The following is a 52,500-nucleotide window of genomic DNA, read 5'->3' as shown; positions in this document are numbered from 1 at the left end:
AGGTCACCCGAGGTCACCAAAGGTCAATGACCTGACCTGACCTTCAGGTGACCTTGACACCCACCCTAATGCATGGGAGCAACATCAAATCACATGTTTGAACGTTTGAAACCACGAAAAGCCTGCAAACGCGCGGCTAATGCGAGCCGACATACAGGGTGTCCCATAAGTTCGTTCTCACCTAAATTTTACGTTTTTAGGCTTTCTTGCTTAAAGGCACGCTGAAATTGGTTCGTAACTGAGCTTACATGGTTGCCATGGCTGGTAGAAATATGCTCCACAGTAGCTAATTTCTGTAGACAAAATAGTTTTTGCTAGAGAGCCCGCTTCCTACAGAGACGGCTAACGCCGCAACATAGAGGTCTCCGTTACGGGTACGTCTCAGTATTTAGTCAGCACGTGACCATTCACGACGATTGAGGGTGATTGAGGCCTACCAGTCTGTAGCCAATATCCATCGCTAACTGGACGCACAGTCAGCAAGTGACGCCGATGATTTGTTGGGAGTCAATCACTGCAAGTTTATCCTCTTTCTAGCCAGCCCTCAGGAATGAGCCAAGTGGCCAAAACTGTGTGGCGCCAAAGTGGCCATCAAAAAGGTCAAAGGGTTAGAAAGTTGGTAAACAGACTTTTCAGGATGGATTACCAGCTGTCTAAGAGTGTTCTTTCGGGGTACATAACTCAAGGTGACTTAAGCTTTGCTTACCGGAGGGCACAAAACAGTCAAAAACGTCTTAAAATGGCCAAACATGAGTTTCGTTATGCCTGAGGCTAAACAAAACTAGAGGGCTGATGACATCAACCAGGTCATCTGGACTAACTAGTCCACGTTCGAGATGAAACACCCGTCCAAACCCGAAAACAACCCCATAAGGGCGAAGGAGGAGGCCTTCATTTCGTCCCGTTATGTTCCTATGCAAAAGGCCAGGGTCACTGTGTTGTGGGGTTATAGGCGTTCTGGAGTTGATCAAGTTACAAGTGGCAACCCAGAAACAGTTTTGGGAAGCAGAATGCTTTTCCGAGAACATCTAGGAGGAATTTCAGCCCTCAAGCTGAACTCGAACCGCGAGTATGAACACATTTATAGAGGAGAAAATGGCACCCGGGAGGTCGTAGGCCCATCTTCAGGCAAGACAGTGCATCAGTGCACAGGTCAAGCAAAGCTTAAAAGCGGTGCAAGGAGACTGTGACAGGCGTTTGTGGCAAGATCACATGCCAGGCACCTCATTGGATCAAAATTTCATAAAAATTTGTTGGTTATGCTGAAGTTGAGGCTCGTTGAAGCGTAGCGCTGTTCCAGCCTCGAAGAGCTCACGGCGCATGTCAAGTCAGTCTGGGTTAACTTTAAGCCTGCTATGCAGCCAAACATGCCGGTTGGCATGCCGCAGCATGTATTCATGTGTTTGCCTATTAAATGGGGAGCACATTGAGGGGTCATAAATATACCAAAACGCAATGTACTCTGTTTCACATGCAAACATAATGTGAGAACGAACTTATGGGACACCCTGTATATGTACGCCGAATCGCGATTCCGGCCAAACATGGTCTCGGAAAAGAGATCACAGGTCAAAGGTCATTTGGGTCAGGGTCATGAAATTTTCAGGGTAGGTGTAAAATTGATCAACGCGAGGGTACTGAAAGTTTCGTCGCGTTCGGCCGCTTTTTACGCGAGTTATTCGCGAAAAACCTTAGGGGGGTTGCATCAACCCCCCCCCCTGTGCCGGCGAGGGTTAAAACTCGGGTCTTTGAGGGGGGCTATGGCCCTAAATGCCCCCTCCCCACCGCCTCCCCTGGATTCACCACTGAGTACAATTTACATATTTCTTATATTTTCTATAAATTCGTTTTAAAAAGGCATTGTTGCATGCTTGGTTAATCAGATTCAGAAGAATTTCAGGGCCGTCAGCGAGTGGATAATGGAGGACATATGGGCTGATTCGACCTTTCCGGCTGGTGTGACGCAGTGGTTGAACTTGTCCTGCTGGAACAACCGGGCCTCGATACTCGATCGCACCCAGTCCACCAAGTTATCATACCAGAGGGGCATATTCTCGATTGCCGAAGCCTTTTTAACCCGCGCCCTGCTGGGGGGGGGGGGTGTTTGAACACCCCCCTTGTGGTTTTTCGCGAATATCTCAAAAACGGCGGCGCGGAGCGCCGCCGTTTTTGGTACACCTTATCATACATCAATTCTACACATGTTGTGAAAATTTCAGACCAAGGTCATTCAAGGTCAGGTCACCAGGTCACTTGAAGTGACCTCACCTCATAAAAAGTTTCAATGTCTGTCATAGCTACACCGAGTGACCGATCGCTTTGAAACTTTCAGCGATTGCTAAGAGTAATAGCATGTAAAAGAATGTTTATCTCAGAATTTTGATATCGATGACCTAAGGTCAGGTCAATTTTGCGACCTCCCCATTATAAGTCAATGGGAGAAAACTGAAATGCGCCTCTTTTGGACGAAATACATTATAAACACTCCCAAACACTGAATTACAAGTGGATTAGACACTGAACATGAAAATGGTGTCCGTGACCCCTGTTTATGCCCTGAGGTCATCTTAGGTCACGAATGGTATCTAACAGTTTTTCGCAAATAACTTTTGATAGAGGCATGCTAGAGCGATGAAAACGCCTTAGATGTGTTCAGCTCGACGATACAGATCGACTGATATGCAACATGACCCTTTCTGGTCAGGTCATGACCTTGACCTGAGGTCAACTTTTCAAGTTGACCTTTCAAGGTCAAGTCATAGTTTATTCGATGCGTCTTGACGAGAGGAACACGATGCCGGTAAAAGTAAGCTCGTACAAGGCTTCAGAGGCGGATCCAGCTCAGAGGTTTGGGGGGGGGGGCAAACCATAAAAATTTATCGATTCTTTCCATGCATCGTCCATAGGCGTAATGTTAAAATCATGCCGTTTGGGGGGGGGGGGCAAATGCCCATTTTGCCCCCCCCCCCCCTGGATCCGCCACTGCAAGGCTTGGGTCAAAAGTTATTGCAGAAAACTGTTTCCGAAAAAATCGGCTATTTTTGCAGTTTTTGCCCCCTGCAGGCAAAACCGTTGACGTTAGGTCAAATCTGAGAAAATTACTCAGAAAGGGCGTTAATAGGGCTATCGAATGCGCTTTTCCGCGGCGCTGTAGCTCTATTGGTTCCCGAGTTATGCGTTGGCTTCTTGGAAATTGTCGACATTCGACCTGGAAATCGGCGAAATTTTGCCTTCAATGACCTCTGGTGACCTGACCTTTGACCTGACCAAAAAATTGACCGAAGTGATTTCTTCATTATTTTCGACGCTCTTTCGAACGCCACCTTCCGCGTATCGCTACGTGGCCCAGGAGCCGAGTTAGAAGGGGGGGGGTGTTCAAACACCCCCCCCCCAGCAGGGCGTGGAAATCCAGGACCCCCAGTCGGGCGCGGGAGTCTCACCACTCTCTAATTATGGATGGAGGTCTGTAGAAGGCGGCTTCTCTACATCAGCTTATGATAGGTACAATTATGAGCTATGACTTCACTTTGATAAATATCTGGAATGTTTTTTTACATAGACAAAAATCAGAACGATGTTTAAGTTAATAAAATGTTAATAAGCTTACACCAGAGCGTGGCAGTTTTATCTTGTTCGCACTTCCTCGCACTTGACGAGTTTAACTTTCGCACGGTGGCAGCATGAGCCCCGCGGCGGTGCCGACGCATCCCCGCGGTGACAGTATCATACATCATTGTTTGACGGCGCCGGCGACGGCCAAAAATCCGCGCCCGCCCGGCAGAACTCCATTAGGCCGGCGCGACGGCTCAGGCGCGCCGAGCCACTAATGCCGCCCGCGGCAATATCGCCTCACTGCGCCGCCGGCGCCCAAAGAGCGCGCTAAGCCGGCCACAAAGATAGGCGCAGATCCAGCTTACCTCGTCGCTCAATCATCGGCGTGTCGGTCGCGGAGTGACCGCAGGCGCCGCAGCCACGAGGAGCCGAGCGCACCCGCAGTCGCGTTGGACGCAGATGAACCGGCCAGAAATGTCACCCTAACGCGGCCAGTCAAAGCCGCCAAATACCGGGCTCAAAACGTGGAGGAATAACTGGCAAGGAATAACTTGTAGAGGAAGAGCTGGCTGAGGCAAGGCAGCACCAATGTCCGAAACCAGCTTCACACCTAGCCATAGCCCTTTCTGTTACATTCTGTACGTACATAAGTACAAGCGCTGAATGCTGATCTAAGCAAATCGACAATGGAGGCCCAAATTCGTGAAGTCGAAAAACGTTCCTACGGCAAATTAGTCACCGTATACATACAAATAATGTATAGTGGAACCTATCACAATGGAAAACATATTGTTTCGTTTTACCTTTTTGTTTGCAATAAGCATCACAACACAACTAATCGTTCTAAAAGTAATTGGGACATACATATGCGATGTAGTAGCGGCATAAAACGACCCGCCTAATCGCCGACAGTATGTCAAGCAGGATGAATCGGTCATAGTTCGGCCATCGGCAGTGTCGTTCCGATGTGAACCCCACCATTAGACAGTGCCCAAATGGTAGACTAATTGGCTGCGATGGCCCTCTATGTTATATCCCGCGATCGTTCCGTTTGATTCTGTTTACATAATGCTACAATAATGAGAGTAGAACGAATTACCAGGAGCCGATGAAGTTGTGACCTCGTGAGGATATTGGGCAAAAAGAAAGAAGCATTTGTTTGGCGTTGACTAAGAAACGCATCATTTTATATTTGATGCTTAGCTTTAACCGGACGCCCCTGAGCCGTCGCTGAAAAAGTTTGGCTGTGCTTAAAACTGAATGGTCCAATTTCGGCTACGTAGTTTTAACTTCGATCCCGATGTCTAGCCGTCAACTACGGGTCCAACTCCGATGTCGATTTATAGAAGTTTTAGGTCACCCTGCCATATGATTCATAAGTGATCTATGATATATGATTCAAGTGGCTAGCATGTGACATTGTCATGTCATTGTCATTTTCAAGGGGTGCCGACGCCGGTGCGTCGACGACGACATCTTCGATCTGCGCAAAGATTGGCTAGTTCGTGATAATTATTCTATCGCAATTTCAACAAAACATCAGGAAGAAAGCAAACAGTAATGCCTTTTGAATGCTAAATCCATGCGCAAATTAAATCACCTCACATTAGAGATACGGACACTATCTATGACCAGTCTACACAATAACACAGGCAGCATGAGGCATGAAGATGCATGTGACTGAGATAAATACTGCTGCTCAGTGATGTATACAGGCAACAAGTGAGCAATGCGCATCTCGACTTCAAATGAACGCTACGTGGTGGGTACGATAACTGCGAGGGTCATCTTGCCTTCTGCAGGGGATGCACGCGAGAAAGTATACAAAGCCAACTATATGTCGCATGATCATGCACAGTTTATAAGTTGCTTCTTCCGCTGGTTTTTGAAGCCGGATATAAAGCTATGGAACGCCTTGCACTTGCATTGTAAAATGTAAGATATGAAGCTCGGCAAGCACACGAATGTATGAGTCTAAGCATATGGATATTGTTTTGTATTTAATGTGACATGAGAGATGCGAGTGGTGCGATGTGATGGTGTGATAACGCCGAGTGCTTAGGTGTGATAGTTCACGATGTAGAGAGGGCCACTAGATGCTGAGTGACACAGGCGCACGCCGGTATCAGTTGACACACACGGCACATTGCGTGTGCCACGCCGCAGTACTCCTATATCCACCAGCACCGACCCATTCGCCACATCAGGAACTGAAAGGCGCCGGCCCGGCCTGCGATGATGCATTTGCGGCGCGGCGGCGGCTATTATGACGACGTCCGGTGCTGCCTTTGTGTGGCCACAATGCGTACCTGGCGCGCGCTACCGCCGCCGCGCTGGTGGTGCCGGTGGTGCCACTGGTGCCGGTGGTGCCGGGGTGGTGCCACCGCTCCACAGCTCGCACCTACACGACACAGCATGGCCGGATGTGCCGTCATTGCTAGGCAGGGAAGCTCCGAGGGGCGTCATCCGGCGTCATCCGGCGTCATCCGGCGGTGGCGTCTGTTGTCGCAGCTTCGACTGACGACTTCCTTTCCTCAGGTGTTTCTGCCCCGTGACAGAGGGACGCAAAGTGCCACGGCTGGATAAAAGGCGAGAGAGAACACGTGGAAACGGCAATGAGCTAGCCTAACGAAGTGGTGAAGAGACAGATAGGACAGGATCAGAGGAAACGTTTTAGATAAATACTGTTTGATGAGTTATTAAAACAATGGAAGCTATATCGTGAAACACATGAGCGAAAAAGATAAGAGGAAGGATAGTGGCGAGAGAGAGAGAGAGAGAGAGAGAGAGAGAGAGAGAGAGAGAGAGAGAGAGAGAGAGAGAGAGAGAGAGGAGAGAGAAAGGAGCAGGGAAAAAGAGGAGTGCGAGATCGCAAGGGCCAAGACGGCATAGGATGGACGGCGGATAGAGCAAATGTGGGTGGAGGCAGAGCGAGAGCGAGGAGCTCCGAAAGAGCGCCAGTGAGGGCAGAGACCTACCGGACGAAGACAGGGCTCTCCCGGCCGGCCGGCCGCGGAGCGCAGTGCCACTCGAGCCGTGCCTTTGTCAGGCGTCGGAGCGCCGGCCGGCCGGCACCTGTGTTTGTCCACAAACATAATGGCGTCGGAGCGCCGAGTCACGGCCCTGGAGCGGCCGGCGACGCCGCGCGGCGTGACAACGCTGAATTGGCGCCGGGCAGAGTCCGGACTCGGCGTCCGGGGTGGACTCAGCAGCGGCGGGAGTAGTCCGGGACTCAGCAGCGACCGGCATAGCGCTGGATGTGTGTTTGTGTGGGGTTCGGTCTCCCCTGGACTCCACATTCAGTAACAACTCAACCCAACAAAAGACCCGAGCTAGTTGGAGCCTGGAGGACACAGACACGGAGCTTCTTCGGTTCATCGTCACATTTGGCACGGATCGAAATAACCAACTGCTCAGTCAATATTGCTGGAACAGCGAGTAGCCGAACATTATTATAGATTCATACGCTCCATCACACTTCTACAAGGACGCCATTTAATTGCGTCCCAGAAAAGCTATTTCTGGCACCTAAAAGCTGATTCGCCCCAAAATTGGTCCTCAGCACCTATTTGGTGGATACCAGCACCAATCATGGAAAATGACCTTAATTAGCTGTTTCTGGCACCTATTCATCGGTACGCCTTACTCTTTTTTCTGAATCTGGCACCTAAATGCTGAGCGTAGCACCAATCTAGCAGAAAAATGAACTACTGGCTGGTAGAATCATGTTGTTCTGGTATAATGACCCCTGGAGTCTAGCCTAAAGGTTGCCAGTGCAGCTACACTCTAAGACAGCCCCGTAGTGATCTCAGCATTGTATATGACGTTTAAGTAAGCAAATAATATTGATAAAATTGATTTGTTTGAAAAAAACAATGTCATTTAAATATTTTAAATTATTTATTTGTAATGCTTAAAGGGAAACATTTTTGTGAGTAATTGTCTCGATTTTGACCATTAAAACGGGTATTGTATTCTTTGACGTCATCAAATAGCTCCAAAAAAGAAATGTAATGTGTTCATTCCGTTCAAGGCCGCTGAAGAAACGCGGGATCTTGCGTGGGACATTGTCCGTTGTTTGACGCGCAGAGTTGTGCCGTTGTTGTGCCTTTTTCATCCGTTCCTTACTTATGTGTGCATGAAGCTTTGATTTTGTTTTTGGTTATTGTGTGGCCGGTCAGTCAAACGCCCCTGTAGAAACCGGATGCTGCGTTTGATCGAGATGGAGTCAGACGATGATTGCAGAAAGCTAATAATATTGAAAAGAGGGCCGGTTGCGTGGCATGTCTGTTCAGAGTTGACATTTTGCTTTACTCCAGTTTATGACCTGAGAGCCTGGCTGGAAGTGACGGATCCAAACTTTTCACGTTAAAATGGCTGAGGGTGCAATAATCTCTACATAGCGGGCTGGTATAGGAGCGTCTTGCTATGCTGCACCATAGCTGACTAGTGATTCTCTTTTGGCTAGAAATGGCATTAATCATTATCTCCACTGGCGAAAATGGCACTTGACATCACCGAATGCAACGTTCATGTTTGTTAGGATACATAAAATCAGGAAGATTACGCGAATTAGGTAGGCAAACGTGGAATAAAATAGGTGCTGGATGTTTTGGTTTTGGTGCTGAATCAGCAAACAGCAAATACGGAGTTCAACTAGACGATCTGGCAACTTTAGGCTGTATGGAAGCAATTAGGTGCCAGATTCAGATATTAGGGTCGAATAAGCATTTTGGGGCTGATCAGCAATTAGGTGCCAGAAACAGCTTTTTAGGGACCAGAAACAAATATTCCCCCTTCTACAATACATGGTTGGTAAATACTGTGACTGAAGTACACTATATAAATATACAGCCTTCTGCTGCATGCGCAGTCTTTCAGGCTTCTTCGTGCATGAATACGGACATAATTTCGGTCGTGTATACGTAGTACACACTGTAAGCCGTGCATACTAACAGTAAATATAAGTGGCACAGCCCGTGATGCTTGTCAGACTTTAAAACAAAAGTGAGCTGTGTTTCGGTGATAAGCAGAGTAACAATGACCTCAGTGGATAGAACAGACGGCTACAAACTTCGGTCTGCCGTAGAGTGATGCAGCACAACGGTAGTTAGTAACATGACTCTATTTTTCCTGAGGAAAAATAGCCGCACATGCTCAGAAGCACACAAGTGTTTGGTCAAGGGGCTCTATTTCATCCACTTCAAGCATCCCTGCTAGAAGGCGAGCACAGCATCATCCTAAGCGCATGTTTACTAAAAGTAAATAATGTTCTTTCATTCTTGAAGTACCAACATGTTCCGAGAAGCGCAGAATCGAAGCATGGCGTTCAGTTTTTTTTTTCACTAAAACTCCCCCACTTGTTGCTATTTTTTTTATCTCATCACTCTTCCACTTCTCCACAGTCCGCTGTCACTGAGCGGTGACACAGCGCCTCTTAATCGGCCCGCTCTTCATCTCTCTCCCTCCTCCCCTCTTCTCTCCTCTCCACTCCTCTCCACTCCTCCAGAGAACGACGCTAAAGCGGCTCGAATTAGCGACCGGGCGCGCTGTGGAGACGCTCGGCAGCAGACCTCAGGCGACGTTCAACACCCGCTCCCGCGCAGCCTTTGGAAACGGCCGCCATTATGATAATATCCTTGCCGCACATTATCCCAATGAGCTCGTTATTCGGCGCGTGTTTCGCCGATGGGCCGCGGTTGGCCGATGATGGCACGACGCACGACGTCGTCGCAGACAACGACAGGCGGCGTGTCCTCAGCGCTGACGTGAGGCCCTCTGAGGACGTCGCAGATGGAGCTCGGTTGGAAGACTACGTGGGTGAAGAATGACTCGGGAAATCGTGTGATGAAGATGAGAGACAGTAGTTGCTGATGAAGCTTGACAAGAGTGTTTGAAGGCAGGAAGATGAAGAATTACGGAGAATGACAAGTGAAACTTGAAAGGCAAATATTACCTTATCTACATAATAGACGAAACATTACGAAACCCCTACTCCAACCAATATACCCCTCGAATTTGCTTGCAACTTGCCTTTACTGTCCACATTTCTTCTAGCGAGTCGCAAATATGGTACGTGAAGGACGCGCTAAGAACACGGTACCGTGGCACCTTTGAACTTCCGCCTCCGCCTCCGCCTTCGCCTCCGCCTCCGCCTTCGCCTCCGCCTCCGCCTTCGCCTCCGCCTCCGCCTGTGCCCCGCCTCCGCCTGCGCCACCTCCGTCGGCCGTTGGGGGCGTCTCAGCGGGTCAGCAGGTGCGGCGACATGCCGGTAGCCCCTCCCGCGGCGCGGCACCAATCGGGCCTTTGTCGGCCGGCTGATTGCGGCCGATTCATCAGCGTTCGACGCCACGGTTCGTCACGCTGCCGCCGCTCCACGCCGGCATGCGTGCCGGTAAACAGACCCGGCCCCCAGACGGTTAGCGAGGTGCGGAGGCGGGGTGCGTGACCAGAGTGTGACACGTAGGCGCGGGATGCGCCGCACAGACGGACTCAAGTAAAACGATTTTTGGATATATTTATGTTGAACTAAGGATGATGCCATTAATTTGCATCTGATGGTGAGTGGCTAGGACAGACCAACCGTTGTGTTTAGCACGGTCTGAGGGACATCTAGGCTGTAGGTACAAGTCAGGTGATAAGATGACCAAAAGTAGTCACAAATAGACAGTCGGTCAGAATGTACGAGTATACCAATCAATTTGCTGCACTTGGTGAGAAGTGCACTGGGTTTGGAGTTTGGACGATAGCAAAACTTGTTGATGGCGCTCATATACAGTTCTCCCTAACTCCAATAGACGACGGGTCCTGGATCAGAGATAACAAAGGTTGGGATGTGCTAAATGTGCATACTGCATTCACTTCAACTCGTTGGTTCTGAAACCTTTGGGACAGTTCGACGATTTTGTTCAAAGTAAACGAACGACACTCAATTATTTTTGCCTGATATTTCCCTTTCATTGTACTTTGCCTTTTGTCATAGAACTTCCCTTAATTTGCCTTTTTGGCAGGAATGCTTTCTGCCCACACACCTGTCCGCTATGTTCGCACACACCCACACCTTTTCCCACAGCCGCCCATGGGAGCACCACCCCGGAGCCCATACAGACGCCCGCTGCTTTCCCCACAGATAATTACGCTGTTGTCACCTGGAACAATGGCGCACCAGCGACAACAATGGCGCACGCCGGCACTTGTCTCCGGCCGCGTGTTTGCGGCGGAACTGTCTCACCGCACCTGGCACAGCTGATGGCGCTGATGGCGACTCGCGTCATCAGCTCCCTTCTGACGTCACAAGGGGTAATAACTGCTAACGCGGCCGTCGGTAACACGTGAACGAACAACCACTGGTGACTGGGGAGACCACCAACAGCATGTCGCAGGAAAGGTCGGAGAGACTTTCTTCCCGTTCTGCCGAGGCGTCGCACTCCCGCTGTTATTCGCCGCTGGCATATATAACGTCACATCCGGTGACCAGACGCCCGAGTGACGCAGCATAACGCACAGCTGTGCCCTCGGCTCGGTGTCGGTCGTGTCAGCAAGGTGTCACGGACGCTGAGACATGCCGACAGAACGACTGGCGCAGTATACTGTATCAGGACTATTGCTATTGATGGGGCTGCCAAGGCTGCTTCTGCTGTAGGGCTAGCCACGTCAGGGGTTGCTGCTGTTGCTGAGGCTGCTGGAAGAGCTAACGTCGCTGCCTGTAGCGGTGAACAAGGTTGAGGCAGTCTATCTGGAACTCATGCCAGGAGTCCTCCGGGATGCCCTGCATGTGCCCTTCCAGCAGGCATGCAAAATCGTGGACGATCCTCTGATGGCCGCTGAACGAATGGTTTGCCTCCAAAGAATCCGCTTTGAAAAGGATCTGAAACGAAAACGTTGGGGCAATTTAGTACAACATTTTAATGGCAATCCCTGATCGCCTAGTGTAGATGAGACGCCCGTTCACTGATCCGTGGCATAGAGACCCCGGGATTGGGAGCTGCAAGCTGCCCTGCTTATATAGCAAACCAGTTGGCATTTGGCGGTGACGGGTCACACTAAGGGTCCACATTAGGGGCCCCAGGGAGACCGTGTCGCCGTGGATTTGCGACACGATAAGCTTTCGATCTAAAACCATACCAATGAACCAGTTGCGGACGATGTGGTTGGGTAGAGGTCTCGGGTGCAGTACAACAAGCTATCGTTAGGGGGCATCCGGGCTTACAGTCACCCATATAACCATTCCCACAAAAGTTATTAAGACTGCACATTGCTCATGTCACTTAAAGATAATTGAATTACACTACATGCCACACAATTTTGTAGATACTGGGATTCTCACCTGCTTCACTGCACCACTAAGGCCGCTCTGAGTCACGGCAGTGTCGGTGACTGTGGTGTCTGTCTCTTTTGTTGGTGCCATTGAACACTCCACTTTGACCTCGTTATTCCCAGATGGTTGACTCTGGGAAGCCGTGCCCATCACTTCATCGTCGTCATTGTGGCTAATCGTCACTGCAGCTGAGTTGGGGACAGCGAACTGCTCACTGGCGACTGTCTCCCCCCGGACGATGTGTTGTGTCAGGAAACTCCAGGTCTCCATGATCTGGTCGTCACGGGCACTCCTCTGTGACTGGCCAACACCACTCTTCTTCTCCCTCTTCATAATCCTCCCTACCCTGGTCCTCATGTTCTCGTAGTGCTTCTTGCATTGCGGACCAGTGGCAGGAGGCTCCAGTTGCTCTCCGACTCGGTCCCATAGGCTATTCTTGACCACCACGTTGAGCCAATCCTTTTGCTTCTTATCATACAGCTGGGGATTCTCTTTCACAAGCTCGGCCAGCCTCAACTCAGTCACTTCTGTCCATCGATATGCAGGGACTTCTTTCTTGGACACCCTGGCTCGCTTCTTCCGCTGCATGGTAGCCTCGTCCTCACTCGATGCGGGTGACTGGAGGGATTGATCTTTAGCAGGCTTTGCATCTGGCCTTTCGGCTTCTGGCCTCCCCTGCGTTGCTCTTCCTCGTGGTCGTTTTGTTGTAGGCATGTTGTCGCTTCGCTGGCGATCTGCGAAATGGCATGCAGTGTCCAAGAAGACGACGCACTGACACAAGCGCCACAGCCAGGCGGTAGTTGTGAACTGCTCGCGAATTCGTCGTGAACTGTTCGTGCCATGGGCAAGCCATTCGTTGAGTGCGGAAGCTAGTCGTGATCTTTTCGAGCTGCGTGAAGCACAAGCAGCTGCGTCAGTGGGAGGCACAGCCACGTTGCGACGCCCACCAATGCGTAAACATTTCGTGAACTACTCGTGAGCTCGAAGTGAGGTGCTCGTGACTTGTTCGTGGCAGTTCGTGACAGTCGTGGCATGGCGTGCATTGTCACGCACTGGCACGCATCATCCTGCTGCGACGCGATGAGTTGACGACGACCTCACGAATACTTGGTTCACGACTCGGTTCCGAGCTTTTAGTTTTGTCGTGGACAAAACCTTGAAAATTTCAAACCTAATATCACGCACTCACGGCGAAATTATGCATAAGGGGCCCTGACACTTGCACGATTTTGTGGCACGCATTGGCACGAATCGAATCGTGCCCGTGCGCATACTAGTCGCAAACTGACGTGAAGTGTGCGTTAGCTCGTCGTGACTTCGTGCCATGTCGGGGCAAAAACTTTGAAATGTTCAAAGTTTTGGTCACGACAAAATATCGCGACCGGATCGTGAACTATGCGCAAACTGTTCGTGAACTCGTCGTGAACTCGTCGGGACGGTGCGCGAAGTGCGTAAACTATGCGCAAACTATGCGAAAAGTATTCGTGAACTCGTCGTACCAGCCCGTGCCAATGTGTGGATCTCGGCTTGCTTCGCAGCGCGAAATTTGGGATTGTTTGGTGTTTTTCCCTAGTCGATTGGACGCCTAGATGGGAAGTTATGACGGAAAATGTATTTAACGGGTCATTTCAGATCAAAGAGGTCAAGCTAGGTCACACGGGCTCAGGTTAGGTCACAGAGGTCAAATTAGGTCACACGGTATCAGGTTAGGTCACAGAGGTCACCATGAGGTCACGATAGGTCACGCCAGGTCACAGAGGTCAGCCAAGGTCACGATAGGTCAGTCCAGGTCAAACTGGTCACATAAGGTACGTTCAGGACATTTGTGTCACTGGAGGTCACGATTGGTCTTGCCAGGACACGGAGCTTACATTGGTGAATGGGAGGTCCCATTTTTATATGGCATGCCCAAGTCGGCACAAATTGCGCAAACTTGTCGTGCCAATGCGTGAAGTGCGTAAACTATGCGCAAACTATGCGGAAAGTATGCGTGAACTCATCGTACCAGTCCGTGTCAATATGGACACTGATGGCACGCATTCGTGAATTATTCGTGAAATCGTCGTGAACTGGTCGTGCACTAGTCGTGAACAGTGCGGGAGCCATCCCAGTTCGTGCACGAAAATGGCACGGCTTGCCACGACAAAATCGTGACCAAAAGTCGTGCAAGTGTCAGGGCACCTATAGTTCACGTCAATTTACTAGTTTCCGCACCGGCACGACTCAAGTCGTGCCAGTGCTTGCCACAGAACCATGCAAGTGTCAGCCTGGCTTTACCAGGGTCTCTCGCTAGTATTGCGTCTTGCCACATAGGCCACGTTTTTCATCCCATGCCCACGTCTAGCGTCTGTACCGTGTCGTGCGTTCCGTGTACCACGTGTCACGTATCCCGTGTGCCAGTAGGGGGGTAGGGCACAGTATGCTGATGGCAGCGACCGCGTCATGTCGACGCTCTCGTTTCGTGCCGACCCACACTCAGGTGGCTGTCGCACCGGCAAAACGCTCACTGCCTCCGGGCACGACCGTGTTTTGTGCGCTAACGGCGTCGTTTGCGTGAAATTCGCAGCATGATAGTATGTGCGTGACGCGTCCCGTTACGCGCCAGAAACAGAAATGATTTGCAGAAATGGAACGGTGTGTGTGTGTGTGCAATGTGCATGCCGCACTAGGTTAGACCCTTCGGTAACGTTTAAACAGACCGTTGCAGTAAGTAATGCATCCCGTTTCACATTAGTTCCGTCTAATAGCAGTATTATTACAGCATAACAGCATAGAACACAATCGCGGTAAATTGGAATGCAAATAAAATGTCTAAAATGGGGTACTTAGCCCGCTAAATGTTAGCATTGGTAAAACGCATAATTTCACGGCATCAGCAGTTAATTCTGAGAGGCTCCGAACCAGAAAAGCTTGTGTAGCAGATTGATTGCTTATGAAGAGATGGTATGCATTACAAGTAATTAGCCTGCGCTTTGAACAACACGCAGCATACACTTTTTTTGTATGTATGTCTTGGCATGCATCTTTTCCGCAGGTTTTATGAATTTAGCACCACGTTATACGATTGAAAGCTCGATCATCACATGATGCTATAGGAAGTAGTATAAAAGCCGATGCTAGGGTACGTGCTAGCGGTAATAAGGCATTGAGATTTGTTTCAATGTTTCCGCATTGATCTGAATGTAATTTAGGTATAATTACTCCAACAAGGGTGGACTGGAGCAGGATATCGCTTCTATAAGTCGCATTAAAAGAAAAGGAAACAGCTTGCGTACCCAAGAACAAATTTGTTGTGAGCAGCACAGTAGTGCATTAACAGGCAGCATCCAAGGCGCTTTTTTAATTGAAGAAACCGTTCGTTCGGGGTTTTTCCCGTGGTAGCCAAAACCACTTATGTAAATTCACTAATGCATGCAAATATTTCCTATATTGCCTGTGCAGGAGCAGCTCAGTAGGTATTTCGCTCCGTCGCATTCACTCTTTTGTGGAGACGAGGGATAACCGACCGGTATAGGTGCCAGGTGGCCATTGGGTATGTGACCGGTCAACGACTGTCTATCTGTGCATGGCCGGTGGTAGCACCAGCCATAGTCATTTTTAATTTTTCTTGTTCTTATTCAACGCACTTTCTTTACTGAGCGGACGGACAATGCTTATCAATCGCTGTAGATCTTTCTATACCCACACAGAAGTTTGTGCATCGTTGATTGCACGAAAGTTTTAGCTAGGTTGAGTACGGAAGGAAGGTACCGAATATACCTATACCTAAAAGATTATACATTACAGAATAATAGCCATTAGCCCCAATGAATGTCGAGGCTTTCTCTAATAGGTAGGTATCCATGTCTAGCTTGTAATACGACGTGTAGGAATCCGGCAATGCGCGTGTCGTTAATTTCCTCTACTTACTTATCTGACTTTGAGCGAGGAACACATCATTTGACGGTGAATACACGTCTCGAGTCTCTCAGGATGACAATAGCGCACCTCAACACAAAACGGAAACGCTTCGGTCGTGGTCGAGGCGGCCATTTTGTTTGGGCTACGTCAAAAGCGTCGTCGCTATCGCCACTGGATCTAGGAGCGGCGGCACGCTCAATACGAGGCGGTGGGCGCTAATAGTTGTCGCGCGCGGCTCACGGCGCCGCGCTGTCGAGGTGACCTTTGTGACCCGCTGGCCGTGGAGAGCGCCGCCCAAGATGGCCGCCGCCGGCCGCGGCTCCGCTGCGACGCAGGGCGAGCAGTCGACGGAATCCATCACGGCGCTCGCTCCATTAGGGCACGCTTTTTGCCGGCAGATCGGCATTGCAGGATAATTTTTCATCGCCCCGGATTGAATTCAAAGTAAAACAAGATAAATTGTCCCGGCGGCGTGGTTAAAATTCACTTATCTGTGCTGGGGATTGTAGAAATTCATCTTTGGCCTGAATGCGGCGCGGGCGGCGGGCCTGATTAATTGCCGCGGGCCCCGCGGGATGATTGTCGAGACGGGCAGCGGCGCGGCGAGCTGCCGACGGCGCGCTGTACCGCCCTATCGCACATCCATCGTGCAGGCCCGGCCGAGAAACGGCGCCCGATGGATCGCCGATTGTTCGAGAGGCCGCCGTGCGCCCCACAGAGATCGGCGGCGAGGCGGAGCGGGGCAAATCCCGGCTCAGAGGATGTGGTCGAGGCTCCGGACAGTGGATATTGGTTAGAATGCGGCTGATGAAAAGAAAATACTGAGTGGTTTTGTGATGAAAACACTTAGAATGGACAAATAAATGTGTACATGGCAAACGGTGAAACGAAAATAATAGTCCACCGCTGTTCCGCTACCAGTTATCACACATGTATAAAAGTAAAACTATCAGCAACACTTCAGTGAATGCTGAAACTTTTAAATAAACTAAATGGAACAGGAAAAGACAACTGTTTTGCCAGCACTTCAGCAACATTCATCATCACGTCAAATATGAAGCGACAGCCTCGCTGTTATTAGAAACAATATTGACAATGGAGTTACTGCTCAATCGAGTTATATGCCACCAACTCGGTAATAAAGACAACAGCGACTGTTGATACTGCTTTGACAGTGTTTGCACTGCTGAATAGCTGTGCCAACAGGGAAGAACCGAGACAGACTATCCGAGAAAAGCTCTCGGGATACATTGACTCTTCGGATCTGCTCCTCTCTCTAGCCATGAGCCTTAGAAGCAGCAATTGGCTCTCGTCCCACTGTGAGTGCCGGAGAGACCCGGGTCGGGAGTGCTGGGTCAGGACTCGGGAGTGCCGGGTCGGGACTGCCGGGGGGCTCTCCGGCTGGTCTCTCCGCCTGTCAGTAGCGGCGAGCCGTCACGTCCCATGGTGAGGGCCTCTCCGGGGCGGCCAGTCACGCCCGGCACCGAGCACGCTCACCCGCTGCTCATCGAGGCCTCATCAGCCGCCGTGAAAGGCGCCACTGGCCCCACTGGCCGCACCGCATTCAGACCAGCCGAAATGGAGAGGACCCGCACAATGGCCGCCGCTGAGTTGCAGTAAAGTGTGATAGCCGGCAATCAAAGACGAATGCAAGGCTCGACGCGGATCTCAAAGGCGCGTCCCGGGAGAAGTTTGCATGTTTTCGGTCTAATGGCGGCCTGTCAGACTTTTGGGGACGAATTCGCCGTTACATGACATTGCTTCTGTGTGAAATATGCCCCCTAAATCTGGCCATACGCGGGGATAAAGCACAGCCAGCTCTGAAATCCCCGTCACACATAAAACGCCTCGCCGGCATTCCGTAACTATGGCAACCGATCATAACGTCCTCTTATTTGCAATTTTCTCCAATTTCCATTGAATATAACAAGATTCGGGGCGGCTGGAGATAAGGGGATGTGCCTGTGGCGCTCATCATGGGGAGCTTATCACCAGGGCTGACGCCACCTCCCCCATCCCAACCCGATCCACCACCACCAGCACCACCGCCATAGCACCTCAATCGTCAAATAGTCGCCGCGGCAGTTGCAACAAAACGATAGTTGCAGGTTAAGTTTCAAAAGTAGGCACCAGTTTAGAAACTTATAACGAGTTTTAAATAAAACATCAACGTTAATCAGTAAAAAGCTTTGACTGCTTTGGCAGCTTTGCATCACATCATTCCTTTAGATGCCTATATGATTTCCTGGTAATGGCAGTTTTAGAGCAGTCTTCTGTTTTAGTTAAAGAGGCCCTGGGACTGCATGTTTTTCTTGCGTTACTCCTTCATAACTATGGCCATTACATCGCTCGGTTGGCAAAGCACAAAATCATATATGGTTGATATCATATAATTAGATAGGATACCTAACGAACGGCCTGCAAAACATCTCTAATCGAAAACTGAATGGGAAACTACCTATCATCAAGCAAGCCTGGATCGCGCTATTCCCTTATCCTGCACGAGCTTTCCGTTCGCGGCGCGGCAGAGCACACAGAACCCATGATGGCAGAATCACTCACAGCGAGATGCACCTTCCTTACCGCATTATTTCTACTCGTAAAGGGGAGCGGACCATCTGTCATCAGCACTCCCTGCCAGAGTCGCCCTGAGCCGTCCGTGTCATAATGAATGGAAGAACATGTCGGAAGACGACGAGTGCGTCCATCACAGCCCACTTCTTCAGACGGCGAGCTCGGGTATCATACGGGTAACGAGGGACTGGTGGCCAGATGCCACAGACCACCCGCGGATTCCCATGGAGTCGGACCCAGGTGTGACGTATGTTGTGAGTTGTGACGTTAAATACTGAAGTTTTGTAGGTACTCAATTCTGGATGCATAGGAGGTAGGACCTCAAATTTTACGATTACTTTAACCCGGCCGGGCCCGGGGGGTAATCCCAACCATCGCAGCCCGGGGGGGGGGGGGCGTTTTTCGCCCCCCCCCCCTGTCTAACTCCGTAAATAAGGGAGCTACGGAAACAAAAGCGATACCAAACGAAAGGTCCTTACGAGACGATTCTAATGCACCTAAAATTTTTTACCTCAGGTCAATTTTCAAGGTCAGAGGTCAAGGTCAAAGGCCAAAACCGGCACATGTGTAGTGATCTTAAAGTAAGCCTTCTAGAGGACGGCAGGCTGCATCAAACCGGCAAAATTGGGCGTCAAACGAAAGAAGAGAATCTGGGGATTCTGAAAATGTGCTCCAAATCAAAGGTCAAGGTCAAGGTGACGCTCAAAATTGACCTCAAACTTGGCACTTTTTCGCACATCTTGCGTGCTAACTTCCAAGATGTTTTGAAATGTTTTGAGGCTTATCAGTTCCCTATATGTGGTTCATCTTACGATACAAGGCTGCTCAAAGGTCAAGGTCACAGAAGAGTATCCCTGCTAGAGGCTATTTCACTGATTCAAGCTAGTAATAATAAATAAGACAATTTTGCCATCCGGAAGCTCTAAATGAAGGCTTAGAGGAAAATAGATGCCAGATTCGTGATCAGCGGGTACAAATCCATCATAACCGACCTTTCATGTGTCAAGGTCAACCAGAGGTCATTCGAGGTCACATGAGGTCAACATGAAACTTGACCTTTTCCGAACAAAATATATATCATTCGACGCGGCTTGACAAGGCGAATGCGATGGTACCACTGCCGTAGCTCTAGGACCATTTTTGTCGAAGTTATTTACAAAAAACTAAAACCACATTTCGGGGTCGTTGACCTGACCTCTGACCTCAGGTCACCACAACTATTTTTCTATTTTTCTCTAGGTCAAACGCTACACAGCCGTGCTCGTAATTTGTCTTTATCTCTAAAACTCTATTTTTAGCAGCTATTTGAAGTTTGCGTCTGTGACGCCGATTTTTGCCGTTTAGGGGTCTAGAAAAATGGACCTTGTGACGTCATGAAGGGGGCTAGGTCCCAATTTTTTACTTCAGAAGATGTCAAATTGATGGGAGAAAAGGTACTGAAAGTTTCGCCTTCCTATCCCTAAGCGTTCGGGAGTTATCGCAAATATTCGCCAGGGGGGGCGAAAAACGCCCCCCCCCCCGGGCCCGCGAGGGTTAATACTACTTTCATCTGGTCTTGTTTTGTTTGTTTACATGTTTTTGATTATTAGCAGCTTGAAATATGAATCAAGGTTGTAAGAACATACCTACTTTCGATTAATCTAAGCGTACCGATATAAAAACTACTTCAGCATTAGCTAGCCGCATCAGTTCCTTCATTTCAAACAAACAACACCTGTGATATTGTGTGTTTCGTGCTCCGTGCCGTGCCAGCAAGTGACACGTCACGCCTTTATTGGCCCACACGTTGATATCGATACAAAAGGCGACTAACAACATATCGATATAAGCGAATCACAACATATCGATATAGGCGACTCAACATATCGATACATCTCCCCCCAAAGAAAAGCAAAACGGTACAACAGACTACGACCTACTCGTACAGGGGATCACGAACGCGACCCGTACAGCCGGCCGCTGCGGGTCCTGCTCGGACTCGCCGCTGCGGAAGGACAGGGCTCCGGCGTCTGACCCGGCGGAGAGATAGCCGGCCGCGGCATCGAGACAGTCGGGCTCGGCCGCACTGAAACACCAACAGGCACGCCCGGCGACGGCCGCACAGATTCCGGCACGCCCGGCGACGGCCGCACCGACAAGGGCACCGGGAGGTCCGACGAGCCCGTGGGAGGCTCGATCCCCGGTGACAGGCGCAGGGCGCCTCGATTGCGCCTCACTGTATGACGATTGTTATCTACCACATAACTTCGTCGCCCGATCCGCTCACGCACTGTCACTCGCTCGCTCCAGTCCGGGTCGATCCTTGTTCGCACCCGCACTACATCCCCAGGCCGCAACGGCGGCAAGTCGCGAGCTCCGTGATGCTTGTTGAAGCTCCTTCGTTGAAGCTCCTTCCTCTCACCATCTCTCCTCCTCGCGGCGTCGAGTGTAGAGTCCTGACACTCGACGACCCGCGGACGCGGAAGCCGAGTCTGGATCTCGCGTCCAAAGAGCAGACGAGCAGGCGACTGGCCTGTCGCCTCCACCGGCGTAGCGCGGTAGTTGAGCAGCGCCAGATGCGGGTCCCGCTGGCGGAGGAGCCACTTAGCCGTCCTTACGGCGCGCTCAGCGGCGCCGTTCGAAGACGGCGTGTGAGGGTCGGTTATCCGATGCCGGAAACCGTACTCGGTGGACAGGTTCTGGAACACATGTGACGTGAACTGAGTTCCACCATCGGATGTTACCATGTCGGGGATTCCATGGCGGGCGAATAGCGTTTTGAGTCGTTCTACTACCGCCGAACTCGTGAGACGGGGAAGGCGTTGAATCTCAAGGTATCTGCTGAGCACATCCACTGTAATCAGGTAATCGTGACCGTTGTGATGACAGATGTCACAGGCAATGTGACTCCACACAGACACTGGGACGGGAGTCGGTATGAGTGTCTCACGATGCTGTTGTGGACTGTTTATCTGACAAAACTGACACTGGCTGACATGTCTCTTCAGATCCTCAGAGATCCCGGGCCACCAGACTGATTGGTCAGCTCGTTGTCGGCATTTGGATAGACCAAAGTGGCCATCATTGTGCAGCTTATTCAAAATCTCTGACCTGATACTCGAAGGGATGACGAGACGGTTGCGGTACAGGAGCAGAGGGCCTGACGGCAGGTGCACCACACTCAGGTCATGCCGGACGCTGAAGTAGTCCTGCAGGGCCCTCGGACCCTCCATCCAGCCATGAAGAGTCTGCTGGGTGACACGACAGATGTCATCATCCCTCTCCTGCAGCACCCGAATCTCCTCCAGGCGGTGATCACTCACGGGCAGGCTGCCGATCACGCCGGACACGTAATCGCTGACGTCATTCTGCAAGACAGTGGCGAGATTGTCGGTCTCTTTGCAGGGATGCCGGGATAGGTAATCTGGTACAACATGCTGCTTTCCAGGCACATAGGTGGCGACTGGATTGTACCTTGTCAAACGCATCAAAAGTCTCTGGCATCGAACAGGTGTGTCGACTAGGCTCTTTGAGTTGATCAACGGAATCAACGGTTTATGATCTAACTCAAGTCGAAACTGTGGTAGACCAGACAGTAGCATGTGCATTTGTTCACATGTCCAGACAGCAGCCAATAACTCTTTTTCAATTTGAGCATATCGTTGCTCGCATGGGGTCAGCGTTCTGCTACAAAACGCAACGGGTCTCAGCTGGGAGTCGGGTTGTCGCTGCAACACACAGCCACCGATGCCATAGCTGCTCGCATCAGCACTCACAATGGTCTCTCTGGTTGGGTCATAGAAAGCTAACACAGGAGCACCAGTTAGCATCTGCTTTACTTCGTCAAGAGCCTTTTGCTGAACATGGGACCACACCCAGGCTACATCCTTTTTCAACAAGTCGTTTAGAGGTTTCAGCTTGCTTTGAATCTGGGGCACAAACTTACCCAGATAGTTGACGGTTCCAAGTAGGCTCCTCAGTTCCTGCTCGTTCTGTGGCGCCTGCAGTTCCCTCACTGCTGCGAGCTTGGCAGGATCCGGTTCCACTCCTCTGCTGCTGATCTTCTGGCCCAAGAAGATGATGCTGTCCTTCTTGAACTCGCACTTCGCTTTGTTCAGCTTCAGCCCGGATGACTCGATCCGCTGGAGAACTGCCTGCAGACGCTCGTCGTGCGTCACACTGTCACCGTACACAACAATGTCATCCATGTATATCAGTACACCATCGAGACCAGCCAGCATTTCCTGCATCTTTTTCTGAAAACATTCAGGCGCCAGGTTTATCCCCATTGGAAGCCGCTGGAATGCCTTCCTGCCAAATGGGGTGAGGAAAGTGGTCAGTAGCTGTGACTCCCTGTCCAGTGGGAGCTGGTAGAACCCCGAGCTGGCATCCAGCTTGCTGTAGATGCTCGAACCTGCAAGTTCAGCTGTCAATTGTTCCACAGTGGGGATAGGGTGGATCTCTCTCTTCACACACTTGTTCAGGTTCTTGTAATCGACCGTGATGCGGACTGAACCACCACCCTTGGGAACGGGCACCATTGGTGCACACCAGTCAGTGGGTTCTGAGACTGACCTGATGATTCCAGCATCTTCCATTCTCTCCAGTTCCTGTTTCACCGACTTCAGCAGTGGGAATGGCACATTACGAGCAGTATGCACAGCAGAGGGTACGGCATCATCAACAAGCCTGATTTTGATTGGTGATGTGTTCATCAAACCAGTTGGACCAAACACATTCTGAGACAGTCTCACCTCTCCAGTGAATTCAATCACTCCGAGCCTCTCTCCAGTGGAGCGTGACAACAGATTCTGAGAAGTGTCCAGAACATAGAAATGTTCATTCTCAAGGCTCACCTGCTTGTACTTGATGGTTGCACTGAATACTCCCAGGACATCAAGGGCACCACCAACACTGGTCAGCTGTCTTGAGGTGGGCAGCAGGTCTGGCTTCTGCACCATCTGCTCATACTGCTGGAGAGACATGATGTTAACATCTGCACCAGAGTCCACTTTGAAACTGACTTGGCTTTGACCAACCTCAACAGAAACTGTCCAGTCCTTGCTCTTGTGCCCTTCAACCACCCCAAGGAAATAACCTTCCTCCTGATCCTCATCATGTTCAGTATCTGGGGCACATTGGACACTCTGAACTCTATGGCTTGAACCCGAGCAAACATTTGCAAAGTGGTCCCTGCCACCACACTTGAAACAGGTTTTCCCCAGGGCTGGACATTGCTGCGGACTGGTATGCCTCCTCCTTCCACAATACCTGCATGTTGTGGAGAGTAGTGATCCTCTGCCGGCTCGTCCACGACCTGATCTTGGTCTGGACGAGGCTGGATCTGGCTGGCTCTGGCTTCGTCCAACAGCTGGTCCAGGCTGGCTTGGGCGTCTCGCTTGATGTGGTGCTGGCTTGTATCTCGCTCTGCTTTCAATCCTGTTCACATTGTCTGTGGTACTCGGGTCATGGACGAGTTCATGATTACGAAGCATCTGCACCACAACTTCAAGGGTCACATCTGAATCCAGAGCTCGTAACTGAATCTGCTTGGACATATTTTTATCTTTCATTCCTGCTATCAGACGGTCTCTGATCCTTTCATTTTTGTCAGCAAACTGGCAGTATTCGGCAAGGCAATGCACTGCTCTAATGTAGCTTTCGTTCGACTCGGAAGCGCCTTGTGTTCTAATCTCAAAAGCATGCCTCTCAGCAATCACATTCCTCTTTGGGGTAAAGTACCCATCAAAACAGCGCACAGCGGCTTCAAAATTGTTGTGAGGGAAAGCTGCTATGCTCAGAATAATATGTTCAGCCTCTGGCCCCATTGCATAAACAAGTGCACTGACCTGGGTTTCCTCCTCATCGAGATTTAGCTTTGACGCCTGGCGATATCGTCTGAAGCGGTCGCGCCACAGAGGCCAATGCTCTGGTGAAGTAAAATCAAACTGTTCTGGTGGGGTAAATCCAGACATCACTGCTTGATGTTGTCTTGCTTCTTCTCGCTTTCTTACACTTCTTCAAGTTGCTTTTAACCCACCAAAAATAGAAATCAAAACCGCAAGTTCACCACAGGCTGCGCCATGTTTCGTGCTCCGTGCCGTGCCAGCAAGTGACACGTCACGCCTTTATTGGCCCACACGTTGATATCGATACAAAAGGCGACTAACAACATATCGATATAAGCGAATCACAACATATCGATATAGGCGACTCAACATATCGATACATTGTGCGTTGAATCCGAACGACGATATAAAAAAGTCATTTCTGCAGCATAATTGGCTATCTTTTAATTTCGTTTGGGACCAAATCGTGCTCTACGCACGCCAATTTAATTTTGGTCCCTGAAACGTCATAGGTTAACCAGTTTCCGGCTTCACTTTTACGACATTGCCAGACCATCTCTCACGCAACAAAATGACACAACAGAGTTTTGTGAATCCCTGGTGAGCCATCACTAGGATCCCATCATAAAATTACTCCAAAACAGGTCAACAAAAAGCGCCATCAACAAATGGCATCTACGAACATATATGACAAAACGACATCATTTACTTGACAGTATGAAATATAGCAAACTACACGGGATGATCCATTTCAGCGCGGGTTTTGGGCGCGGCCCATCTGTCAGCGCCCAGACATGTGCCATTGTGCGGCGGTGCCGGCGCACCTGGGGCCAACGCGGCGCGGCGCGGTCGTCTCATTTGGCGACTGTCGGTGTGAGCGATCCGCGCTGTCTCGGCAGCGCGGCGCGATCGAGCCGCGGCGCGGCGTTTAATCGGCCTCTGTCATCAATCCGAGTGCCGGCCGGCCTGCACCACACCTGGGACCGCACTTATGCATTTTTACCGAGCGCTTTATGAGGCGCCGGGTGATGGAAACGGATCAGCGCCGCCACTGTGGCAGGGAAGAGACGAGAATGAACCGGCAGGATGGGCGCAGAGGTAGTTCAGGGATGGAGCGGGACGGCGGAGTGGGAGGAAGGGATGGAAGGGTTCTGGGACGAGGGGAAGGGACAGGGTGGCAAGGAGACGGCTGCCGGGTCAAATTGCAAAGAGTGGAGGAAAGGCAAAGGTAAGAATAGAAGAAGGTGGCAGGGATAAAGCATGGGAGGAGTTGGAGGGATTAGGAGAATGATGGATTTCTAACTTTAGAGGCATAGAAAATGCTTACGATGACATTGCCTAAAAATTGAGTCATGTTCTGTGATTTCTGCTGATAATTTTGGTTACCTACAGAGCGATGAGCAAGCGGTATCCTGCCGGCATCTGTACCCTTACGGGCTTTATAGGTCCTTAAAACAGATAAATGACGCCAATGCTGTGGACTGCTCCCCATAGTTTGTCTCCTTCAGACGGCTGGTGACGTTTGCTCCCTGAAAGTTATCTGTAGTAGTATGCAGCTGCAGCTCCCATACTGATAAAGAAGGTCCGTTTTTATGCCTGCACTTCATTGCTGACTGCAGCAGTACCCTGCTGGCAGATGCAGTCCCCTGCTGACAGTCGCTGTTCCCAGTCCCCTTCCGGCAGTCGCTGTCCCCTTCTGGTAGTCACTATCCCCTGCTGTCGTTACTGTCTCCCATAGGCGGCGGAACGGGGAGGGCACCGGGGCCGGGCACCGTGCCCCCCTTTGATTTTGACATTTTTACATTAGCCCTATGGGCGTTGCATGGAAAGAATGGGACCAAAAGTCGGCAGTGCCCCCCTTAATTGAAGGTGTTCCGCCGCCATTGCTGTCTCCTACAGTCAGTCGCTGTCCCTGTGGACAGTGCTGTCCCTGTTGACAGCCATTGCCGACAGTCAATGTCCCCTGTTCTCAGTTGCTGTCCCCTTCTTTCAGTCGCTGTGCCCACTGCCTCCCGCTGATGCCCCTGGCGCCCGTACAAGATGGATCGGCCCAGCCACTGGAGATGTTTATTCTGCAGACATGAGGAGACGGTTAAAAATGGCGCTGCCGGCGTCGACTGGCCGTCAGCCGTCCGTTTGGGCTGCGACTGATGAGGAACGGCGCCTGTTTGCAGAGGCCGTCCAGCGACAAAGGCCCGAGTAGGCCTATATGGCGACTGTCGCCGCGGCCGTCAGCGCGCCTTCTTTATGGGGTTGTTAATGATGCGGCGACCCTTTTCAGGCGGCTCCAGCGTCAATCAGCCGCCATGGTAAGATGAATTTAGGCCCATAAAGAGTAATAATTAATGTCGTGAGTAATGTGTCAATGGTAATCGTGCATAAAATAAAATTGGCTGTCACGAAAAGGGTAAAACCGTCGTCCGGGGTAGGCTAGAGAGGACATTGGGTTATCATAGTGAGACCATAATGGGGCGTTCCAACTGCTCTGCTGTTCCGCTCAAATCGACAGTCACGGCCACTAATAGGCAGATACGGTGCAATTCAAAATGTAATAGCAGGGGTGATTGTCGTTCGTTTTATCTCACTGCAGTGCCGCGGACACTCAATAAACGAAGGCAATAATGAAATAATAATATTGAATCAATGAGTCGTCGAAACGAATATTAGAGTCCTCATACGCGAAACGTCATTGGAGGCTAATGCCGAACGAAATGTCTATGAAAAGTCAACTGAACCACCGAACACAACACCTTGAGGAATCCTACCAAACAATGGACTCACTAAAAAACACACATTATTAAATTTGCAAATTTGAACCACGATCAACTTCTTATACGGGGGTAACCATGACAAACTACTCTATCAAACAAACTACTAATCGATCATGATCTAATACAGAAATTTATTTACATCTCAGTGCCTTCATGTCAGTCTATGTACTTGTTTGAGAGACCACATTAACGGTCCAATTCACTGCAAACAAGTCGGCGGGTATAGTTGGTCCGGCTGTTCCGCGAACTTACCGCCCGCGCCATGTTTGTCTACCAAAAACACCGTCTGAGGTGGCCAAACAGACGCAGACGCTGCAAACACGACCATTGAGTGACCCATTCAGGTGCAGCGGGTCACGCCTGGCCAGCCGGGCCGACCATAGGTAGCTTCGGCTTGTATGCAAAGCCGAGTCGATAATCGTACCACAAAAGAGTGGCGTGTTGTCAGAGGTCGTCATGGCAACGACCAATGGCCGCCGTCGGAGGTGGTGCCCAAATTTACGGCCTAGCCTGGGGCCATTATGACCCCGGCTATAATTGATGAAATACTTTCTGTGCCCATTGTGCGGTGGCAGGGCTTTGAATGCGGCCCGCAGCGACCGGCCCGGCACTGCAATCAATGGGACGTCACTGGACAGGTCCGGCGGCGGGCTCGCAACGGACACGGAACGGAAGGGATAAGGAGGACGACACGGAACGGACAAGGACACGGAAGGGATAGGGATCAGACGATACGGAACGGACACGGAACGGAAGGGAAGGGATAGATATCGAACGACACAGAACAGACGCGTGAAACGGAACGGATAAGGAGGATGACGCGGAACGAGTATATAATGATAAAATAATGGTGTGGAGGATATATGTTGAACGCGGCATGGAGATTGGTTATGCAGCTCATTGCTCAAAAATAGCGGGCGGACACGGGAAGAATACAGAACGAAAAAAGGGAACGTGGAAACTAAAGGGAGGCAAATATTGCACGTCGATGAACGAAGGTGTAATGGACAGGAACTTAGAATTAGAAAATAGAATCCCTGTCTTGCGGCCTAACAGGGGAATAACGTGAATGAAATACAAAGCATAGGGATTCTTAAGCTAGCACTACGGTTTCAACCATGTGCAGAATGTAGGTAAGTACTAAGAACCTCTTATTGTGACAATGTTTAGCAAGACTCTCTTGCCGTCTCCACATCATTCATCAGCGCCAGAATCACTCTTCATCAATACTCGTACCATTGTCTGAGTCCCGCAATACGGACCCGGGGTCTGTTCCCCACCTAATCTGACTACTGTCATACGCAGGAGGCGCCGCGGTGAGCCATAGGTAGAGGGTACGTACGGGTGTACGGTCCGTCCGTCTCCCGTATGACGGCCGATCCGTCACCGGGCATAATGGGCCACCTCATCGGCACATGGCCGGCGAGATGGAAGGAGACGACGGCAAGAATCGACTGAGAATCACGGTGGCAGACGAGACGGCAGCAGACGGGACAGAAGTAAACGGAAGGAATAGATGGACGGGAAAACAGACGGGGCAGCGATACGAAGAGTAGCGTGGCAAAGTGGTCATGGGCGGTTGTGGAACAGTTCGGTGCAGACGAAAACTAAGAGTATGACATATTTGGGTGGTAATTACCACTTTACCAATATCCATACCTTTTGCCGACCCATACATAACACGTCCTTGTGCATATTTAGACGGTCTCACCTAAAAAAAAAAAACGAGTCAATAATTTAATATGCCAACAGAAAGTCGCCTCCAACTACATCAACGGCCAACAGTGATGCCTTTGACTACCATGTCTGGTTTTTGCATCGTGGGTGGTAGGTACCTATTTCAAAATAAGTCTATTAACTAACAGACAAATTCAGGTACCTTGGTACGTCAGAGCAGAAATATTAGAACAGAAAGTCGTAGACCGACTGCACGTAACATAAATTATTGCCCCTTTCAATTATACATGAAAAGAGCAATTGTAGGGCTAAACGCGCTGTCCAGCTGCGAAATGCGTTCCTCAATAGCAGGTATTACAGCGATTATTGTACACCGTGCAACTACATTGCTATGCTACGGTTTTGAGCTAGGCAAAGGTCAACTGAAAGGTCACATAAAAGGTCACCTAACACGACATGATCAGATAAATAACGTTTCAGTTAATTTTGAATGTCAGGATATCATTATCTGGACCGTTAAATTATCAGTGCGCGAAAGTGAGACCTTTTGTGCCCACGTCATTTTTTTAAGAGCAATCCAATCATAAAAAAAATCGCTAACACACCTAACCACCGGGAAGGCTTATTTTATGCTTACAAGCGCGCTATTTTAATCGATTGAAGAAACGGAATTTCCCTGTTGCCCACTCAGGGAATCATCACTTAGAGAAACGGCTCCTAATTTTATTTATTACTCAACAAACGACCACCTCCCGGCAGAGCCAGGTCAGAGATTATCGAGCTAATCTGCTTAAATGCCTAATCTCGCATAGACACTGACGGTATGGGTGGATTAACAGGGAACCGGTCTGCCGGGGCGCGTGCCATAAATCTTCAGCCACTACCGTGCGCGGAGCTGCAGCGGCGCGGCGCGGTCCCCTGTCGGCGCCGACGCGGACAAAGGACGCGTCGCGAGCGACGAACGTCGACAAGGCCGCGCGCAAAAACTGTGAGAAATGGACCGCCGGCGGCCATTCGCCGACTGGTGGCGTTTTTCGACGGCCGCTCCAAATGGGCATCGAACGTCGCCGCGGCAGGATCGCGGCGATTTCCGGCGCAGTCTGCTCGCCGCGAGACGGCGCCGCTTACACTGAGGTGACGTCACCGGCAAAAAGTGGCTAATGGCGGTCCGGTTAAATGACCGGAACTGCGGCTCTAATGTCTCAGGCGCTGCTCATTTGTGGAATGGCGCCACGCCGCGGCATGAAATGACGCTGTATCAGCGGCGAGGGGACAAACGGGAAGGGATATCAGCGTAGGATGGGGAGGCCGGAAGCAACATCAGTAGCGATAGGGGGACAGAACATCGGTGGGAGCAGGAAGAACATAAAACATCAGATGTGGTAGAAAAGTGACTGGCGACATCCGTAACTGAGGGTGTGATAAAATAAAATTAGTGTGGGACAGCGGAACAGTCGCCTGGCTGCCCTTCCTTTTCCCTACGAGATTTACATAAAACTGTCTCCAAAACAGTCGTCTGTGGCCTGTGTATAATTCGAGGTCCAGCACCTGCTTCCTATCAACTGCTGAGCTCAGAACAGGCCGATCGGCACGTCACCGTCAGAAGCAGCATCGTTCACCCAGCCTCTCAGGGCCGCCTCGGAGCCCGCCAAGCCGCGCCGGTCGGCCGTCCGTGCCTCCGCGGGTAGCCGCAGGGCAGGGCGTTCACACGGGCGGCGTCAGAGCCAGCGTCCGCGTCGCTGCGTGAGCTGAAGAAGTGCACGTCATCCTGCGTGAGCCAGCCGGCCGGCGAGGAGTGCAAGTCAGCGGTGCTGACGCCGAGCTGAGCGCGGCCACTTGTGCCGCCGCCGCGCCGGCCCGGAGCAGGCAGGCTTCCTGGTGGGCGCAGCGAGGAATACCGAAGCAGGAGGTGGCTGGCGTGGAAGGAAAAGTCCGGCGGGCGCAGACCCACTTCTGAGCTCTGCAGCTTCACCGCCGCTTTAGACGGTGTTTGATGTCCATTTAGTCCGTATGATAGAGGCATGCAAGATGCTGCACAACTACTCGTATAATCAAGGAATAGCGATGCATCTCCAATACAACGAAGGACTACCGAGGATCCGGCAACCAATGTGTAGGTGTTCGTTTTTGACATATCGTAACAAAGTTTCGCGAAAGACAAAGCCTCCATTTGTCTCAAGTTTCGATTTAAAATTCAGTTATTGCAAAGTTAGACAGCAAATCGTGAAGCAACGAGGCATTTCAGATCGAGATACAAAAGCTGCCAAACTTACATGGGAACAGAAGACGCAACATAAATCGGTGCTCGAGGGTTTGAAGTTACATCGCAGCTTTGCTGAGTGCAAAGAGTTTATTACTTTTTAACGATTATTCCAGACTTGCTTGGTAGTTCCACTATGATCACAATTTAATCTAAGCAATAATTCAATTAAGCTCATTTCCGGTCATATTCGTCGCATGATCATTTCTCATCGCAGGTATAGCAGTGTGACATGTCCTGTTAATTGTCCGTGGTACATTCCCCCTTCGCACGAGCGTCCACGATGGCCCGGCCGCACCCCACTCGATGGGAGTTTTTGGCGGCCCTTTGAGCGCCCTTTTCACAGAGCTAATGGATGTGCACTGTGCCAGAACGGGCCACGCAAAGTTCGGCACTGGAAATTACGTCCCATTATGTAACGCGTTACGTTAATGGTGATATACTGGGACAGTGACGGCATCGTGTCGGCTGTCGGCCCGATCCAATGAGAACAAACGGCCGGACACAGCAGCGATGGGACAGTCGGACCCCACTTGATAACAACTTCCCCTGGACTCAGTGTCAGCGTCGGACCTCGATTGATAACAACTTCCCCCTGACTCAGTGATGTGCAGCCCCGGTCCCCGGTTAAATCGGTTAAATGTACGACCGATGGTCGCAGAAAGATGGCCGAACTGTCACGAAAGAAATTATAACGGTTTCACTTTCAAGTTAGGCATCAGATGTCCAACAAGCACTATATCTTCATATCTACCAAAGGAAAGAAAGGTATCAAATCTTCAAATGTTAGGTATATCATGCACAGTTTCAGGGTTGACAAGATGAGCGTTTGCTACTTCTGTAAAAAAAAAAAGATCACACAGTACTTTCATGAATGCTTTGATGACGAACAATGCACTGATCTTCGGGCTATGTGAAACCTTTGTGCTTAGACAGTTTGACAAGTTTGTCACGTTCGGCTATAATCAAAGTCCTATATACCTAGGGCCCCTAGGGCTATAATAACCGACTAACCGTTTGATTTTGGGGTGTGCGTTTACTGTGCACTTATTCGAACAAAATAGCTTGTCAACATGTGAGCGTAGTTAAGCGTTGATCGCAGACTGGCTCGGGCTGAATGAGATTGACGCGGAGCTATACCACGACTCGGAACTATACCTACCGTCTAAATTTGGACCGCGGAGCATCCGGTACGTCCTAAAATGACGAAAGGCATATCTACTTCCTCCGCCGTGGCTGAAGCCGTCACGATCCGACAGGCCACCCGGTGATAGGTATATACCTTCCCCATGGAATCCAAACAGAGCATCGAACTCAATGTCATTTTTGTCGCGGATGTGAGATCCATTGGACAGCCGCGTGCAGAACCTCAGAACTACCCTATGGTCCATTCCTCTTGCACTTGATACAAGAATGGGACAAAGCGCTTTCTAGCGACATCTGTACAAGAGACCACCTAGGACCACCTAGTAGGCCTGCTGCATAGATGTCGCTACATCCCAAGCACAGCGTCCGAAAGCGACGAATGCGACCAATGATACCTAATGTCCGGCTTCAATTGCCGAAAGCAGCTGAAAGAGACAGCCAGTATGAAATGGGGCTAAAAGAAAAAGGGTGCGAATCGCCAGTACCGGGCAACGATATTGAGCGGCGAGGAAGGATTGCATTTGCACACGCATGCGAAGTGAAGCCAGGAATTAGGTACTCACCTCAGGCGGCTCTATCAGCTATCCTCCGCCAGACGGGCTACCGTCGTCCGTCGCCGTCCGCAGGCCAAACAGATCGTACCAATCGAAAACAAAAAATCACGCAGCTATCCACACTGGCACTGAACCACTATCGAGACAACACAGCATGCTTCGCAGCCCACGTGCCAACACGCAGCTGACCATCAACAACTGAAGCAGAAGCGATGGCAGCGACACCTATGTATAAAAAGTTTCCTGCTCCTCTGTCCGATGCTATGATCTCATTTTGCATCTCAGAGGAGTGCGATATAGAAATATCCCTGCACTGTAGACCCAATGGCAAATAAACCTCAACTAGAAAGATAAGTCCAAGGCTATCCGTTTGTCCGTCCGTCCCTTCGTGAATCGTCCGTCAGTCTGTTCGTCTGTCCGTTCCTTCGTGAATCGTCCGTCTGTCTGCTCGTCTGTCCGTCCATCTGTGCATTAATCGGTCACTGGTCAGTGGTCAGTCTGGCAATTTGACTGTTCTTCTCACGTCTGTACCCGTCAATATGCACAACCGTCTGTTTCAAGTTTCCACCAACCAATGGCTGCCTGTCTCGTGCCCGTTTGTCCATCCGTCCGACGTCCGTTATATGTTCGTCTGTCCGTCTTTCCGTCTGTCTTCCTATGTCCGTTTTTCCGTATGTGTCTGTCTGTCCCAGCTGTCCATCTACATGCGTCTGTGTCCGCCTGTCCGTGACCCGTCTGTGTCCGTTTGCCTGTGTCCGTCTGTCCGTGACCCGTCTGTGTCCGTTTGCCTGTGTCCGCCTGTCCGTGACCCGTCTGTGTCCGTTTGCCTGTGTCCGCCTGTCCGTGACCCGTCTGTGTCCGTTTGCCTGTGTCCGTCTGTCCGTGACCCGTCTGTGTCCGTTTGCCTGTGTCCGTCTGTCCGTGACCCGTCTGTGTCCGTTTATTCGTCAGTCCGTCCGTCTGTCCGTCTGTCCATCTGTCCATCTGCCCTTCTGCCTGTCCGTTTTTCCGTCATAGCGTAATGCGTACCAAGTTACGTTTTATGACTTCTCTATTCCTTAATTAAATCAAAAGTTTTGGTTTAAAATTTGCGTTGAACTACCTGCTAGAGTCATGATAAATTGCTAGCTTTTTAGGCCATCGTATTCACCTGAGGTAAGTGAATTCATGTCATGAATTATAAAGTGAATTCATGTCATGAACTATAAAGTGACATTCATGTCAATTGTCACGAAAACGTCATTTTCTCGAGAAAACGTCGAGAAAACGTCATGTTCTGGTATTGATTATTTGTCATGTCACTGCTCCTTGTAATTCATCCATGGTCGGCATGTCACTTCATCTTTACCAAATTTGGATGCTCACTGCGACTCATGAGGCGCTCACCACATTTCGGTCATTGCTGACTGACGCCGGTCATCGGGCACTTCTAAACAGCTACGTGACTACGTCACTTATCGTTGATTAATATTTTTTACACCGATGCAGCTAGTCACTGGTGATGATGATAGGTGATCATAGGCTCATAGCTAGGTATTGATCACTGTTCACTGGTCAATGGCCATTGATAAATAGATTGATGAATGATGATCATTCATTTCGCGCTTTTACGAAGACACTTGATCTAATTGTTTCCGATTACCAGTCACAAATCATGGATATTTATTTATTCATTTGTTGCAAGCAACATTGTATGCACTGGTTATTGAGCAATGGTATGTTTGATCATTGTTTATCAACCGCTTATCACTGGAAACGAGTCACTTGCCACCACTCAACCACCGTTCACTTGGTATTGGTCACTATAGTCACTCGTCATAGCTCATTGGCCATTCATCACTGGTCACCGATCAATAACCACATCAATGATCAAACTTTGATCCCCGAGCATGAGACACGACCACTGCACTACCATGTCACTGCCTCGGTCCGTCTTTTACTTCATTATCCCCGTCCATTGCAACCTGTAGCAGGCAGCTGATTAGTCTTCTCTTTTATGTAAACATCCGCACTAGTCTATTTTCTACTTCTTTTTCCAACCTCCACTTGTGCTTCCCGTTCCCGTGCCGACGACGTCGCTGCCGTCACCGTCACCGGCAGAACGATCCTCAACCCCATCCAGATGGTTCCCCCAGGCACGAACGGAGCCACCAGCGGCTCCCGCTCTTCTTCAGACACACGGTCACCGTAATCGCTATAATCTGAGTACGGAGCGTACTCGGGATACGGGCCGTAAGTTGGATAAGATCCGTACTCGGGATATGAACCGTACTCGGGATACGAACCGTACTCGGGATATTGGCCGTAAGACGGGTATGAACCGTAATCTGGGTACGTTGGATCGGCGGCTTGCGCTGAGGCCCCAGTGCTCGCCTGGCTCGGTTCCTTATGAAGGACATTTTCCGTACTGATAACCTGCTCGGAGGCAGCCGAAGCCTGGTCTGCAGGACAGCGGTAGCACTTGTTTCCCTGGTCGGGGTAGACTCCGATGAAGCTCAGGCCGTGACTTGCGGAGGCAGCCGATGCCAGATCCGGGTACTCCGGATACTCTGGATACCGTGGATACTGCGGGTACCGCTGGTACTGAGGGTACTCCGGGTACTCTGGGTAGTCTGGGTACTTCCAGAGGTCAGCGAGGTCAGACTTGAGTACCGTGCTGACCTGCAGCAGCCGATAAATGCCGCTGGTAAACGTTTCCATCGCTGACGACCTGAGAAGAGACGACATGATGCCTGAGTTTATGAATGCATTATGGGGCAGCGAACAAAGTGAAACACGACATACAAAAATTACTGCTACACACTTTTATAAGATACTGCTTTCTTGAAAATGGCGTATATGGCCTAAGCCGCCTAAGTAACGAAAAGTGTTACAAGTGAAACTGACATCCTCGATTAGCCCGTTATAACTCACGTCCATTTAAATCAAGAACGGTTTGAAAGCAAAGAGCGTGAAAGCAGATGATGACTCGGCACAACTTGCCGCAAATGGACATGACTCAGCACGTTCTGGCGGTGCTCTATATACTAGCTAGAGAAAGTATAACTATAAGTATAACTATAAAGTATAACTAGTCTGACAGAGTCGGACAATGGAGAGTACCCGATACAGTCTGACAATCAGGAAAATGACCTCGGCCATGGAAATGCTGATGTCCATCAGAGACATTAAATAAATTAATTGAGATTTAAAGTTATTACCTACCTACTGTCTTGAAATTTCTAAGAAGGAAACACTTGTCAGGCACTCAGGAGTGCAGTGCCGTCACTCAGGCACTCAGTGCAGTCACTCAGGGATCTGCAGTGCTGAATGCCAATGCCTGCATTGAGCTGGTAACCCTTCTCAACCTCAGTGCACTGTGCAGTCACACGAGCCGCCGAGGTCCTGACCCCGGGTGTGCCGAGGTTTTGAATCTGACCCCGGTGTGTCGGGGTCGTGACCCCGGAAGCTGACCGTTGGCAACGTTACCAGTGTTCTGCTTTCATCGGTCAGTATGCCGTCCACAGTCTGTCCTAGATCGCCCCGGGCCACCGCAGGATGCTGATGACGTCACAGAGCCTGTGAGGCGTGTAACGGGCCTGGGAGGACGAGGCACCGCCGTGGGATCGCTCACGGTAGGACAGATGGAATCCGGGTAGAGGACATGGAGCGTTTAGAGGTCAGCGGGACGCAACTGAACCGTGACCATCTGACCCGTGGGCTGTTAGTATCAGGGCTTTGGAAGCCATGGTGCAGAGCTCGCAGAGGGCCGATCGCTCGAGATAGCTCGGCTTGGACAATCTATCGAGTTTACTGCAATGAGGACAAGAAGTCATCAATGATAAAGCGAGAATAAAAGCTGCAAATACTTTTTCGAAAATGACCGTCATGCCCGAAGAGTGCACGACTCATTCTTACCAGAGGTTCATCAGAGGGCTGCCAGTCTCCTCTCTCCCGCTCCTCATCTGCTCGATCGTCTTGTATTCGCCGTAGTGGAATTTGGCCGACGCCCGAGGCAGCAGTGCCGCCGCGCCCACCACACACAGCACGAGACGAGCGACCTTCATTCCTGCCGTCTCATCTCATCGTGACCTCATCTCTGGAGACAGTCACTAGGCGTTCAGACGCCTCCAAACGCGCCCGTGTCACGCGCTCAGACACTTCCTGTTTGTCACTGACGGTGTTCCGGCTTCACTCACGAGTGATCTTGGAATATTGATATACTTGTAGGCTCTTTCACCAGTCAGTCAACCCATGTCTTGCTTTGATTTCTCTCACCGTTGTCACTTATTCACTTGTATGTTCCGATTGATACCAGGTAAAAGCATCACTTAATTCACTCTGATTACTTCACTTCTTCATGCTTTCTCCGTCTCGGCACTGTACCGTCTAACTTCACCAACCTATACACAGAGCACTACTTCCTGTCTTCGTTTACCACTAGCAGGGATTTTCGGAGGACACTCGGCACCTGCCTCCGCTCGCTGGAGGCCCGTCCTCCGTCCGCTCACCCTGTCCGCTGGAGGCCCGTCCTCTGCTAACTGCGGCCGGCCGGCGCGGCGCGGCGCGGCGGGCCGACCATATGGGACTCGTAACTGGGTTACCGCTCTCCAGCACCGCTAGCATGCAGCAAAACCACCGCCGGTTCACACAGACCGCCTGGCGGTTACCGCCGTGTGCAGATTAACTACTCGGCGGCCGGCGCTGCGGGCCCACAGCCGCGAGACTGAGTGGCTCCGAGGCCGGCTCAGAGACAGCGAGTCTGATTAACGGAGATGGGCATACCGCATACCGGAGTCTCACTTCACACGCAACTCATGCATGCTTGCCATTTTTCTGGGTGTTGAAAGTCATGCTGCTTTCCCGTTGTTCAGCTGAAAATACATTTTGCAAAGGACAACAGAAATGTCGCAAAAAGGCCAAAAGTGATAACGGTCTTATAGCTCACATGCTTAAAATACTTCCCATATATATTGTCATTTCGGCAAATTGACATTTCGGCAAAGTTACATTTCGACTAATTGATATTTCGACTTATCGACATTTCGGCAAATCGCATTTCGGCAAATTTACATTTCGGCTACTAAGCATTTCGGCAAATTGGCATTTCGGCAAAAAGGCATACCGACAAATGGCATTTCGACTTTAAGCATTTCAACTTTTTGACACATCGGCAAAAAGCACACCGGCAAAATGACATTCGGCGAAATGCACTCGGCAAAATGACGTTCGGCAAATCGCCTCTCGGCAATGTGTCCGGACACCGAGCACTGCATAAAAATAAACTAATATATCATCGCTCTCTCCAGTACCGCTTGTGTAAACACTAAACCCTCGATAGAAGAATAAGGTCAAAAATTAAATTTCATCTTATGAAATGTGCCTGCCATTAGGTAAGGGAAGGTTTGTTGTCAATAGCTAAATCACTATTAGTAGGAATTGTGTTTTTTTTTCTATTGAAAAACAAATCTGAGTTCCCTGACAATTTGGCAAAAGCATAAGATCGGGTTATGGCGAGCATTAGAACGAAGATAGCTATGAACGAAACGTTTCTGTGCTATTTCTAGTTAGGCATAACGAGCGTGCTCTTACGGTTTTAATTCCATTTTTAAAATGGCAAAAGCTGTTTTGTTACACTCGCTAATGATATTGATGAGTCATCAGTCGGTCAAGAAATACATGTTAAAGCAATTGATAAAAAAACAATAAACTACGTAGAGCTCCGTGAATAACGCTAGTCCGCTGGATTGAAGCTGGCCGCACGCACTACATACAGTCGTCATCACCGACTAAGCTGTTGTCACTTTTGGCTAGTTTGGCTGTCGGCATGACTAATTATATACCGCAGAAGCCACCAGGCTGACACACCAGGACCCGGGTCAGTCATGGTATTTCAGCAGTGGGCGGTCGGCAGCTCGGAGTGACGTCTAAACTGCAGCTCAGCTCAGACCACAGGCCACCACTGCCGGATGGCTGACCGCCGCATTTGGGGCCGTTTCCTGTGATCCACACGGCGGCCGTCTGTCTGTTGTGGCTCCATAGAGGCCCCTGACCTCTGCACGGGTGCCGCTGCACCACGCTCGACCGGCGGTGCCTCTGAAGATGTCTAAGGCCTGCACGCGCATGTGTCACCATAAACTCCGAATGCTGACGTCTGAACTGTCCTTCGCCCCATCGGACGCGACACGCGAGCGTCGTTCAGGCCCGTACGTCGTCTAGGCAGGGTGGATGTGTCATCGTTTTATGTGTTGTGGATTCGGTGTGTATGGAACCGGACAGATATTGTTTTATGTGCGCTTATCAGCACTGACACATCGCCCTCCGGACGTCTGCCTGAAAACGGCGTCAGAGCCGCCACTGTGTCAAGGATGCGGGATGATAGACAGGGACTAACGGGAAATGACTCAAATCTCAATACAAGACTTTCGTATTTCTGTGTCTCAAGTCCGGTTTGAAATAAAATGTGCGAGCGACATCCAGTTAGAACGATCATATTCGTGCATTGAATCCCAAGTTTTCGTAATGTGTGATACGGTTTGGCAAAACAGCCGACGTTTTGTCGACCAGCAAGGCGTTGTCTTCTAAACGTTATATCAGTGATAAATCGAAATAGAAGCTGAATGTTGAAGCATAATAACGATTCCCGATTTAACTGTTAGATCAATTTTAATTGATTTTATGACATTCTTATTGAATAAAACATACATAACTAAGTTGAGTAGGAATAGACAAATATATATATATTGAGACGGGTTACACAGCACATTGGGTGGACGCGTTTCGTCTAAATGACTTTTTCGACACCCTTTTTCGATGGATCCGATGGTGGTATTCATCTTATAGTACATTTTAGTGGTAAGAAAAACTCACTTGCATGAATCCCCAATCCCCTTATATCATGCTCGTATTAACCCTCGCATGTGTAGGGGGGGGGGTCGGATGGACCCCCCCCCCATGGTTTTTCGCGAATAACTCGCGTAAAAAGCGGCCGATCGCGACGAAACTTTCAGTACCCTCACATTGATCAATTTCACACCTACCCTGAAAATTTCATGACCCTGGCCCAAATGACCTTTGACCTGTGACCTCTTTTCCGAGACCATGTTTGGCCGGAATCGCGATTCTGCGTATGTCGGCTCGCATTAGCCGCGCGTTTGCAAGCTTTTCGTGGTTTCAAACGTTCAAACATGTGATTTGATGTTGCTTCCATGCATTAGGGTGGGTGTCAAGGTCACCTGAAGGTCAGGTCAGGTCATTGACCTTTGGTGACCTCGGGTGACCTCGGTTCACTTTTTCGAGCTGTACATGTTTCTAGGCTAGTTTTTGGAGCTGAATTCGAATTTAGCAACCATTTGAACATTTACGAAGTAGTTTTGGTGCCTTCGTAACATGTTACGAAGCTGTCAGAGGCGGTTGACACGTACTACGAATACCCGTCAAGACGCCTACTGGTTGACCTGACCTGACCTGACCTGACCTGGTCTAAATGCTTAAAAACATCATCTGTGATCAAAACTAACACAATATTCGTGATCAGCACCCCGAAAAACCCCTTAGCAGCCACACTTTACGACTTTCTAACAGGTCCCGATTTTCCCGACTTTGGGTCATTGACCTGACCTGGAAGGTCAACCAATGACCTAGGACCTTAAAATTGGGTATCATCGGCTTCCTCTCGTCACGGGCAACACGCTCCTTTTTTCCGCGAAGCTCTAGCTCGATCAGGGGCCAAACGGCAAGGGGGGGTCCAACCGACCCCCCCCCCCCCCCTACACATTAGAAGCTGGCAAACGCCGCACACATGCGAGGGTTAAGTTAGTTCGATAAATGGGCAAGAATTGCTTTAAAGTTTTGGAAAATACATGAAAGGCCGATGATTGAAAATCGAGCATGTATTTTTTATCTCATTTGGCAAAATGTTGATAGCGTAATGTCGTTTACGGTAGTTTGTACGTTTATTTTTGTGCTTTCATTTCGCAAATTAAACTACATGACACCTCAACATCTAAAATAAGAAAGAATGATAATAACAACAATAAGCTGATTCATTCATTTTTAGAGTAAACTTCAATCGATTCCCAAAGGGTTCCCAAAATCTGGTGTGTCTGCCGTGCGCCATCTCTGAACTAAAGCTTGGCCCGCCGAAAAATATGGGGACGTTCGCCCCACTCCCCCTCCCCCCCGCACCAGTTTAACCGCTTACCACTTCGTCACTTGACGGCATTGGCCTGAGCTGGCCTGAGCTTAGCTGAGGCGAGCACTCCTGTCACGCTAACCGTAGTCGCCACCATCTCCTGGCCTTAGCTATATTTTCAAAGGCTTCTTTATATTGCTTACTTCTGAAGGAGCGCTCACCGTCTCTACAATGGCACAAAACGTCCCTGTTTAGAGAGGTAGATATGCACTAGGTACTAGGTACTAGGCAGCCCTGCCGCCCTAGGATACTCATAAGTGTTTAGGTAAGAGTGCCACGTAGGTGGAGCTTTTAAATGCCCTAAGCATAAAACAACGTTTACCTATTCGTTCGGGCGAATGAAACGTCTAAAAACTAAAAAGGCTTTTAGTTTTAATCTTTGGTATTTTGGTATTTGGTATTGACCAATACCTATACATACGCTGCAACGTTTATAGCCTTAATTTTATCACCGATGAATCACAAATGATATCTATGAAACTACGAGCAGATGTAGGTATCTCAATTTGTAATCATCACTACGTCTGAGCAAAACGGTGTGACGCACACGCGTTTCTCATTCCTCGATTTTGTGTGTATGAGTGTGTGGCGTTCCAGTCAGACTTGCGGTTTGTTGTGGGCGGAAGAAAGGCGGCCTCGGGGTTTATCTTCCCGGCCGAGCGCTGGATGGGACAGATCGCAGTGAACTCTGGAAGAGCACGGACAGGACCGGTCCTGAGTATTGTGTCAGCGCAATCATCTCAGAGAGCCGAGAGGTCCTGCTTGTGCGAGCGAAACTGTTCCTTTGCTAGCAACGCGTCAAATATCCAGTCAAGCAGACTTCATCGTCCATCTAGTTACAATACCGTGCTGACTGCTGATAAATCCTAACGCAAACTAAACGAACCAGACAGAAGAGCATTTCAGTGTCATTGAAGAACTCGGCGTTCCTTCTGCTTCATCTGCCACATCACCATGTTCATGTCAACCGGCTCAATCTTCTACCGTACTCTGGATGAGCTGCCCACGCTACCAGACGCAGAAAACGGTACTCTCAACAAACCGGCCCCCTCCGATGGCAAAAACAATCCAGGCTGCCACGAAGACGGGCCAGATCGAGGTAAGAAATGCGTCAAGGCAGACGAACTGAAGGCCAGAGAGGCCTGCTCGGTTCACTCCGGAGGCCGGGCTTCCAGGTGGCGCCTTCCAGCCCGCTACCGAGTCATGCTGCTCCTCGTCTGGGGCTTCGCCGTCCAAATGGCCCTGAGAGTCGTCCTCAACGTGACCATCATCGCCATGGAGACGCCGGCCGAGCTGACGCCGTCGAACATCTCTGGGGCACTTCGAGTGCCTCTCATTACAACCACCGTCATCCGTCCTGCTCTGCCCTGGGAGGCGGTGCTGCCGCTCAGTGTGGACGCGAGGTGGACGGAGATGACTTCCAACGCCGCGGACTCTCCCTTCAGTGCTAAGCTGCTGGTGAACACAGAGGAGTCTGAGGAGGTGCTGGTGTCGACGGAGACGAATCAGACGGTCGGCACCGGAGGAAGTCTGCAGCTGGATAGTCTCAGTCGCGGCCTGGTTCTCTCCTCCTTCTACTGGGGCTACATGGTGTCTCAGGTGCCCGGTGGTCGCCTGGCCGACCGGTTCGGCGCCCGGCGTGTGTTGGCTGTCTCTCTGGGCATCACCAGCCTGCTGGCACTGCTGCTGCCGGTGGCCGCTCAGGCCGGCGCTACTGGGGTCATCGCGGTACGGCTGCTGCAGGGACTGGCCACGGGCCCGGTGCTGCCGAGTCTGTTCCCGCTGCTGGCGCGCTGGCTGCCGGCCGACGAGCGGCAGACGGCGTGCGCGCTCATCACGGCTGCCCAGCTGCTGGCCGTGGCCGCCATCAGCCCGGCGGCTGCCTCACTCAGCGTGGCGCTCGGCTGGCAGAGCGTGTTCTACGTCACCGGCGGCATCGGCATGCTGTGGCTGCTCGTCTGGTGGCTCTGCATGTACGACTCGCCGGCAGAACACCCGGCAGCGTGTGAGTGCGAGCTGCGGAGGATCGGAGTGTCGGCCTCGCTGCCGGCCTCCTCCGCCACGCCGCCGTACTGCGCTATCCTCTGCTCGGCACCAGTCTGGGCCATCGTCATCTGTGAGGCGGCCAACATGTGGGGCCAGCAGCTGCTGGTGACGCTGGTGCCTCTCTACCTGAAGGACGCAGTCGGTCTGGACCTGCACACTAGTGGAATTCTCAGCGGTGTACCGCACATCGGACGCGCACTGCTCGGTCTCCTGCTGGGGCTGAACGGCGACCTGGCGCTGCGCCGCGGCTGGCTGAAGCCACTGGCGCTTCGTCGACTGGCCACGGTAGCCAGCTGCGGAGGCGTCAGCGTCTGTCTGCTCTCCCTGCCGCTGGTCGCCCACCTGCCGCCCGCGGTGACGGCGGCGCTCTTCTGCCTGGCCGGTCTGGCCACGGCCTTTACGACCGTCGGACACCCGCTCAGCACCATCGACGTGTCTCCGACATTCTGCGGCACCGTGTTTGGGCTGGCCAACACGGCTGGCGGCGCTGCCTCGCTGCTCAGCCCGCTGGCGGCCGGCGCTATCCTGGATGGCTCCACGGGCGCCGAGTCGCTGGCTGGCTGGCGAATCGTCTTCTGGCTCGCTGCCGCAGTGTTTATCCTTGGAATGGTCGCCTTCCTCATCATGGCCTCGGGTGACCGGCAGCCATGGGATGCCGAAGCCGACAGCTCGCAGGAGAAACAGCCGATCGTCGAGACGGCCACCGTAGACGGGGTCGAGAAGGTGGCCGAGAAATGTTAATAGGGTCCACAAAACGAAAATAATGAACATCGCAGAACGACACTTGCGCTATGTCGCATGTGTTCGAAGACAAATACCTGCTACCTACTAATGCGTTATGCCTATCATGATCGTGGTCCATGACCGTAGCTCGATGAATGAATCGCATGTGTACGTACAAATGTCTGGTTAGAACTTCACTTGCTTTCGATCGACAATCCTTTATGATTATATCTGACCCAAATTGGCATATTTTCTATGATGTGAAATGTAATATACCTAATAAAATAAAATAGGTATTCTTGTCACTCTCCTTTGGAACACTATTTACTTACCTTTCATAGACCTTTTTTAAATTACTGACGGCATTTTATAAGATGAGCGTCAGAAAGACAGCATTTGCGTCATATTTGTAATTTAATAATTATTTCAGCCGTGTGGCGAAATCGGCGAAATCTGTGGCGATTGGCGAAATCACTTTCAAGCAAGGGGGCGCACGTGGTTAATTTGTTTTAGGAAGGAGGGCGTTGATATTAAGTTGTTTTCGGCGGTTGCACTTTTGACATATAAACGTCAAGTTCAGTGTATTTTATCAAAACACACAACAGTAAGTATCGCGATTTTCCCTCTCACCTCACTGCCGACGCTTCCGGCAAATCGCGACCCACGTGCAGCGGTTCTCGCAGCCTTTATTCGTAATGAATATCATACAGTGTTAAATTCATTATTTTCATTTATCAGAAATGATAAGAGGCATGCGAATCAACTGGTCGTCTCCTACCAAATGATTTAACCATTTACATCATCAACAATGAAAATTTGATGCCACTACCTTGCGGTTCCGTTGTCGCCATCCCCAGCCTAAATGTCTTCAAAGCCGGGATAGAGAAGTTTCAGTGCAAGCCGCAATAGGCCAATTACAGCTGAATTATTGCATGAATAAATTTAATTCATTTACGGTCTGAGAGGCCGAAGGCCTTATTTAATGACAATGAGGCTCTGATTCTTTTCACTCATTTTTTTTTTTTGCAGCAAAAGCTGCACCTAAAGCATGTACACACACAGTGCACTCTGGTCGGCAGTGGTTGAGGCTGCACCATATGCACACCACTGAACCCATCACCATCCTCTAGAAAAGTTGATGCAACAGATGAGTGCATGCGTCCAACTTTGCTCAAAAAGTTCATCTTCATAGCCCGTACTGTTCCTGAGCAACAGTCTGTTTTTGTCTTTCCTAATGTTTACCCCGTGGTGCACATGAGCACACGCCAAGGGTGCACCCCCAGCCGCATCATGCTCAAAATTTAAGACGAGCTATGTTGTCACCGACATGACCCACACACCCTGACAATTTCACCTCCACAGGTCAACTGACATCGCCACAGTAAGCATTACGAAAGTGTCAAGACGCAAACGGTGTAGGCAGGGAACTTTTTGTTATTTCTATTTACTGATCTGCCTAGGTCAGCACATTTTTCACACATTTTTCAAATATCCAACAGGTTATTCCAATAACAATAATCCAACAGTAATTTGCATTCTATCACTCCTCTCTGTCTAAAAAAATGAAAAGTAACAATAACAGGCAGTTATGTAAGTAGTTATAAATGTTGCCAAAAGTTGAACATTTAGATCCCTCCCCACCTGTCTTACTGCACCTTGCCCACTCTCTACTCAACAGCTCTCAGCCCCAACAGTGTGGGAGGCAGTCACCAGTATAGATCCCCTCCCCCTCCTTCTGTCTTACAGCACCTCACCCACTCTCCTCTGACAGCTCTCAGCCCCAGCGGTGATGGAGGCAGCCGCGGGGGAGGAGTTCGTACGCCGGCTGCGCGGCCTCATCGAGCCAGACGCCCAGCTCCAGCGCGATGGCCTGGCCTACCTGGACAGTCTGAAGGCCTCTGACGCCGGCTGGCGGCTCTGCGTGGACGCGCTGCTCTCACCGTCATTGGACGCTGAGGAGCACGTGCAGTTTTATTGTCTCCAGGCGGTGGAACACTTTGTGAAGACCCGCTACCCGGCCGAGGCGGACGTGGCGTCGCCTCTGGTGCGGCACTTTATCAATGGATGGGTGCAGCGGCAGGTGAGAAGGCTGGAGGGGAACGGTGGTCAAAAGACAGTCATAAGGCCAGATGGCTCACTCATAATAAGCTCTACTGGATGCCTGGGCTGGACATGACATTGTGGTGTCAGTGGATGCTAGAAGCCTCAGAGGAATGTATTCGTTTACATATTATAGTTTTATGGTTGAGTATCTAGGCATATGATGAACCGCTGTGCAAAATGTTTGACGTCGTATCAAACCTTACGCGCTTTACGACAGCAACTCGGCCTTGCCCGTTTCGACCTGACCGATCCACCAACCTGTCCCGCCGCAGTGTAAGCTGGCCGGCGCGGGCGCCAAGACCTACTTGCGGAACAAGGCGGCGCAGGTGTTCTCCCTGGTGTTCGTCACCGACTTCCCCGACCGGTGGCCGACGTTCCTGCTGGACCTGATGGCGCTCACCCAGCTGGGGCCGCCGGCTGTGGATGCGTTCCTCAGGACACTGCTCCAGATCGACCAGGAGGTACGGAGAGGGGACGGATGGGGTGCAGGGGAAGGAGCTTCTGTGGAGTGGGTAAAGGATTTCGTGTTCGCAGCAGGTGGTCGAGTGCAGTCTTATAGTGTAGGTTGTCATTTTTAGAGCTGGTGATAAGCTTCCGGTTGGACACGTGTTACCGGTTCAATATTATGCCAGAGACATGTTTGTGAGAAGCTGTTTGTCTCCAATTTTTTTTTATGACCTGTGACCATCCCAGCTCCCTCCTTTTAACCCCTCAGATCGTGGACCGTGACGTGGTGCACTCGGAGGCCGAGGCGCGGCGCAACACGCGCATCCGTGACGCCATGCGTGAGAAGTGCGTGCCACAGCTGGTGGAGGCGTGGCTGGCCACGCTGAACACTTACGCCGGCTCGCAGCCGCAGCTGGCCTGCATGTGTCTGGAGGCGGTCGGCAAATACGTCTCCTGGATAGACATTGGACTGGTGAGAGGATGAGTCCATGGGCAGCGTGAGCAGGTGAAGGAGTGGAGGATAGGCGGAGAGGATCAGTGTAGACCATGTAGGGAGGTAGATTTGCAAATGACCTTTTTGTCTGCCGAAGGTTTCATTGTAGCCTATAACCCTCGTCAGTTGGCACATGATCACCCTGATTAGCTTGTCATTTGTCAAACTGCGACTGAAGAAATGTGCAAAAAACCGGTCAAATTCCAATCCCATGTTTTAACGATTGCTTTTATGAAATATTTGCTTTCCGCAACCGTCCTAGTTTCGGTAGAGTTGGTATGTAATAACAGCGTGGGTATCACTAAATGCATCAAGTCGCTGACTGTTGCCTCCTCTCCGCCGTTTCCCCTACGTCCACCCAGGTGGCCAACAACAGCTTCGTCTCGGTGCTGGTGACGCTGCTGGGCCTGGTGGACGTCCGCGAGGCGGCCGCAGAGTGCCTGCACGACATCTGCCACAAGGGCATGGAGCCGCTCAGCAAGGTGCAGCTGGTCGAGTCGCTGTTTGGCGTGCTCGAGCAGGCGTCAGTGTTCGCGCTGCTCGATAATGTTAACGACCAGGTGAGTCATAGTGAGCGTGGGTGGGTGTCGAATCGATGTACTAACGTGCGTAATATATTTGTGATTACGTATCGTGACATGGGTTGTGATGGCATGTCGCGAATGCACATGACCCACTCATGTTGTTGATAAGGTGCCTACATGTTTTATGTCGACGGCTCGTGTTTTTTTCCTCTGATACCGATATTTATTCTTAGGAATGGCCTATGTGTTTTAGATAAATGTTGTTTTTTCTTCTGGTCTCCCACAAAATATCCCGGATTGCATCCAGTGTTTTGTAACAGTATCCGCCCCACGACTGCCCAACTTGACCTGCGTTGACCCCACCCATCTCACAGACGCCGGCCGAAGACGTGGACTACCTCTGTAAGCTTGGTAAGCTGCTGAACGGCATGGGAACAGAACTGGTGCTTTGCTACCACAAACTGGCCAAGACCGGGCCGGGTGCGACAGTCGCAGTCGAGGCCGCTATAGCGGCTAAGATGGGCCGCATGCTGGCCTTCCTGAACTGCGAGTATGACGATCCGTCTCGCAGCGTCATTGACTTCGCCAGGGATTATGTGCAGGTGAGCACGCACGGATTATTGTGATTGGGGTTAACCGTAGTCGGTAGGTAACAAATAGCAGACTAGTCTACAGGACTTATCATTCGTCAGATTGCCAAGAAGTATATCGTGGCCTGTTAATAACCTTTTTTAAACAGACTATTAGAATATCTTACCAGTTTGAAAGCAATACCAAGTCGAGTGCCGGTGTTTCTGGTGTTTCTGGGATGACCCCTGCTTTTCAATGGCATTGCACGACGTACTATCACCTTTATTTGTTTTGTTTTTGCTTTGACGCGTCGTGCCGCTGCAGATGCTGAAGACCAAGCCGATGCTGGCCGAGGCGGAGACCGCACACGTCCGGGACATGGTGTATGTCATCATCCACAAGCTCAAGTACGACGACGAGTACGACTTCCAGGCGCTCGGGGAGGACGAGGCCATGTTCCAGGAGTACAGGTATGGTGCAGGCGCGTCGGTCTGGTAATGGGTCTTTGTGCTGGGAGGGAGAGGCTGCTCCTAGCCATTGGGCGTCTGTGTTTTCGTGTAAAAGCGTCCCTGAAAGGCCATGATTTTCGCTACAAGATACTTTTAAGTTTTAAGCGAGTTTTGCCTTCGCGTATTTGACCGAAAAGATGGATTTTACGATTTGTGTTCGTCCATGGCTGTCTTCAGAGTCCGGCGCAGTTTTCTCAAACATGTCCCAATCTCCATCAGTCCCATCGTTGCGTCTCATTTTATCTAGCTCCGATGCTGGAGTGGCTATAGCTATAGAGGTGCTCCATCGTACCACTGCACTGTTCTCTGAGTTTTGACGTCTATATCTCTTCGTCACCTCCTTCAGGAAGCGGCTGAAGGTGCTGTATGGTAACCTCGCTGCCGTGGACCGGGAGCTGGTGCTCCACATCACGCAGCAGTACATCACGGCCACACTGGACGGATGGCGGCAGCTGCCCATGAAAGACGTCGAGGCGGCCATCACAATGCTCTACATGCTCGGGGAGGCACTGCCTACGCCAGCGGCTGGAAACTTCTTTTCAGAGGACCTGGTAAGGGAGTGGTTAGATATTCTGTTCACCGTCAGTTAGTAAACGGCGGACGAGAACTCGTCAGGAGCAGGGAATTGATGGCTCTTGGGAGTGGGGGTGGGGGAGCGTTATTTGTTTTGGCAGGGCATGGAGAGCTTGTTACTTATGCGCCGCTCGAAGTGATATCCTGCTTGATAAAAAAGCGGTGTTTGGTTTAATTTCATAATTTATTCGTGATCGGACCACTGTGCTGTCAAACAAGCTCACTATTTTGTGATTGGGACTGTGGTTTAAATCTTACAATTTGTAATGATCAAGTTCTTCGAATTCTTCTTCGGTACTGATGAGTCTCCCAGTATTTTCACTGACAACCTTGCCTGTGCCCAGGTCAAGGTGACGCTGCTGCAGACGATGATGCGCCAGCTGGTGACCTCCGACGTCGTCTCCTACCCCCACCACATCGTGCCGTTCCAGTACTTCGAGACCATCTCCCGATACGAAAAGTTCTTCACCGTCGAGACCAGCTATCTGCCGCAGGTGGGTGCGGTTTGACCGCGTGCCGTCATCCCTAGACGGCTGGTGACGAGAATTCGGAACAAAGCTTGCTCCACTGACCTGCAATTACTTGTCTCAGACGAGATACATGTCTTCAGAATTTCCATTTTGTTTTGTATTATGATATACCCTGATTGGGAAGAACTTTTCATTTAAGTTCGCCGGCAATTTCCAAACACTTTCCCAAGATCGGCGTTTCCGAGTGTTTTCGTGATTTCCACATTCATCATCGAATCTTCAGTTTTGTGTCTCTGCGAAAGCTGACATATAGGTTCCGTTTTCTTACAGGTTCTGTCCGCTTTCCTGGATAAGCGTGGCATGAACCACCCAAACGAGCGGAACCGGGCACGGGCCGTCTACCTGTTCTCGCGATTCATCAAATGCCTCAAGTGAGTGTCTCCAATCGCAGTGGTCTGTCCCCTTTTCCAGTTCAGCCCCTGAATATAAACGCAATACTTTTTTACCGCCTTCTTATGAAAGTTGATGGCTCAACGCAATGAGTAAAGTGCTCGCAACGACGTCAGTCAAATACGGACGTTATGTCTTGGAGTGATTAATTTGGTCTATCATTGTACACCATTTACTGTTTAGCCGTTCATGATCGTCCAATAGATTCCCGAATCCTGATTGCGAGTGACTGATTTCTCCGTATTCACCTCCCCAGAACTCAGATGGGCCCGTTCACGGACACTATCCTGGGTCAGATCGGCGACCTCCTCTCGCTAGAGCCGTCGGAGACCACGCTGCTGAATCGTGAGGACCAGCTGTACCTGTTCGAGACCGTCTCGGTGCTCATTATTTCCGCGCCGGCTGATAACAAGGTAAGACCGATTAGGATATGAGGACAGTCCGTGGAGGTCTGAGGAGGGAAACACCTCTCGCCCTGATGAAACGGTTGGTTTGTGGCGTCTCTTGGGTGGACTGGGAGAGAACTACACTTATACCTTGTTACCAAATTTGGTGGCAAATGGTTTCCAAACGATTTTAGATCTTTCGGCGGCAATTTTTGAAGATTTCGTCCAAATGTAAGATCTCAGTCGTTCAGTTTGACGTGCTCATAGTGGTAATCGTCTCACGAGGCTGCGCTCTAACCTTCCTTACCACCCCTCTACCCCTTTCAGCACAAGTGCGCGCAGTTGGAGCGTCTGTTGGGCCCGGTGGTGGGCCAGGTGACGACGCTGGCCGCCCAGCTGGAGGCCGCTCCGGAGGGCTCGCCCGAGGCCGAGCGACTGCAGAAGGCCGCCCGGCACGCTGTAGCCGTCACGGCCCGCACCACCAAGGCGTTCTCGGCCGGCCAGACGATGAAGCTGATTGGCTGCGTGCAGCTGTACCTGCAGGCGCTGCAGATCTTCCTCGGCACGCTGCAGGTTCGTATATCAGCGAGGGGTTGGGGTTAGGCAAAAGGAAAGGGCGTTACACTCTGCTGTGGTGTGCATTGGTTTTGATGAGGGCCGGTAACGTTTGGTAACGATTAAGACGTCCGGCAGTTGCTGCTGATCTAGCGAGTGCGACGTCAAACTCATGTCTTCGGCTGATGTACTAGGTAGGTTCTCTTTTATAATCGTGTTCATAACATTAACATTGCATTCCAACAACATACACTGCTATTGTTTGCACAGGGCCGCCGGCAGTACCTGCTGCTACAGTCCGGCGTGGTCTTTTACTGTATGCCTGGCCTATTCAAATACATTAGCCAGAGGGGTGTGGTAATGACTGGTGTAAGCAAATTGACCACGGTCAAAAATGCATTACCAGAATGCACTAAAGCCAACATTTTGGGATGGTCTCGTTCCTTTAGTCGGCTAAGAGCTTCAGTCCAGAAAATAAATTTATCGTTGGCATACAGTTAAAATACATACCAAACTCGGCCGGTGATAAATTTTCAAGACCTCAGTCCTTACTGATTTTTGAACTCGGCCTTCGGCCTCGTTCAAAAATCCAGTAAGGACCTCGGTCTTGAAAATTTATTTACACCGGCCTCGTTCAGTATTATATAATACCCAATACTGAACGAGGCCGGTGTAAATAAATTTTCAAGACCGAGGTCCTTACTGGATTTTTGAGCGAGGCCGAAGGCCGAGTTCAAAAATCAGTAAGGACTGAGGTCTTGAAAATTTATCACCGGCCGAGTTTGGTATGTATTTTACTGTATGCCAACGATAAAATAATTGTCTAGACCGAAGCTCTTAGCCATTTTTGAACGAGGCCATCCCAAAATGTTGACTTGGTAATTCGTTTTTGACCGTGGTCACTTTGCTTACACCAGTTATTACCACACCCTCAGGCTAATGTAATTGAATAGGCCAGGCATACAGTAAAACTATGACCAAGAAACTGTCGGTGTCAAAATGCCATGTTATTTGATAGGCCGGGCAGGAAACAAAAGTTTACTGCCCGAGTTTACTGCCCAGGGCAATGACCTCTAAACTACAGTTTATCGCATTAGTCCAGAGGTATAATTGACAGGGAATGTATAATTGACATCATTATTGCATGATATTTGCCGCGTAAAATTAGAAAACTAACATTTTTGGGTAAATATCTGCTCTGCTTATCAAGGGTTTTGAAATATTTTGTATTGGTTACAAAGCCGAAATTATGGTAAGATATAGGTACGCCTATTAATCGAAATCCGTTATCGCTTGTTGTCTTATCTTCGTTTGATATGTCCACCTACCTTGGGCCTAAGTTAATGCGTTTATTTGGCAGTTGTAGTCCTTTCCTCGAAACAAACATGTAAAATATGGAAAATATAATGTATTTAACGAACGTTTAGCCATAGGGCATATCAACGAAGTACGATTACATAAATGAAGCAAAGATTCTTGCAAGAGCACTGGGAAAATTCACGTTTAATCACTATATTATACCTTCTTCTTGTTCTTATGTCGTGGCAAATCATTCAATGTTCCTTGGATATCTAATTGTTGTGCCATTCTGAGTTGATATTTTCAGACGTGATTCTTTTTGAAGTAAGGTATTTTGATGCATTTTCTTCTATAAATTTCCTTTAAGGCTTTATCCACAGCAGTAGCGCAATCACTGTTAGGAAAATATGGACAAAACAATTGTATAAGTGTCACCAAAACCTGTCGAAACTAACCTAGCTATGCGGCATGTAGGAAAAATCTTACTGACCTCAGCCGTACGAAATTATTTGGAAACTCGGCTTGCAAAATTTGACTCCGGCCCTCGTGCTTCGCATCGGGCCTACGTCAATTTTGCAAACCTCGTTTCCAAATAATTTC

General features: G+C 50.3%; 3 protein-coding genes across 3 annotated transcripts; 2 read left to right on the top strand and 1 right to left on the bottom strand.

Moving 5' to 3' along the window:
- Positions 1 to 34,204: 34,204 nt before the first annotated feature.
- LOC122372732 lies at positions 34,205 to 37,432 on the bottom strand. Its single transcript, XM_043350266.1, has 2 exons — positions 36,477 to 37,432; positions 34,205 to 35,289 (listed from the first exon to the last, which is right to left on the bottom strand). Exons 1-2 carry the CDS (start codon positions 36,623 to 36,625, stop codon positions 34,596 to 34,598), a joined length of 843 nt encoding a protein of 280 aa, XP_043206201.1. The 5' UTR covers positions 36,626 to 37,432; the 3' UTR covers positions 34,205 to 34,595.
- A 4,014-nt stretch (positions 37,433 to 41,446) lies between these two features.
- Positions 41,447 to 43,753, top strand: LOC122372731 (putative inorganic phosphate cotransporter). Its single transcript, XM_043350265.1, has one exon. It carries the CDS (start codon positions 41,707 to 41,709, stop codon positions 43,537 to 43,539), a length of 1,833 nt encoding a protein of 610 aa, XP_043206200.1. The 5' UTR covers positions 41,447 to 41,706; the 3' UTR covers positions 43,540 to 43,753.
- A 220-nt stretch (positions 43,754 to 43,973) lies between these two features.
- On the top strand, positions 43,974 to 50,897 carry LOC122372727 (exportin-T-like; the record flags this gene model as incomplete). The annotated part of the gene is made up of 13 exons (XM_043350261.1): positions 43,974 to 44,125; positions 45,293 to 45,601; positions 45,897 to 46,085; positions 46,340 to 46,543; positions 46,927 to 47,124; positions 47,463 to 47,690; positions 47,983 to 48,128; positions 48,514 to 48,718; positions 49,085 to 49,234; positions 49,541 to 49,641; positions 49,917 to 50,073; positions 50,374 to 50,619; positions 50,872 to 50,897. Coding segments are annotated over exons 2-13 (2,141 nt in total), but the record flags the coding sequence as incomplete, so codon positions are not given.
- Between the last annotated feature and the right edge of the window lie 1,603 nt (positions 50,898 to 52,500).

The sequence above is a fragment of the Amphibalanus amphitrite genome, unplaced genomic scaffold (assembly GCF_019059575.1).
Source record: "Amphibalanus amphitrite isolate SeventyFive unplaced genomic scaffold, NRLGWU_Aamphi_draft 001393F_arrow, whole genome shotgun sequence".
In the NCBI taxonomy this organism is placed as follows: Eukaryota; Metazoa; Arthropoda; class Thecostraca; order Balanomorpha; family Balanidae; genus Amphibalanus; species Amphibalanus amphitrite.
This window is presented reverse-complemented; position numbering and strand designations above follow the sequence as displayed.

Excerpts from the sequence above, each read along its gene's own strand:
- LOC122372732 (XM_043350266.1), bottom strand. The coding sequence starts at position 36,625 with ATGAAGGTCGCTCGTCTCGTGCTGTGTGTGGTGGGCGCGGCGGCACTG. Across the intron at positions 35,290-36,476 it reads AGCCCTCTGATGAACCTCTG|GTCGTCAGCGATGGAAACGT; the intron begins GTAAGAATGAGT and ends GTCTCTTCTCAG.
- LOC122372731 (XM_043350265.1), top strand. The coding sequence starts at position 41,707 with ATGTTCATGTCAACCGGCTCAATCTTCTACCGTACTCTGGATGAGCTG.